Source organism: Olea europaea, chromosome 17 (assembly GCF_002742605.1).
Source record: "Olea europaea var. sylvestris chromosome 17, O_europaea_v1, whole genome shotgun sequence".
NCBI lineage: Eukaryota > Viridiplantae > Streptophyta > Magnoliopsida > Lamiales > Oleaceae > Olea > Olea europaea.
In genome coordinates, this window is record NC_036253.1 from 17,865,190 (window position 1) to 17,937,278 (window position 72,089).

Sequence of the window (72,089 nt, forward strand, 5' to 3'; positions counted from 1 at the left end):
AAGTCAACATATTCAATAACAAACATAATAAAGATAAAAGCTTTCCACTGCTGATCGGTGGTAGGAGATCAATTTTAATGATAAAAAAACAATTTTTTATGTTACTTTTCTAATTTTATCCATTTTGTCGTACCCAAAAACTCCCTTAAATCACGGATTACCTGGAATATAAAGATAGTAAAATGACTAATCGAGTTCATGATCCCACCGAAAGCATTAGGAAACAATATAATAAGCATCTAACGTTTTATTTTGGAGCTTCTCATAAAGTTTAGAACAACTAAAATTGTCAAAAGTAGAAGACACAATCGTATCACTAAAAAATGGCGGCCTCTTTTCGGTGCAAAGTCCAGTTTAAACTTGCACTCTTCATGTTTTTGTTGACTTCAGTTTCAATAGAATGCTTCATACATCATAGAATATAATTATGCACATTGGTCACATGTGGTTAGAAATGGTGGCTAAAAATTTAAATAATTATGTTGTAATTTTACTATTATTCATTTATTAAAATTTCAAATCAGACTTTTAATATTCGCTTTGGAGGTTTAAAGGAGAAAAATTTCGATGGGACGATTGCACCATCCTTCATCTGGTAGACTGTCGAATGAGGAGTCACCACCTAGTGGCCCATTCTCACCTGTTAAGGTGAGCCCACCTTGGAATTTGATTTTCTCTCTTTCTACCTCAAGTCCTAAGGTGGCCTCGTCTCATTGGGTGAAGGTGAGCCACCCGATGAGGTGTAGGATGGTGATACCATTTCACCAAAGTTTTTCTTGTTTTAAAGATTTAATTATTACCTAGGGGCTAGGTCTCATTAAGAGGACTTTTGAAGAGTTAAAAATTGCCTTTAACATTATAAAATTATTTTTGAATCTATTTGAATATTTTTCTTGAAGAGCTTATTTAGTTAAAATAATTTTTAGTGTAAGTTGATCCAAGATGATTTCATCAAGAAGCTCTTTTAAATAAAATAGAAGTAAAGCCCTGCTGAAAGGAACCTTGGAGTATTAAATGTTCACTGAAATATAAAATTTTGTAAAATTGATTTTGAAAATATTTTTGGATGATCTTGCATTACAAGAAGTTAACAATGCATGGAAAATAATAGTATGTTCGGGAATTATTTATAAATGGCTTGAATTATAAATAAATGAAAGTGAGTGGGGGGAATAAGTAGATAGTACTTGATGTTCCCTCGAAATGTATAGATAAAAGCGGATTGAATGCTTACTAATAATTTATAACTATGAGCCAAAAATAGACTAAATTTATTTTTAAGAGCCACATGTCAATTATTAATAACAGAAAATTGTATCATTGTCTCCGAAGGTATTGTCCCATTGTCAAATTGGCCCTCATTATTATAGTTGCTGGCTTTCTTGGCTAAGCTTATGAGTGTTTATAATTATTGAATCTTAAGGAATGCGTGTTCAAAAAGTAAGTAAAAGTTGCAAGTCTTACGAAACGTGCGAATAAAATTGATTTTGACCAACTTATAAAAAATTATAAGCTTTTCCAAAGTACTCGGCAATAGAAATTGTCTAAGTCCATGTTTGAATTTATATTCAAACTCGGATTAAGATTTTGATTACTCATGCAAATGATTTGCCATTAAAGCTTTCAAACACTTATCCAGATGGTGAAAAATATCGTTTGAGAATAACGATTCATAATCGTGTTCAAACCTTCCATTTTTTTACGATTGTTTATTACTAGTTTTATTTTCGTTCTTCATCAACTTCTGATTTACAATCTTAAATGATATCTTCAACATGGAGAATGGACAACTAAGCTATAATAAAGATGATGAATCACGATACTGTGAGGCTTGACAAATTCAAAGGGTCAAACTTTACAAGATGGAAGGACAAGTTAAAGTTTCTTCTAACAACGGTGAAGATCTTTTGTATCATAGCTCTGGACTTAGCGCCATTGTCGGAACCAATCCTAAATGACATTTATGGAGCAAGGACGGAAAAGAAGAAAAGAGAAGAAGATAAATTGATATTTAGATGACACTTCTTGAATGCTCTCTTCGATTGTCTCTATGATCTTTACACAAATAATACCTCGACAAAGGAAATATGGGAACCATTGGAAACTAAATACAAGTTTCATGAGAAGATAGCAAAAAAGTTTTTGATTTTTAAGTATTTTGGTTTCAAAATTTTGGATAACTTGTCATTGTTAGGACAAGTATATGAATTGTAAGTAATTGTCAATAAAATGAAGGCCGTGAAGATTGATCTTTTCGAAACCTTTCAAGTTGGTACAATCATTGCAAAATTATCATCTTCACAGAAGGGTTATAGGAAGAAAATGCTTCACGATTCCCAAGATTATTCTTTGGAAGAGATTCAAAAACATCTTCGAATTAAGGAAGAGTCAATGACACAAGATGGGAATGAAGAAGTAAGGCACCTCCAAAGCCCATGTCGTGGAATAACCAAACAAATACAACACGGATTTCAAAAGGAGTAAATCCTCAAATCCCAACAAAGGTAATAAGAAAAAGAAGAAATTCAAAGTTTCTTGTTATGTATGTAGTAAATCCGAACATTATGCTTGAGATTGTAGACATCACCAACAATCAATGCAAGAAGGCAAAGTGAACTCTGTTGACAACATCATTACTATAGTGAGCATTGTGAATTCGGTTAAAGGTAAGATTCAAGAAAGGTTATATATTACTTGTGCCACCATATGTGTGTTATGATAGATCATTTTTAAAAATCTATCATGAAGTCGATGACGAACATGTACAAATGAGGAATGAAGTTTAATCAAAGGTTGTTGGCAAAGAAAGCATAGACTTATAATTCACATCATGCAAGAAGATCATGCTGATTAATGTTTTACATGTACTGAATATGAATAAAAATCTTGTAAGTGGTGACTTGTTGAAAAAGCTGGAAATTATTTCACATATGAATTGAACAAACTTGTACTTTCTCAAAATGGTGTATTTGTTGGAAAAAGGTTATTCTAGTGATGGAATGGTCAAACTTTGTGCTATTGACAATGATATTAACAAAACTGTACGTTTGAACCATGTTGTCGAGTCTATTTCCTTATGGTATGATAAACTAGGATATATTAGATATTCTATTTTAAAAAGAATGATAAATATTGAAATGATTTCATGGGCAAACAGGAGACATAATAAATGTGAGTAATGTTTTAAAAATAAAATGATTGAGATATATTTTTTATAGTGTTAAAAGGACACCTAATTTGCTAGACTTAAATTCATTCTAATATATGTGAATTAAATGGAATGTTGACTAGGGGAGATAATAGATACTTCATAACATTCATATATGATCATTTTAGGCTTTTCTACATGTATTTGATGAAACATGAGGATGAAATCTTTAACAAGTTTAGAATATACAAAACCTACATAGAGAATCAATTAAATGGAAATATTAAAATTCTTAGAAGTGATAGGAGAGGTGAATAATTCTCTAGTGAATTTAATCTTTTTTTTTTTTTTTTTTTGTGAACGATATGGTATAATACATCAATGTAGTGACCTAAAACACACAAACAAAATAGTTTGACTGGGAAAAAGAATAGGAAGCTAGTTGAAATGATAAATGCTATGTTATTAAGTGATAGGTTGCCATCTAACTTATATGGTGAAGCCTTATTAAGTGTGTATCATATAGTTAATAGGATTCCTTCTAAAAGATTTAAGGCTTCTCCTCACGAATTGTGGAAATGGAGAAAACCAAATATTGGTTATTTCAAATTATGGGGGTGTCTTGCTTATAGTAAAAACATAGATCTTAAAAGGACTAAGTTGAGTCCAGAGGGATTAAATGTACTTTTGTAGGATATACCCAAAACAGTAAGGCATATTGTTTATTAAATTTCGAAACCTATGTTATTATTAAACCCCGTGAAGTAGATTTCTTAGAGAATTTATTATTTTCAGATAATAATTCATTAAAGGAACATAAGTGGAGATTCCATGTTCTAAAATATCACAGGTAGAAACACCTTTCAAGGATGTCGAAGCAAGCAACTTCGTAGAAGCAAAAGAGCTCGAAAGGAAAAAGTACTAGGACCAGACGAATTTGACTTTCAACTTACATCCTTCTACTTGGTCAAGGGAAATGAGAAGAGTGTCACAAAAAAATACTCCGTATGTTTTTTGAGTAGAAATCGATCATAAAACTTATTGAGAGCAATGTCATCTATATGAAGTATTTTTTTTGAAAAGATGCTATAAGTGATGAAATTGATTCAATAATGTCAAATGACACCCGAGAATTTGTCGAATTACCACTTGGATCGAAACATATACACTGTAAATGGGTATTTAGGAGGATGTATAATGTAGACGATACTCTTAATACCTTTAAAGCTAGGTCGGTGACTAAGAAATATAAAAAAAAAGTAAGGAATAAATTACTTTGACATGTATACACCAGTTGCACAAATAACATCAATTATGATTTTACTTGCCTTATCTTCTATCTATAATTTACATATACATCAAATAGATGTTAAGACAACATTATTGACTAGGGATTTCGATGAGGCGATTTATATGGAATAACCAAAAGGTTTTGTTCCTTATATGGATTAAAACAAGCATCAAAGAAAAGGCCCGAAAAGTTTAACTTAGCAATAATTTTTTTTGGATTTAAACATAATACTGTTGATGAATGTTCATATTCCAAAGTATGTGATAATCATGTTGTTCTCATTTGCTAATGAGCTTCTACGTGAATAAGCAATCAAATTTAAGGTATAAAAGCAATAAAGATGTTTCTAGCTTTGAGATTCAAAATGAAATCTCTTGGTCAAGTGGTACCATACTAGGTATCAAAGTCACCATGACTAGTGGAGGTTGTATATTGAGCCATTCATATAATGTTGAGAATGTGATTAATAAGCTCAAGCTCTTGAACATTAATGGGGCTAACACTCCCTTGATCTAAGTTTGAAACTTGTAAAGAATGATAGAAAAGCAATAGCACAACTTGAGTATACAAGTGTTATTGAAAGTATAATGTACGTTATGCAATGTACAAGACCCGACATAACATTTGTAATTAGTGAAAATCCAAGAAATATACATGTATTAATCACTCGCCTATGGAATTCGAATTTGTGGCATTAGCCGAAATCGAAAAGGAAACTGAATGGTTTAGAGATTTAATATATGAAGTTTCATTGGGAGAAATGATTAATTCTTCCATATCTATCTTGTGTGATAGTCAAGTCACTTTAGCTAGGGCATACAAAGAAGTGTATAATGGTAGGTCTAGATATATGAGTCTAAAAATGATTATGTGAGAAAATTAATCAAAGATGGAATAATTGCACTCACTTATTTGAAGTTAGATGGGAATTTGATTGATCCGTTCACTAAATATCTCACAAGAGAATTAGTTCGAGCTATAACTAGTAGGATGTGGTTAAAATTTCGTAACTAAATCTAACAATAACGGCAACCTTATCTAACTATACTAACAAGTATACTTCGCGTTTAAAGGGTAATAGTAAGTTATTAGACAGGTGGACATAGAGAGTTGGAGTTTCTTTCTTAAATGTTTATGAATTAAAAAAGTGCAAGGCCATAAGCATTAAACGAGATGATGTGGGACTCGGAACACATGATGCTTGTGTGTGTGATTTCACCAGTATTACTACAAGAAATAATAGGTTCAAAACTATCAACCTACCTAGAATTTTGGCGTTACTTTGCGAGATTCATACTAAGACTAGATTCAAATCAAAAGATATCCTTACCCTATGCATAAGTGTTGTTAAACTTGGGTTTGAACTCATTATATATTTGATTAAGTGGGGGATTATTGGAATATTGTTCAATGTACATAATAGGAGTGATTTGGAGTGATTAAATATTGATCAACCATGAGAAAATCAAGTGGAAGCAAGATGAGAAGAAAAAACGGAGGTGGTTATTCAAAACAGAGGCAAAATTTTGAATTGGGCACTTGCCTGGTTTTTTGCTAGGCACTCAACCGTTGCAAATTTTTGTCTGTTGGGATTTTGAATTTTGATGTCTTTTCATCAAGTTTCAAACCTTTTTGACTTGATTTTTGCACCTTTATGTGCGTGATTGTTAGAGTACTATATATATGGGTGCTTTTTATGATTGTAAACATATCCAAAAACATCAAATTCATTCGTCAACTTCCAAATCAAAAGTCAAACCAAGTTTTTGTAATTTTGTTCTTAAGGTCCTTTTCCAATTTTTGTGTTGTTTGATTCAAACTTGGATTAAGGTTTTGATTATTCTTGCAAACTCTTTGTCATTGAAGCCTTCAAGCACCTATCTCGATGGCTTCAAATACCATTTGAGGACAACGATTCATAATCGTGTTCATACCTTCCGTTTTGACAATTTCTTGTTGCTAGTTTTATTTTCATTCTTCATCAACTTTTGATCAACAAAAACAAAATGCAGTAGAAGTATTTGGCTAGTAAAATCTGTAAATTCTTAAATCTAGGTAAATTAAAAATAAATTTTAATTTCACTATTATAATCATGGATGATAGACAGTTAGAACCTCCTACACTCAATTTCTATCAGTTCTAATTGATACATGTAGGATGTGTTGTGTTTGTACAATATTAATTGAGTGCAAAAATTAATTGAAAAATTGAAATTAAAACACCATATATAACATGGTAAACCCTAAAGGGAAACATCCAATGACCCCTTTGCTATAGGTAAAACAATCAACTAATCAATTGATCAGAAATAATATCCAATTTTGTAATTTCACAAAATTAATAAAAAACAAAGAAAAAGAAATTGAGAATAACTCCCTTGTATCATCTTCTTTTGACTAGTTAATTTGCTTCGTGATTTATACCCTCATGTGTTCACGTGTAGAGAGCCTCTATGTTACAATAATTACACCTTACAAAAGTATATTCATATATAAACTAAGTGTTGCCTCATTAATTTTTCTATGTGGAACAAATTTTTATTGCCTTCTCTCCAACACAAACTCCTATCAATTGGTATAATTTGAACTCCAATTTCTCATTTATCCAAGTAATAATTTTGACACTAAATATATGATTTTGACGTTTTCATAGAGAAAAACGTAAATCTACTTTGATCTTCCAAAAAGAAGGAACGGATCATACTCAAAATTATGTCAAAATAGCCCATACACAACACAATTCTTCAATAATCCCCCACATAAATGAAAATGGAAAAAACAAAACAGAAAGCATAAAGACTTGGTGATAAAGTTTAACGATTGAAATTTGTATAGGATAAGTATATCTTTTGAACTTTTTCTTGTGAAAGTATATTTACTTTACTAGCTGACTAATAAATGCAATTCCTTAGAAACGGCCTCACTTCTCCCTCACATAGGTAATTCCTATTACAAGTAACTCATGTTACTCTATTTGATTTCCAATGCATAAAAATTATTAAAAACCTATTGTTTATCCTTCATTTTTACAGGCATCACTGTTACATCATACGAATAGATATGAGATAATATCTCTTATAGTGATTTGATTAAGTATTTACAATTAGGTTGTTTTTTTGAACATATATCTTGGGATTTTTAGTCAACTAGGTTGGATTTTCATTGTATTAACTTATTCGCTCCACGACTGAAGTCCTATTCATTTCGATGACTTTTTAACTAACTCTCTATTTAACCATTTGGCTAGCAGATCCACAATGTTATGTGTTACCTCATATAGTCAACATAGATAACTCTAGTTGAGAGTAGCTGTCTTACGATATCATGCTTGCGACATATATCTCTATTCTTACCATTATTCATGTTCTGTGTCCTAATCACATATTGACTATCACAATATATACAAAATTGCTATTACAGGCTTTGACCATCTTGGAATATCGTGTAACCATTCAGTCTCTTCACCATATTTGTCTAGAGTTATAAACTCAGATTTCATGGTAGAACTGAGTATAATTGTTTGTTTAAAAGATTTCCGTGATATAGCTGCTCCTAACAATGTGAATACAAATTCACTAGTAGAATTTAGGTCTTTTATATCATATATCTAGTTAGCATTACTATATTCTCAATAATTATTGATATTTGACATAGTGCAGTCTATAGCTGTGAATGTATCTTAAGTACCTAGATACTTTGACAAATTTTTTTTCAGTGGCCAGCTCCTAGATTGCTTGTATATCTAGTTGATTTTCTAAGTGTGTAACCTCTATCTAGTCTTATACAAGTCCTCAACTCCATCAGCCTTCCAATAATTTTAGAGTACTCTACTTAAGAGAGAGTCTCACCTTTATTCCTAGAAAAATGCTAAATTGTATTTATCGATGTTTTAGACCGTCTGAATCATCCTTATTAAACTTTTTCAAAATTTTGTCCACAGAATAGGACTGACTTAGAATGAGTCAATCTGATATTTTTGAAGTTTTAAATTCAAGAATCACATCAACTTAATCCAGAATTTTCAAGTCAAATTTTGAATTCAACTAGTTTTTTTTGTAGATCTAGTCATCTTTTTGTTGCTACCAACAATAAGCATATCGTTAACATAAAAACATAAAATAATATAACCATTTTTCATGTATTTGGCATAACCACATTCATTACAATTGTCGATCTTAAATTTGAATTCCATAATAAAATTATCAAACTTTTCATGCTATTATTTGGGTGCTAATTTCAAGCCATACAGTAACTTCATCAATTTACAAACTTTTTTTTCCATCTTGTGATAAAAAAAAATCCTTGAGTTTTTTTTGTGTAGATATCTTCCTCTAATCCCTATTCAAAAAGGTAGTTTGAATATCCATTTAATATACTACAAAATTTCGCAGAGCTATAATCCCAAGTATTGTCTTAATAAATGTTATTCTCATCACTGGAAAATATATATAACAAAATAGTCATGGACTTTTCTTTGTCTATAACATTTTACCATTAGTCTAGCCTTATACTTCTTGATAATTTCAGCTGCTTTCTTTTTCTTTTTTAAAATACATTTATAGTTTAGTGGTTTGCTTTCTGGAGGAAGATCTACCAGCTTCTATGCATGATTTTGCCAAATGGAATCTATTTCATTTTTTAATGTTCTCTTTCCATCAAGGTCATTTTTAAGAATTCACAACCATAAGATTTTTTTGTCCTTTCTCTTTTGTTACGTCTTGGTTCAACCTAAATTTTCTCTTCTGGTTCTTGGTCCTGAGTATTTTCAACTGTAATCTCATGTGTCCATTTAGAAGAGATTTCTTTCTCTCTGGATGTGTACAAAATCACATGTTCAAAGAATAAATCATTTCTCGATTTCATTATTGTATTTTTGTGTATGTTTAGGATTTTAGACATATGCACAAGAAATCGATAAGCACTACTATTAAATGCATAGTCAATAGACTACAGTTTTTGGATCTATCTTCACATTCTTTGGTATTGGTACAGCTACTTTAACAAGACACCCCACACTTATAAGTATTTATAGGAAGGTTTTCTTCATTTTCATAACTCATAAGGGCTATTTTCTTTTTCCTTTTAGAAAATCTTATTTAAAAAGGTAATTTAATAGCAATACTACTTCTTCCCACATGTTTTGAGATAACCAAAAATTTATTAACACAGCATTCATCATTTTTTTAAGGTAAATTTTTTCGGTCAGTAACACCATTTTGCTAGGGTGAAAAGGTGCAGTGATTTCATGCATATTCCATGTGTTTAGCAAATGGTGCTTCATACTCTTTACCTCGATCACTCAACGCCTTAGTTTTCTTATTTTGTTGATTTTCTACTTCATTCTTATAGAGAATAAATTTCTCTGTAGTTTCATTCTTACTTTTAAGAAAATACACGTAACAATATTTTGTGTTATCGTCGACTATTGTCACCTCCTGTTTGCACAAAGTTTAAATCTCATAAGGTACTGTGAATTAAATCAAGTGGTTTTGTATTTCTTCCAATTGATTGAAATGATGACCTTGTCAATTTTGCCTCAACATAAGTTTTGTATATTTAGAATCAATATAGAACATGGGTATGCCATTCAAGTTAAGTAATCTATGTAATGTATCATAACTAACATGTCTTAGCCCACAATGCCTCAAATTGGAAGACTTGAGAAAGTGAGCAAAATAATTAACTTTACAAATTTTCGACTTGACAACAATTAGAGTGAGTTTAAATAGCACATCGAACACATAACTTTACAATCAAACATTCCATTCTATGACAAAATAGCTTTGTTAGATTCAAACACAATTGAAAAACAATGCTTATTTAGAAGAGACTCGGACACTAGGTTCTTTCAAATTTTTGACATATGTAGCACGTTATTAAGAGTCAGCTTTTTCCTAGAAGTCATCTTCAAAACTAGCTTGCCCCGACCCTTTATTTTAGAAATTGCTGTATTTTTCATAAACTTTTTCTCCCTATTCTCAATTGTTTCAAATGAAGTAAACAATTATTTATCAGAGTACACATGCCTCCTAACACCAATGTTAATCCACAACTCTTTTAGTTTGAACCTACCAAATTCATTTCAGAAATAATGGTTGCGAAGGCCATCTCAGATACATCTTATGCCATGTAGTCAACCATATTTGCTTATTTCTTATTATTCTTCTTGAGAAACCTGTACTCAGAAGATTTATGGCCTACTTGTTGCAGTTGAAGCATTTTCCTTGAAACTTCTTTTTGCAAATTTCACCTTTCGGTCTCAGCTTAGCTTCTTTCCACTAGATTACCTAGGCTTGTTCTTGAAGGTCTTAGAAGCTTGATCATGGTCCACAACATTGTCTTTAACCAAAACGGGATCGAACCCATTCTTTTACTTACTTCTGTTGTCTTCTTCAATTTAAAGTCTAATAATTAGTTCATCGATGTTCATTTCATTTTATTTGTGAATAAAATAATTCTTGAAATCTTTTCGATTTGAAGAAACCTTCTCAATAATACAACTACGTGAAAAATTTCACTCAAATTCATCTACTCAACGTGAATCTCATGTAGAATCACTTGAAGTTCCTACTCTTGACTGATTAGAATTTTTGAGTCTATCATTTTATAACCTTGGAATAGGCCAATAAAGAATTTCTTAGATCTGTAAAATTGTTCATGCATAGTGAGGGCATAGGAAATCAAAATATTTTCAAGCATCAAGTGCGCTAATAGTTTGAACATCTCCTTTTCCTTCATTGAGTTCCGACCATCTTCAATTAGGTACTTTACGAGATTCAAGGTAGTCAAATAAAAAAAAAACTTCCATTGCTACTTTTTGAAATTCAAATCATACAATTTCTCCAGTATTTTCACATTATCAATCGAAACAATTATAGTAGGGCCAGTTGTTGAAGCCAATGTCTGGGTCACATCATGACTTGACAATTTACCCACTATCTGGGACATAACATGACTTAGCAATTGAGTTATAGCCTTATTTTCAGTAGCCACATCAATATGTGTTAATTTAGTGATCATTTCTGAGAAAACAAATATAAGTTCCTAGAATGATTCAAGTTAATCACATGTTTTTCTTTTTAGAATCTATTTTAAGTTTCTTAGACAAAAATAAAAAATAAAAAATTACAGAATAATATATTTTATTTACATCCTAAAAATGAACATAACAGGGAATTAATAATTGAACATCAAATTATTTATAACTATAGAAGGGAAAAAACTAGCAAAAATGAGGTGTGTAGATATAGTATCCTTAAAACAGATCTACTCTCTCAACGTAAGTGTTTGAGTTTTCGTTGAGTATCCGTTTTCCAGGATACAATGGAGAAACTAGTAAGCACTGAATTTCTACAGTGTCGAACTGAATTTATATTAGAAAATGACCACCAATGCTTCGACAAAAATCGAAACAATTTTGTAGACAAAAGACTGAAAAACGTGTATGCAAAAATTAGAAAGTGGAGAATTCGTGTGTTGGAAAAAGGAAAAATAAGCTTTATTATATGCTCAACCCAATGAATGTTGAGTTAAATCCCGCCATTAACTAGCTATTAAGATCGTTTTAAAATAGCTATAACCATTGGAGTTTATTAAAAAATTAAAGCGTCAATTGGAGGAAGAAAAAAAAAAAAGGGAAATAAAGGCAAAACATGGACCCTCTTATGGGGCTAATTTTTGGTCCTTTCGATTCTACATTCGTGTTTGCAGGTTGCGTTCGTACACAAGTTCAAGAACCCAAGTGATAATTCGGTCCGTGATATATATCCCCACAAATGCATAAGAAGAGAGATTCTATGTTACACATAATTATACATTACAAAAGTGTAGCCATATATAAAGTAGTCATTGTCTTTTTCATTTTTCTATGTGGGATAAATTTTTATTAATTTCCCTTCATTACATATACTCCATTCAATTGGTATACTTTGAACTCCAATTTCTCATTCATTCGAGCATCAATTTTGAGAAATAAATATATGATTTTGATGTTTTCACAAAGGAGAACACAAATTTTCTTTCATTTTCCAAAAAGAACGAATCTTACTCAAAATTATGTCAAAACAACCTATACACAACCTATATCATATTTTATATTGTCCGTAATTGTAACGACTTGAATAAAAATTGTGATGGTTGTTTAGCTAAAAAAGAAAAGAATAATCTCCACATATGTTGATTCTCTCCCATTAATATAGGTTTCCTGATCAAATCAAGTAAATCTTTGATACTTTATTCCTTTAAAACCGTATGTAGTTTCTTGATTGAATCTTCAATACAATCGACCTAACTCAAAAAACATTGAATGGTGATCTAGCACAGAAAAAAAAAATGAACTCAGTGTTCACTTGAAACTAAAATTTTTAGTTACAACTTTTTGTAGTTAATATGAAAGATTGACTGATGAATAGATAAGGTGATATTCCCTTTCTTTGTTTGAGAGTGTTATTTCAATCCCTGCACCTTTATCTGTTTATTCAATCAAACGTGAAATTTCTTTGATCAGATTGACACTAAAAATGAGTCCAAGATTTCACAATAATTTTAGTGGCGGTAAAACTTTTATCCTTTTTCTTTATTTTCCCTAACCCAGTAATTGCTTTAGCTGCAAAGAAAATTACATTTACACATATTTGTGCTTTAAATAAATGTCATTTATTGGGCAAGCCAAGCAATAGAAGGAGGGTTTTGTAAAACTAAAATTCAAGCCACTACTTTCACAACATCAATAAAAATAGACAGCCACAAATGGGCTGATTAGCAGAGTAAGAACATATTATAACTTCAATACTACATATCTTCGATCTTTTTATTTCTTTGCAGATGACCTCATACCTGTTGCCTAGAACATAGTGGAAAAAAATCATATTAGATTAATTGAGCAAGAAAAAGGTGAATTATTTAGGGTTCATTAGAAGAAACTACGCAAGCATATAAATGATTGTTGAAGACATAGTTTAAAGAATAAAAGTTGTCTCAATTATAAAAATTTAAGCTTCGGAAAAATTACATCTTTCACTTAATCTATTATCTAGCGCCATCTAGACTGGATTTGCCCATTGGAGCTTTAAGTTTCATCAACAATCATTTATAAAATCATACACGCTTGAGGCTTTTAGTGAAAATAAAAATGATTTTTTTTTCTTTTTTCTTTTTTTTGTCTCTATTAAGTGTTTATTTGATGTAAAAATGAATTTTAAGAAAAATGTGTGGTTAAAAACTAAAGAAAAATTATGGGCCATGTATAAAATTATTTTATTTCGAAAATTTGTGTTTAAAAGCTTAAGTTTATAGGACAAGTTCAAGTCTTGTCATTCCTGATCCTACATTTATGAAAATTGTACTTGTATGACTTGAGACTGAAGGGGAATTTATGAAACAATTGTGCTACTGAGCCAGGCTTAAAGCCAGGCTAACTTGGCCTGTTGATTAAAAAAAAAAATACAAAAAAAAAAATCCTTTAAAAGTTTCAAATTTCAATTAAAATCACAAACAAAATCTTACTCCCACCATCCCACAACCTCTGTCTCTCTCTGAAAGAGAGAATCCCCAAATCAAATCCACTGAATCGATCTACCCGAAACCACAAACCCAAAGCGAAATCACCCACATTCCAAACCCTAAGCACAACCAAGCAGTTCTTCTGCCGTACTTCCAGTATGGGTAACACAATGCCGCACTTTCGTCTTGGGTTTCGTTGTCACTCGACCTCTCATATCCGGTCCTCGTCGAAACCGCCACCATCTCCGACCACAATTATCGTCGTGGTATCGTTGCTCTACCCCACGACTTCCCACGCCATCACCGAAGAACCGATCAGCTTGTTCTCTGTCCCGGTATGCCACGAAATTAATATCATTTTTTAGCTTTGCTTAGGTAGTATGCTGTCTATTTTATCTCATGAGAAATTTGTATTCCGTCAACTTGTTGAATTGGGGCTTTCGACAAATTGGTATGCTGTCTAACTTGATGTGCTTTTCAAGCTGTAAGCCTCAAACAGCTTTTCAAAACAATGTTGCCCGGGCAATAGAGCTTGAGTGTCTTTTCCATGCTACCATTTGTGTTTTTCTTTTTTCAGTCTTTTTGTTGGCTATGACCTATTGCCATACACGTTGGTTAAATGTTGCTTTCATGTTTCTTAAGCTTCATTTTAGTTGTATTGGTTATAGTTCATTTACCTTTATAGTATTTGGTTTGAAAAATGATTTCATTTTAGTTTTTCAATAATTCCTACTATGAAAAATCTCTCTCCTTTTTATTAGAATTTTAAATTTGTAGCCTATTGACTTATGACTTCTTGATGAACAGGTGTTGAATCGTTTGACATTGATATGGAGCAACAAAAAGAGACGGTGAAAGGCAATGTCCAGCCAGAGGCTGTTTTGCATAGTGTTTTAAAAATTGACCCGAAAAAAAAAAATTGGTCAAGGGTCAAATGGTTGAACTGGGGCCCACCCAAGGTCAAACCGGATATCAAAAATAAATAAATAAATACTCCAATAAACTCTAAAATGTTTAACAATAACAAAATTTTAAATTGTAGTATTACTAATTCAAAGTAAATATAAATCAATATTTGTCAATTAGATTTAATGATTTATTATCCTATAATTTATTTTAAAACATCAAAAACTAACAATCGTTATGTCTAAAATAATTTGCTTTGTTAAACTTGAAATTATTTGTGCTTTTCGGGCCGAACTTTGTTTAATAGAAAGAAATATGTGAACAATTTATTCCACATTGGAAGTTGAGGAAGACATTGTATGTCTCTTTTCTTTTAAAAACAACACTTGTACCCCACATTGGAAGTTGGGAAAAACATTGCATGTCTCTTCTTTTTTAAAAACAACACTTGTATCGGAAGGAAGGTAAAATTGGGTTTGCCAATACTTGAGCCCCTTTATCCAAGTAATTTTAATTTTATTATTATTAATATTTTTTTTTTTTTGAAAAAAAGGGGTAAAAATTGTGACCGATTTTTCAATTTTCGGCTAAAATTCGACTGGTTATTTACCGATTTTTTCATTTCCGGTTAATTTATTAGACCGGACTGGATTTGAGGCCGATTCACTGTTTTTCCAGTTGAACCAATTGGTCCGATCCGATTTTCAAAACATTGGTTTTGCAGACTGTTTCAAAGACTGGGAAGTCGACTTCTCTTTGGGAAGCACCCCCTAAAGCTGTTGCTTAATATACTCATTTGCTACATTGGATAAATAGAATGTTGAGGAACACGATTTAATAATTGCGAGAAAAACAGTGTGTGTTAGCGTATTTGGCAAGGGGGAGTCGTGTTTCATTTTTGATAATGTATCCACATCTCCGCCTTGTAGATAAGAAGTCATTGCCAGATTAACTTTTGATGTTCTCTGCAAACTGATTTTGTTATCTATTGTTGAATGTGTTGTATTTCATTAGCTTATGGGAGGACTTCCAGATTCACTTTCGATTAGCTTATGAGAGCACTTCCAGTTCTGAGCAAAACTATTGTCTTTCATTTGCCCCTTTGTTTTTACTAATATTTCGGTGCTGAAGTTTTGACTGTTGCCACAAGAATAATTCGGTTTATCCGCACAAATTAATTATTCCACTATATTTACATAATACCATATAGCAACTAATAGATAACAAACATGCCTTGTAATGAATTTTTTTGGATGAAAACCCTGCTGGATTTTTTCCTATGAACACCACTAAATTTACATAATACCATATAGCAAATAATAGATAACATGGAACAACAAATTATTGAAAGCATCAAGATAAGAAGGTCAAAGTGTTTAGCAGAAATTGCTTCATTAGACAATGAAGTAGTCGACGGAAAATTTAACAAGCTGGCAAAACAAGAACCATACTCCTACAATCACGCGTCATCACAGGCCTCTACCTCTTTCATCAAATGAGTTTGGATAGAACAACGACAATGCTTGACCTACAATCGAATACCATGTGAAATAATTAGTGATGCATGCATTCACGCAAAAAAAAGGGACGTTAGGGAAAAAGAGAGAAATTACTACTACATATCCAAAGGGAAACGGGAAATAATAATCATTGGTATCTGCTTACTGCCATCAAAATACATGCCTACACTGGGGGAAAAGGAGAGGAATTACTACTACATATTGAAAAGGAATATGGAAAATTGGGGAAAAAGAAAGGAATTACTACCACATAATCAAAAGGAAACGGGAACTAGTATAATAATCACTGGCGTCTTCTAGATACACTAAAGCCTAAGTTGCAGGAGAAATGGCGCCTTCCAGTTGCACTAACGCCCACAAAAATTAGACATTGAACCCTAAAAAATCTAATTCTAGTTATCATACCTTTTATATGTACTAGGATTTTGAACCTTAACAAAAAAAATTCTAGTTTCTATAAGCTTCTGCAATGGACCAAAATCTGAGCTCTTCACTCTTATTGGAGAAGGTTGGGTCTCATAGGGTCGCCGGAATTCACCAAAATGGTCGGGAATGTCGTTGCCGGAGTTTATAACTTTTTTGCCAGAGCTGGAATCATGCTGCGGCAGTTTAATTCGTATTATTTGGAGGAAAGTCATTTTGGAAGAAAGAAGAAATGGGTGTTTAATTCGTATAATTTGGGGGAAAGCCCCGTTTTGGAAGAGGGAGGAAATGCGTGTATTGTGTTTCCGTGGGTTTCCCTCCAAGTCAAATGGCTGTAATTTATTTCTCTTTGTTTCCCACCAAAAATACAAGATTTGAAACCCTGTTTTTTAATCTGTCCTTGGGACCTGTTCGACTAGCATTTTCGTTTTTTTTTTTGTATTTTTTTTAATCAACAGGCCAAGTCAACCTATTTTTGAGTCTGGCTGGCTCAGTAGCACAATTGATCTTGCACACAAGATATCAGGAACTTTTCTATACCTTAAAGTTGGTTCCCTCATTGGGAAGCGAGTTATAGTTCGATTTGTTGGGTGAGGAACGAATAAGAATTAGAAAGTTGCTCAGTGGTACCGTCCACATTCCACAGAAATGGAATAACTAAACTGGAGTTTGGAAGCCCTTTTTTATATGGTGCATCAAATGCTTACCATTGGCCGTATGCTAATTCTATTCTATTGGGCTGTAATGCTAGGTCCAGTCCAGTAGTTAGGCAATGATGAAAAATAGCCTTCGACCCAAATGGAAATAATAATTGCCCAATAGTGTCATTGAGCGGCCCAATACCCAAGCCCAATAACCAGCCCACTATACTTGTCGGTCTGGACCGTTGGATTTACTTGAGATCAACAATTGATGGTTTTGAGTATAAATAGGGTGTTTCTCTCAACCCTAAAGGTGATTCGTTCCATTTCCTAGTGTCTTGAGGTCTAGAATCTTCAAGAATTTTCTGTCCTTCTCGATTGAAATTCTTTGAGTGAGAAATGAGTCTTGGTAATTTCTTTGTGTGAATTAGGCCTTGATCTGTTGTTGTATCCATTTTATGGTCCATTGTAGTGACTTCATACTTGTGGATTTGTGAGGGTTCTTGGGTTTGTTCAGAGCCTTTGTGATGATTCAAATGGGCACAAGTGTCTTAAGCCTAATCTTGTTGAAGTCTTGGTGTCTACTGGTTTAGTTTGTAACAATATTCAAGTAAAATATGCAAATCTGTAATTTTTGTACATTGAGTTTGTAATGATAGTAGTATCAGAGCTTTTTCGACTGTTCTCTAGGCTTTGATTGAAGATTGGACCCTGGAAAGTTAATTTTCAATGTTCATCTTGTGATTGATTGAAATTTTTTTGAACCCTAGATATGGATCGATTTCGATCTATGGGTTAGACTTACTGATTAGTCTTGTTACTATTTAAATTTGAAAGTTCTTTGTGATTAGTGGTTCGATCTGAAATAGTGACCCCAAACTTGAAATCCTTGGTAGAATGATCCTTGAGGTGGAACACTGGATATTAGCTATAGCAAAGAGGCTCTGTATAACCCCTACTATTTGGTCTTCTTGGTGGTTAAATCCTAAGAACCACCCTCTGGTTTGCGACATTTTTTACTCCTATAACATTCTATATTTTGTATTCATGTTTGTTTCTCTTACGTAATACTGTTGTAAATTGTAAAGTAAACATTAATTGTTTACTGTGACCTGCTATATAAGATCATATAGTCTTCCTGATGTATTCAAATTGAGCCTTGACTTGAGAATATTATTCTCATGGAATCCTGGTGAATTTGATCATCTTGGGCGACTATTGGTGATATATTCTTTCATTCTTTAGACCATTTGATCTTGACTGTGTGTTTAACTATAATATTTATTACTGTGTTACCTAATTGGAATATTTTTTTTTTGTTAATTGAAAATAACTGTGATATATTTATGTTATTGCTGTTTATTTTCTGTCATCTAGTATCTCACTCTTTTGTGAAGGTCAAAATCCCATTAGTGTTCAAAAGTTGATCAGCTGTCTGGTTTTTTAAATCTTTGAAATACGTTGTGTTATTTCTTGATTAAAAATGACAAATACCTCTTTTTTTTTTTTTTTAATGGAAAATGGGATTTCCTCATTTGGCAACAAAAAATGAGATGTCTCTTCGTTCAACAAAAAGTTTCCAAAGCAATAACACAAGAATATTCTCAAACTATGAGAACTAATCAGAAGAATGAAGCTAATGAACTTGCTTATACTTCTATTATCTTGCATTTATCTGATCAAGTTTTAAGAAAAGTAGGAAAGCATGATGATGCGAAGACATTGTGGGATGAATTAGAGAAACTTTATCTTGTTAAGTCTTTGCCTAATAAGCTGTTTTTATTAGAGAAATTATTTTACTTTAGGATTGACCCCTCTAAGGATTTAGAGAATAGTCTCGACACTTTTAATAAATTGGTTCAAGATATTACTAATGCTAGTGATAAAGTTTTTGAAGAATATAAAGCTGTTGTATTATTAAATGACATCCTTGAAACATATAAGGAAGTAAAAGCTACAATAAAATATGGCAAAAATCCCCTTACCCCTGATGGAGTAAAAAATTCTTAAGGAGTAAGGAAGTTGAACTTAAAATTGAAAGAAATAATGCTGGATGAGAAAACTTATTTGTTAGAGGTAGCACTTTGCCGCGCGTTGTATGCAACATGATTTTATATTGCAAGTGTACGGTGTCATGTTTTGCAATATAGTTTTGAAGTAAGAGTGTCGAATTCAAAAGGATTGTAATTTAATTTCTACCAAGTACTATAATTGGGTAACTTATATTTTATTTGGATGAATGGAATGTGAAATCAATATTGTTAACTAATCTAATGACGATTTTGGTGACGAATTCAAGGGATGCAAATTATACGAATAAATCAAGACGGAAAAGTTTAGGGAATGATTTCATCTGACTATCAATTACAATTCAATTATGTCCGGTTATTCTAATCAATTTTTCCATGTTTAAGAGCAAGAATCCTAATGTATTTCTCATCCCTTCTCTCGTGCGCGGCTAGAAATTAATCCTAAATTTCAATTTCAATATTTCTATTACAAATCAAAATCAAGAATTTATTGAGGTCTCGATTCTTTTATAGAATAAGCTTCATAGATTTTGTACTTTCTCTCGAAACCCATAAAACATATGTTGTGTCAATCCTGTGATCGTGCCTAAATTTGCCTCTCTGGAGCGTCAAAACTTAAAACATCAAATCATTCAAGTAGTGGCCAATTAATTGAAAGTATTAAAATTATGACACAATTAAAATATGTGGAAAATTAAAAAAAGGTAGCTATAATATAATCAAGCCATAATATCAAGTTTTGGCTACAATCATTCCTTAAAATATGAATTTAGCTCATGATATAATCTATGGAAATACAAAAATTCATATAGATTCTCACCGTATAGGTGACAACTCTTAAGATTCATTTTGTCTCTAAAGCCATCGACAAGTGCCTTTATTTTTTTAAATTTTTTCAAAAGATAGAAGAGATTTTAGTTTGCAGAGGAGCGTAAAAGTGGCCTTCCAAACCTTGAAGGACCACCTCAACTATGCCATCCTCCTTTCCAAATCAAAGGCAAGAGAAGCCTTACTTTGTCATTTCAAAAGAGGTAATTATTTCCGTCTTTGCGCTAGAAAGGGCAATCAATTATTTTCAATTTATTATATGATCAAAACAAATTTTCTGCCATCAGACACCCACTATCCCAATATAGAGAAGTTCGCACTATCATTAGTCACCTCTTCTAAAATGTTGAGGCATCACTTCTATAGTCATAGAATTCACGTGCTTACAAATTTTCCACTTACGCTTCTAGGAGACTAATGAAGTAGGATATGGAGCTTAATTAATTCCACATTGTCTTTACGTCGAAAACCTCCATTTAAGGGCATGCCCTAGCTAACTTTGTGTCCAAATTTCTGAATGTCCTTGAAATAAAGGTGATGGAACATATAGAGCCCTCAACATGCCACCTCTTTGCCGATGATTCGTCATGAGATATTAAATTTAGGACATGAGTTGTTTTGATAAGTCTAGAGGGTCACAAGCCTAAATGTGGAATGAAGATTGAATTCACAACTTCTAAGAACACCACTAAATATTAGGCCCTCTTGATCGGGCTTAGACTAACCTGTGAAATACGAGTGAAAAGGTTTGTTGTGAACAGCAATTCCCAGCTCATGGTGAGCCAAGTTAATGACATCTTCACTATGAAAAAAAATAGGTATGTTGGCCTACCCCAAACTAGTAATTGATTTCCTACCTCATTTTGAAAAGTTTGAGGTCATTCAAATTTCCTAGGCTAAAGATACAGTTGCAGATGTTTTATTTAAATTATGCACTAGTAAAGATTCGAAACAGCTAAGATATTGCAAATTAAGCACGTACAACAACATTCTATCACTGGAATACCCCAGTCTAGATGAGGCTAATTATTGACATTCTCAAAGTCTAAACTCTCTTGGACAACAAGGAAGGGTCACACTAATTTAGACCAGAGCTTTACACTTCAACTACTCAGATGACGTGCTTTATAAAAAGAGTTTCTCCATGTATCCTTCCTATGCACTAGAGAGGAAAAGATAGATTAAGTAATTAAGGAGACTCATAAAAGAATAAACGACAATTATCAAATTTTGGCCCAAAAAGTGCTGAGGCAATTGTACTACTGACCCATCTTGAAGAAAGATGCTTTGCACCAAGTGCATAAATGTGCTAAATGCCAACTCTTTGCCACCATTCAAAGATCTCGCTCCCAAGACCTTATCGTGGTTACCAAACCTTGACCCTTTATCAAATGGGAAATGACCTTATTGGTACCATGCTAAGGGGTGAGGCCATGCTTGTTATGGCATCTTGGCCATAGACTACTTTACCAAGTGGGATAGAGGTTAAATCATCTCTTCCAAAATCACTAAAGCTAATGCTTTTATGTTTATCTAGAAGATTTCGGCATTTTCCACTTATTAGTTTCTAACAATAGGCAATTTGACAATAAAAAGTAAGAAAACTCTATAAAGTTCTCAAAATCAAGAAGCACTTCTCCACACCATATCATCCTTAAGCCAACAGTCTGGTTGAAGCTGTCAACAGAACTGTCAAATATGCCCTCATGAGAAAGCTTGATGTCTCCAAGCGTGCTTGGGTTGATGCTTCCCCATGTGCTGTGGACAATTCGGACCACTATCAGAACTGCTACCCTGGAGACACCATTCTCCATAGCATATGGTGCCGAGGATACGAATCCAATTGAAGAGAAGTTTATTTCTCTGGTCATATCCACTTCAATAAGATCATTGATGACGAGTTGAGAAGGGCAAAATTGGATTTCCAACAAAATGGGAATTTCCTCTCTAACAACACTTCTCCAAAAGAGTTCATCCCTATAATATGGGACCTCGCCTCTCTAAAAGAGTGTGACTTTTTCTTGAGAGCTTCATTCCTACAAAATGAGACTTCGCCTCTCCAACAAGCATCACCTATGCTTGAGAGCCTCATCCCTGTAAATTGGGACACTTCTCCAACATCACCTATTGAGAAATATTTGCAAATGGACTTTGATTAACTCGAAATTCATCACATCGTCAACATACCTTCGTTTACAATGAAGTCCAAGCCTTGTATTAATATTCTTGCTTGGACTTGAGGACTATACACACTCATCTCTAGTGCCACCTCAATATGAACATCGTTAATTAGTCCAATACTTTGCTATTAATAGCAAAAAAGATTGGGTGACATCGTCACTTCATCATAATTACAACACCTCTGTAGTGCCACCTCGGTATGAACATCGTTAATTGGTCCATCTTTGCCATTAACAGCTAAAAACCCAAGAAAACCTTATCCCCTCGTCATAATTACAACACATCTCTAGCTAAGATACCTTGTCCAACGAGATGGCAATTTTTTCTTGAAGCTACATGTACGTCCTCATGTCATTGATTATCATCAACAAAATATCCGGGAGGCAATTCATAAGCCCTCCACTTGCCTTCTTATTCCTCGCTTCGCTAGCTTCTAGCCTACGAGATGAAAACAATTGTCAAAGTTTGTGTTATATAAGTATTCACACCTACACTTGAGGATTATTGTCATAGGCAGTCAGCAAACCAACGACAAAGCAAGATACTATGCAAGGTCCACTCTCCGCTCTACTTCACTCTTCCACATTTCTCTGAGGTGGTTGGCCACCTCTTCTAAAGTGATAACACTTCATTCAAAATGGTTCGTTTGAGGTGAGGCATCACCTCCTGTTGTAATGTATTTCTGAGTTGGGGCCAAAAGATACCCCATATAAAGATATTTCATGCGTCAACAGATAGGTCAATCAACTTTTCAAATTGCTTTATAGCGTAGGATAGCTAGGTTTCTATTTGTGTTAATTGGCCACGTGCCTATGACAATTGGGTTCGACACAATTGAACTTCATTTGAGCAGTTGGAATATTCAACTCTCCTTGAACTCGGCACCCTTTATTCTTATTCATTGGGTCTCTCTCACACCCAAATATTATAACTTGAGCATTTAAGTGCCGACGACCATAGAACCCCACTAGAGCTAAGGTCACGTGTAGTCTAACGTAACATCCAAGTGTGCTAATAACATATATGTGAACAGAAGAGCTGAAATCTATTGATCACATACCCATCGACTTTCAAGGTCAACATCTTTAAATGAAAAAATAAAGTGGGAAAAAAAAATCTAATTTTCCCCAACTATTTAGCATGTCCCCTTCTAAAAATTGAAACTCAGCGTTGATCATGCCACAAAAATTAGTATTCATCATAGCTATTAATAATTACCAATTTATGTGAGTGGAATCACTACCGCATTATTCAATCTATAAAAAGACATTCTAGCTTCACTAAGCACCGCAGCTGCATAGATTAAGTGCTTGTTTGATAGGGATTTTATTAATTGATTTTTTGATCGTCAAAAATAAAGTGAGTCCTGTGTGTTAAAGAAGATTTCAAAAATAACGGCTGAAATAGTGAAATAACAGTCAAAAAATTGATTTTAATTGGATATTAAACTGTACCAAACATGCTCTAAATAGCATTATTCTTTCTAAAGTCACGTCAAGCTAACCTGATCTGATCTCTAAAAAGTTAGTAGTAGCCAAAATCCATCAAGCTCCATGATCTCATAACGTGCCAATCATAATAGCAACACAGCATAAAACATGCAAATAACATACAAATTTTACATAAAAGTCAGTAACAAACAAATATTCATCAGTTATAGAAACTCAAATTTTCCAATCCACTAAATCTTATGCGAAACATAGCCGAATCAATAGAACCCTACATGTATCTGGGAGTGTATACATTTGACAGTACAAGAAGCACGTCTAGCCGGTGTTCCTCATCCCAGCAGCGATGCCGTTAATCGTGATAAGAAGTGCATCACGAAGTTTATTATTATCGTCATCGTGGCGTAACCTCTTCAAGATCTCAACCTGCAACATGTTCATTGGATTAAGATAAGGAAGCCTGCTCTCGATCAACCTCCGCAGGCTCCGGTTGTTCTCCGACAGCTTTTCATGCCCAGTAACCGACAATACGAATTCTTCTGCTGTCAGAAGCTCTCTCCTCAGCTCTACACCGAGCTGTTGTCGTTTCTCAGAGACTAAAACCTCATCATAATGTTTAGCTATAGGAATGTCTGCTTTCCCGATAACCATTTCTATGAGATCAATAGTGGATTGAAAGAAGGGCCATTCTTTGTACATTGCTCGTAAATCTTCAGTATGCCCCTTCTCACAAACACCCTTTAAGCCTGCTCCTACGCCAAGCCAGGCAGGAAGAACAAATCTCGTTTGGGTCCATGCAAATATCCATGGAATTGCCCGTAGATGTCCGATTCCAACTGAACTCTTTCTTCTTGTTGGACGGCTTCCAATGTTGAGATAGCCAAGCTCGGCTTGCGGTGTAGCCTCCTGAAAGTAAGCAAGAAATTCAGGATTTTCATAAACTGTGCTCCGATAACTATTGCAACTAATTTTTGAAATATCGTCCATTAGATTGCGCCACTTTTGTTCTCTAGGGTGGATTGGAGGCCTTAAAGTAGCAAGCAGCACAGCTGTTGTGTAGATCTCTAGCTGCCGAACAGCTATCTGGGGTAATCCAAACTTGGCCTGCACCATTTCCCCTTGTTCAGTTGATCGTAGAGTACCCTGACAATTCAAGAAAACAATGAATACCATTTTAAAGGCCAGATTTAAGGTGGTGGCAGAATAAAGCTGTATCTGAGTAAATACGCTAGCATACAATCATCAAAGAAATATAACATAAATCAGAAATGTTTTCATCATCATGCCAGTAAAACAAATAGGGAAAGACTTAAAAGTAGGCTGCACATCACAATCTCGTAGAGCAAACTGTTAATGCCCTCAAACCTTCTTTACAGCTCCTTACAAAATGGGTGACTGTTCACGAACAATTAGTACCAGTTGAAATGTGAAATTCTGATTTCAATAAAACTTCTGGCAGTCTAAATTAAATTTGCACGCAACCACAAAAAAAATGCAGTTATAACAAGTCCTATTCTAGTTTAACATGCATTTACTCCTAACAACCCCGCTCGACGTTAGTCAGTCATAAGGATATAGTAGTTACTCTTCACGTTAAGAGCAAACTAGTTATAAATAAAATATGCAAAATTAGACACACAAAAAAAAAAAAAAAAAAAAAAAAAAAAAAAATTATCTACTTAAACAAGCTCAAGCACATGCAAATCAAAGTTTAGTAGTTAACTATATATCCAAAAAATGAGAAAGAAAATTGAATTGGGTAACATCAGAGATGGTAAGAGATTCCATCTTAGAGGCAAATGAGAAAAGTATAAATTATTTATGTATGCCTCAATTCGCTGGGAAATATAACATTTTATGTGTGTTTGATATGACGCAAAAGAAACGGATGAGAAGAATAAAAAATGTGAATGAAATATGAAGAAACCAGCTTAATCTTTTCCCAGAAAAAAACAAAACAAATAAAAGAAAATTGATCGAACATTTTAAATTTAGTTCTCTTGCTCTTGACAGTTTAAAATGATTTTAAGAAATGAAGCTAATTAATGAGAAATCACATGCATTATTACAATTCTTAAGAGTATGTACTTATCTTCATTTTTCTGATATCAACAAAGCTTGAAGTGCTCTCTGTGAGAGTCATCGAGAAATGCATGATCTTAAGAGAGGCAAAATATCCATGCCTATACATTACAAGGCCCACCTTTTATCATGGATGTAGCTAGGTCAATTTGACAGGCACGAAGTATTGTTATTTCACCTATTTTCTCATGTGAATATAATGTGATAAAATCTTAAAACAATAAACTGATGTAAAATACTACAGGAGAAACCTGTTGTACAATTTCTAAGACGTGCACTACCACTTATTGCAAAGTGCAACATCAAAAGAACAAAAATTTAGACCAATCAACGAAAAATTGACTAGGAGTTTCAAGGCCAGTTACAAACTGAAAACTAACCATAACTGAACCAGGCGGCTGTGATTGAATAGCAAGGTATGTAGGACCACCACCTCGTCCAATACTCCCTCCACGTCCATGGAAGAGAGTAACTTTTATGCCATATTCATTGCATGCAGCCACAACATCTTCTTGAGCTTTGTAAAGTTCCCATGCAGCAGTAAAGCGGCCAGCATCTTTGCCCGAGTCTGAATATCCAACCATCACCTGTAGACAACTAATGCTTAAAACTGGGCTCAAGTTAAACATCTTAAAATATTGGGTTAACATGAAGTCATAAGTACCTCTTGGTGTCCATTATGGTTCTTTATAATGTGGTTCCGATACCAATCAATTGACAGCAGTTTCCTTATTGCCGATCCAGCTTCTCTCAAGTCCTTCACAGTTTCAAACAGAGGAACTACTCGCAGCCTATAAGAAATTTTTCTTTGGTTACAGGTACATTTTATTGATGCTAAATGAAATGCAGAAAAGTTCAAAAATAAGGCTATTATTTATTCCCTACATAGCTGATTAAAAACAGAAGCAATCAATCATCTGCACATAGCTTTCCTGACATAATATAAAGGAGAGTCATTGCTTATAGTTGCTTTATAAAATTCACTCATCTAACATCACAATTCTTCATTCAAATTATTTATTTATTATATGGATAATGACATTATCAACATAATATAAATTCAGATGCCCCAAGGTAAAATACTTAAACCCAGAAGATGAATAAGCACACTGCCTTTACCCAAAATTGTGCGTTTTATCATATATTTAACGGTGCTATGATCTAGTTATGTAAATGCTGGAAAATTTCCTCTTTCTAGAAACAGAATATGTGAAATTAAATTATAGAATCTTAAAATATCTTCAGAAGTTTCTTCTTTAATACGAATAGGAAATAAAAGACAGCTTAATCTTTTAAGTGTTGTAAATCACAAATATCACTCTCTTCATTGATAAAACCTAGTCAATGTTCTTCATTTTCTGTTAATATGATGTCTGAAAGTCAACATAATTCATGAAAATGAAGATACCAAATTATATGTTTGTTATTGTTTGTAATTCAAACTGGAAGCTGTACAATTGCATATTCTACAGGTAACTAAGAAAAACTATCTTACGTTCCGCCAGGACAGGGTCTTCCTAGTTCTCCAGCAACAGCAAGGCGAGCATCTTTCTGTAAGAGTTCGACTGCAAGGACATCGCTAGCCTGTTTTTATACAGGAAAGCAATGTCGTTGACACAAGAAAAAGGAAAAGGAAGTCGAAAAATAAATCGTTTTGAAATATTTTAATATCACAATATCCATTTTGGAGTTATAACAGGGGAATGCAGACAGCAGTATGTATTACTAGCCATACATTGGAGGCCATGGAAATCACATATGCTCCGAGTGAATCGCTTCCCAATTCAGCCGCTACTCTGAAGGTGTCTAATACTTCTTTGACGTCAGGAGCAACCTTAGGAGGGAAAATGTAGTATAATGTCACTGATGACAGAAGAAATGGTAATGCAGTGATATATGGCTATAAAATTTTGAGGCACCATCTATCCGCAGATTGCCCACAATAGTAACTAGATGTAAGAACATCTCAGATTAATAGAATGCAGAAGCTTGCAAGATACTAAGTGCTCAAAATAACTATATATTTGTTCCAAAGCCAAGGCACACGAGAATCTTTTTTCCTTTTTATTCTTTTAGATAAAACAAGATGTGATAAAGGGAAAAGAAATGTGAATATGCTAAAGGCAGCAAAAATGGACTATTGAAATTTAAAATATAGAGAATATCCTACTACACTGGTTAAATTAACAACAATTGACTGAATGATTTTCCCGTTTGGGCTCCATTGCATTATATAGGAAGAACTTTACATACACACATCTAAATATGGTAAATGTAATTATGATAAAATACAATTTAACAATATTTTGCCGGATGAATTCCTCGTCTCTCTTTCATGCTTTTATAGAATGTTACAAGTTATTTATGGATACCAAGTATACAAGGAAACTAGCTAATATATACAAGGAAATGACCTAATTTCCTTTAAATAAATAATACATACTAATACCCCCCTCAAATTGATGTTGGTGAGTCCACAAGCATCAATCTGCTAATAAGAAAATTATGACGATCGCGAGTCGGAGATTTGGTTAAGATATTTGCGATTTGTTGAGAAGTGGAAACATGGGGAAGAGCGATGACCTTGGAATCATAAGCATCACGAATATAATGACAGTCCACATCAATATGCTTGGTGTGCTCATGGTACACAGGATTGGCCGCAATCTGAATAGCACTAGTGTTGTCACCATGAAGAGGTGTAGGTTGTGACTGAGAGATACCAAGTTCTACAAAAAGACCCCGTAACCACACAATCTCAGAACAAGCAGCGGACATAGCTCGATACTCGGCCTCAGTGGAGGACTTAGAAACACAGTCCTGTTTCTTACATTTCCAAGAAACGAGAGCATCACCAATAAAAATACACCACCCAATAGTAGATAGACGAGAATCAGGACAACCAGCTGAATTAGCATCATAATAAGTTGTGAGCTCAAGAGACGACCCCCGAGGGAAGAAGAGACCACGATGAGTACCAATAAGATAGCGAATAATGAGACGGACAGCCACCAAATGAAGATGACGAGGGGTGTCCATAAACTTGCTTACAGTATAGACTGCAAAGGAAATATCCGGACGTGTGATAGTGAGATAGATGAGACTACCTACCAACTTACGATTAAGAGTAGGATCTGGAAGAATAGTTCCTTCATCCCTTCGATATTTAACATTGAGCTCCAACGGTGTATCAATTGAGGAGGGTTCAGATAGATTAGCCAACCCAATCAAGTCTTGAATATACTTATATTGATTTAAGAAGATATCATGTGATATAGTATGTACCTCTAAGCTAAGAAAGTAAGTTGACCAAGGTCTTTCATATGAAAAATCGAGTGAAGATGTTGCTAAAGTTTCTGAATAAGACTATGATCAGACCCGGAGATAATAATAGCATCCCCATAAACTAACAAAAAAACAATACCAACAATACTCTTGTAAAAAAATAGACGCATCATATTGACTCTGACTAAAGGAGAAATCCAAAAGAGTGCGACGAAACTTGTCAAGCCAAGCACGGGGAGCCTGCTTAAGACCATACAAAGACCGTTTTAGCTTGCATACAGAATCAACTGGGGAAAGAGGCATACCAGATGGAAGTTTCATATAAATGTCCTCCTTGAGATCTCCATGTAAGAATGCATTCTTCACATCCATTTGATGTAAATACCATGACTAGGAAGCGGCAAGCTATATCAAGAGACAAACAGTGGTCATTTTTGCTACAGGAGCAAATGTCTCATCATAATCTATTCCATACTCTTCACGATTTCCCAAAGTAACTGATCGAGCCTTATAGCGCTCAAGAGAACCATTAGAACGAAGTTTGATGGAGTACACCCATTTACTTCCAATGGGTTTCACTCTATGGACATGGCACAATATCCTATGCCTTATTGGCTTCAAGAGCCTCAAGTTTTGCTTTCATTGCCTGTTGGAAGGAATAGAAACCGAATTAAGTGTAGCAGACATTGAACTATGGGAGGAAAAATCATACCTATTTGGTGATCAAGAAACACGAGAAGTACGATGAAGAGAGACAGGAGGTGGCACATCATCAAGTGCAGGATCTGGTGCCATAAGTGGAGGATCAAAGAGGCTTGGAAGGACCATCGTCGGAGAAAAAAGATTTGGATTAGTGATGGATGTACCACGCCTGCGAGTGTAAACAAGACTCGGCTTGTACCAAGATGGTATTGAAGGGAAATCAGGTAAGACAGAGAACACAGGAGGGGAAACCACAGTCTCGGAACCAAAGAATGATTGTTTAAAAAAAAAAAAAAAAACATTACGAGAAGTTCGAATTCGTTGTGATGTAGGATCATAACAAACATATCCTTTCTGAGTCCCACCATATCCTAGAAAGGCACACTTGACAGATTGAGAGGTGAATTTTGTTCTTTCATGTGGTAGCAAATAAACAAAGCATACACACCCAAAAGGACGGAGATGAGAATATGTGGGATGATGACCAAAGAGTTTAGAAAATGGAGAAGCATTATTAAGAGTGAGAAAAGGTAATCGATTTATAAGATGCACAACAGTAGACAATGCTTCACACCAAAAAACAAGAGGGAACGGAAGACTCAATCAAAAGTGCTCGAACCATATCAAGAAGGTGACGGATCTTGCGTTCTGCCATCCCATTTTGTTGAGGGGTAGAAGGACAAGATCATTGGGTAATAATACCTTTAGTTTGTAAGAAAGATTGAAAAGCATGAGACATGTATTCACCTTCCGAATCAGATCTTAAGACTTTGATTGAGGAGGAAAATTGGTTGCCAATGAGAGCAAGAAAGGCATGAAAAGCATAGAAGACCTCACTCTTTGCATGAAAAAAATAAATCCATTTAAATCTACTATAATCATCAATAAAAATAACAAAGTACTTATAATGAGTATGAGATACCACAGGTAACACCCCACATATCACTATGAATAATATCGAAAACATGCAAAGCACGAGAACCATGAGATGGGAATGGTAAAATTTTACTTTTAGCAAGTTTACGAGAAGCACAATGAAAAGAGATAACCGAAGTAGGAGTTTTATTACCAAGTAAACCCGAGTTTAACAAGTGTTGTAGCACATTTGAATTGGGATGACCCAATTTCTTATGCCAATCAAAAACATCTAAAGTGGCAGAATTACAAACAAAAGAAGAAAATGAAACAGGCTTCGGTGAAATAGGAAATAGACGTCCCTTCTTAGGCCCCTTCACGTTCATCCTTCCAGACACCTGATCCTGCACATAATAGCTAGAGAAAGAAAAAGAGGCAGTACAATTATCATCACCAAGTTGCCCAACAGATAAAAGATTAGTTGACAAATCAGGAGAGACTAAAACGTTAGACAAATCTGGTGATATATCCCCTACAGCTGATATAGGAAGGGTGTTACCATCGACAGTATGTATATTGAAAAGTTAAGTATATGATCTAAGATTACTAAGCAACAAAGGATCGGGAGTCATATGGCTAGAGGCACCTGAGTCTAATAACCAAGAAGAACACATAGATGGTGGATTACCTGAGATACCCAAAGCAGAGATGACCATTTGTTGAATCGTCTCAAGAGTTATGTGAGTTTGGGAAGAGTTAGGAGAGGCTGGAACTTGAAAGGGAATCGATGGTGGAGCAGAACTAGAGGCTAAAGCAGCAGCGGCAACATAATTTGGTCCAATCTTGCGTGGAGGACGAGTGGGGCACTCCTTAATAACATGACTAGACTTCTTGCAATAATTGCAAATTTTTCTGGGACACTGAAGGGCCATGTGACCAAACCCCTTACAGCTATAACACTGCATTCTAGACATATCCCGATGCTTGAATTTTCCTTGAGCCACATAAGCCATAAGAACCGGTGTCACCCGATTCTATTGTTGCTCTAAAGAGGCACGAGTGAGAAGTCGTTCTTCCCTTAGTAATTCACCTAAACAATCATCCGACGACGGAGGAGATTCACGATTCATAAGACTAGATCTGATAGGTTCAAATTCAGTTCTTAATTTCATGAGGAATTGGTCTCGCTTTGTAACTTCATGTACATCTTGTATTGCCTTCAACCTATCAGAGGAAACCGAAGCATAGATGATATCTTTGTACTTAGTCAAGAGATTAGAAAAACCCGAATAAAATTCTTCAATAGTACGAGAATCTTGAGAAAATTGCACCAGTTCAAACTCCAACAGAAGTTGTCGAGCATTGTTACTCTGAGTGTAGACTTTCTTCAAATATTCCCACATATCCCGAGCAGATTTGTAAGGTCGAAGATTAAGAACAATCTAATCATCAACAGATCCAATGATCCACGCCATAATTCGAGAATCTTTGATTTTCCAAGCAAGATACTTTTCTCTGTCTTTTTCTTGATTAGGAGGCGGGAGGCTTCCGTCGATATGTCCCCACAGATCGCCTTTTCCTTCAACCAATAGCTGAAAATGAAATGCCCATGAAGAACAATTTTTTCCAGTAAAGTGAGTATAGAAGGAATCACCCTTCTCCACAGACATGGTCAAATATCCACAAATTAATGCAATCCACCAAAGGAAATTAAAACACAGGCAGCCCAAACTAAATGATGGAGGCCCAAATGGCTCGATACAATTCAAAACTGAATACTAATATAATATTCCAGCCCACTGATGAGTGAATTTCACTCATTGATTTAATGTTTCTTAAGCTTGAAATATTTGGTTTTTTTTGAGAAATGTAGAACGTTTTGATGCGGGTATTTGTGTTGCTTTATAGGTAAACCAATTTGGTGAAATGGTGAGTTTGAAGGGTGGAAAAGAGTCAAAATTACATAGAAGTGAATGGACAAGAAGAAGCATCAAGATGCACGTGAAAGACGATGGAAGAAAGAAGGAAGAAAACCAACTAAAAAAACTTGCCACAGCGCCTAGGCGCCACAGTTGCAGCGCCTAGGCGCCACAAATCAGCGCCCAGGCGCTGTACACGCACAAAGGAAGCAAAACTGCAGCGCCTGAAACAAGACAGAGACGCAACGCCTTGGCGACACTTTTGTAGCGCCCAGGCACTGCATGCCGAGAAAGGAAAAACGCAATTTTTCCAAATATTTTCAACCTCGCCCAACTTCAACTCGTAATGCAAATTAAGGTGATTATAAATACATATTGACAGACTAAAGAAAAGAGGTTGGACGGCTGAAGAAGGGAGGCAAGGAGATACACTAATTGAGAGAAGAATCACTGGATTTTGGAGAAAAAATCAAGCTGCAACCTGAGTTTTTCTTATCTTTCTCTTTTCCATGCGATTTAATTTGTATTTTATTGTGTTCTTCTCAATCATGAACAAATTTATTAAATCTAGAGTTTGATGTACCTATTTGAGACATGATTCAATTTCTTTATAGTATTTCCATTTAATTTTCCAGAATTGATTTGTATTGTTCTTGCTTAATGCTTTCAGTTGCTTGATCACCAATTGAATGAATTGATTCTCTAAATTTAACGCTCAAGAGAGGGAAATTTAAGCATGATCTAAGAACAATATAACCTAGATTTGTAGATTTCGAGAGAAAGTGCAATTCTTTGAGGGTAAAACAAGAACCAAGTGCGTGATAATCTTTATAAATTTAACTCGGAATAGAGATATTGGGGTTGAAATATAGAAATAGGTTCTATTTGACGCTCGAGAGGGGGAGATAGAATTAACTTAGGATTCTTGCCTATGAATTCAAAAAATAATTAATGGAAATATCTATAGGGATTGAGAATTATATCGAGAATACGGTAAAATCACTCCCTAGACATTACGTAATTTTGATTTAATCTTTAGAAATTGCCTCACTTTTATTGCATTGTTTAATTCATTGACATTAGTTTAGTATTCAAACATCAATTTAACACCCGATTGTCTAGATAAAGTAAACGCGGACACAAGTATAGTACTCAGTGGAAGTCGAATATCAATCCCAGTGAATTCGACACTTTTCAATTCTTTAATATACTACAAAACTTGACACCGTGCGCTTGCGGTATAAAATCACGTTACATAAAACGCGTGGCACCCACTAAACACCAATTGTCCCAACATAAAAGCCCACACCAAGACCACAATAAAATGTTGAGCCAATAACAATCAGGAAGAGACGCCAAACAGAAACGACACCGAACGAAATGAAGTTGCAGATGACGGAAAGAGGGAAAACGTCTCCAACTAAAACTTACTGCTAGACTTACCGGGAAATTGAACGCGAGGAGGCTGCAATACCTGAGAAGATTGTTGGAAGCCCAAGAGAACCCACCGCAGAGACACCAAAGCCCAAGAGAACCCACCGCAGAGATGCCTACTCTGATTAAACCAAGGACGTCGACTATGAACTAGTAACCGATCGTCAAACTCACAAGGGACGACCACAGTGACGCCGACTTCGATGAATTGAGTGATGTTGAAGAAAGTAGAGATACCCACTAGAACCACACGGTGTGAAAATGTTAGGGCTCGATACCATATCAATATTTTGCCGTATGAATTCCTCATCTCTCTTTCATGATTTTATAGAATGTTACAAGTTATTTATGGATACCAAGTATACAAGGAAACTAGCTAATATATACAAGGAAACGACCTAATTTCCTTTAAATAAATAATACATACTAATACAATTATATACGTAATTAAGGTAACATAAGTTGTCCATAATCTTCATCATAATCTTTGTGATCTTATTATTAACATCCCCCTCAAATTGATGCTGGATGACCTAAAAGCATCAATTTGCTGACAAGGAACTGATGCCACTGTCGAATCATCACCTAGGTAAATATATCAGCAACCTAAACATCAGCTGTAATATGTGGAAGAGTAATAATTCAATCATCATAAGCTTTCCTTATAGAGTGACAATCAACTTCAATGTGTCATGGAACACATGATTAGCAGTAATTTGAATGGCATTAGTGTTGTTAACATGAAGTGGAGTGGGATCTAGTTGGGAACAACCAAGCTCCAATAGAAGACCACGAAGCCAAATAATCTCAGCACAGACAGAAAACATAACGCGATACTCAGATTCGGTAGAGAATTTAGAGACACGATCTTGCTTCTCACTTCCCCAAAAAATAAGTGCATTACCAAGGAACATACACTAACTTGTAATCGAACCACGAGGTCTACACTAATTTAAGAGGAGAATTGGTAGGGAAGAAAAGATCCGTACCCAGCAAGTATCTAATAATGTGGCGAACCGTGACCAAGTGAAGATGTCGTGGTATGTGCATAAATTGAACAGCCAAGAAAATATCTAGTTGCGCAATAGTGAGATAATTTAAACTACCCACTAACTGGTGATACAATGAGGGATTGGGAAGAAGATTGCCATCGCGATACTTCAAATTTACCTCCAAAGGAGTATCAACAGATTGACCATCCTGAAACACAGTCAATGAAATTAGCTCCTTTGTATACTTATGCTGATGTAGGTAAGTTTTGGCTAGATCTAAAATCACCTCAAGACCCTATAAATAATGTAAAGGTCCTAAGTCCTTCATATGAAATGACTCCTTAAGGCGGTCTTGAAGGTGGGATACCAATTTAGAGTCAATTCCAATAATAACTATATCGTCCAAATATACAAGAAGAAGCACAATGCTCACCTTGCTGTCAAAAATAAATAGTGACGAATCATATTGACTCTGAGTAAATGAGAACCTTAGAAGAGTGGAACGAAACTTATCAAACCAAGCACGAGGAGCCTATTTTAACCCATAAAGCAAGCTCTTTAGCTTACAAACAACAAAAGAGGGTAAGGAGAATAGTCCTGCCGGGGGTGACATAAATCTCTTCCTTAAGATCACCATGCAAGAAAGAATTTGTGACATCCATTTGTCGCAAAGACCATCCCTTGGAAACAACTATAGCAAGAACGATACAAACCATTGTCATTTTGGCAATAGATGCAAAAATCTCTTCATAATCCACGCTATATTCTTGATGATTACCAAGATCCACCAATCGAGCTTTATATCGATCTAGAGATCCATCAGAGTGTAACTTAACAGAATGGACCCATTTACACCCAATAAGTTTGACGCAATGAGAACAATGAACAATATCCCATGCGTGATTCTCCCAAAGAGCTCGAAATTCCTCTTGCATGGCTTTCTCCCCATCCATAAGGTTGAGTAACTGCCTGAGAATAAGTAGGAACGTTGATAAGAGATAAGGTTACAGAGAAACCATACCGATCAGAAATCTGAGTGGTGCAGGCAGATCGCCTAAGAGAAGTAGAGTTTGGGATTGGATCAGGGTCGAGAAGGGGCGATGGGGCTAGAGGCTACCGTCTCTTATATACCAAATCTGGTTTAAAACGTTCGATGGAACCAGAACCATCATCAAAACCAAGGAATGGAGCCAAATTAGATGGGGACATAACGTGGTACTAGGAGTAATACTGATTCTCAAAGAAAACCACATTGCGAGAGATACAGAAACGATTAGTAACATTATCATAACAAACAAAACCCTTATGGGCAATATTGTCACCCATGAAAGCACACCGTACAAATTGAGCACCAAACTTATAACGTTCATGAGAGGCAAATGAACAAAATAAACACACCCAAAAGTATGCAACATGTCATAGCTATGATGTGTACCATATAGGCTAAAATGAGGCGAGTCAAACCCCAATGCTAAGCAAGAGGTTTATTTATCAGATGTACAGCTATGGAGAGTGCTTCAACCCAAAATTGTGGTGAAATTGAAGATTCCAAGAGTAAAACTCGGATGATATCTAATAAGTGACAATTCTTTCTTTCAGCTACATTTTGCTAAGGAGTATATGGCCAAGAGCGTTGAGAGAGAATCCATTTTTTGTTGTAAGAAGACTAACAATCATGAGACATGAGTTCCTCGCCGTTGTCGAACCTCGAAATTTGAATGTTGGAAGATAACTATCTCTCAATATAAGCTACAAAAGTCTTAAGAACAGTATTGACCTCCCTTTTAGATCTAAAAATATATATCCAAGTGTAACAACTAAAATCATCAATAAAAATTACAAAATATTTATAATGAGCATGTGAAGTGACGGATGTCACGCCCCAAATGTCACTATGAATAATCTTAAAGCATTTATTGGCACAACACCCATGATTCCGAAATGGAAGTGTCTTGCTTTTTCCAATTTACAAGCATTACAATTAAGAGTCCAATTGGAGAACTGAAACTAATCTTTATTGCCCAAAAAACCATATTTCGATAAATGAGATAAAATTGAAACATTAGGATGACCTAATCTCTTATGCCAAATATCATGTTTAAGTCCAACATGAATACAAGCCAAAGATATAGCAGGAGGAATTTTAAAATGTAATGGAAATAATTGTCCGACTTTAGGCCCGATCGAGATCTCCTTCCCCGACCTCTGATCCTACACAAGACAACCAGCATGAGAGAAACACACATCATAGTTATTATCAACCAATTGTCCAACCGAAATCAAGTTAGTAGATAAACCCGTAGATATAAAAAATTATCGAAAAAAGGCCCAATATCACTAATAGCAGAAATTAGGAAGATATTGCCATTAGCAATCTGAATGTGATGTGTGCCAGTATAGTGTCGAATGTTATACATGAATTAGAACTACCTCTGTTATGATTTGACGCCCCTGAGTCAACAAACCAAGGAAAAGAAATAGTTTGATCATTACCTTGTAGGCATAAAGTAGAGAAAGCTGAAATAATCATTTGTTGAACCATTTCTGGAGTAAGAGCCTATTGACTAGTGCTAGCTTGTGGAAGTACGAGTAGGTCCCTGAGCATCAGCTTGAAAGGCCCGAGCCTTCTAGTTCGGAGGCCGTTAAGACACTACTTGATGAAAGACCCTGATTACTTGCAGTAAATGCAGACCGTTTGAGGACAAGTACAAGCAATATGGCCGTATCCTTTGCAGTAGAAAAACCATAGTTTTCCCTTTCCTCGCCCTTGGGCAATATATGCAAAGGTTACCACATCAGATGAGGATATATTAGCTCCTAAATTAGATTGAGTAGCTAGCCATTGCTCTTCGCGCAAGAGTTCACCCAGACACACATCTAACGAAGGGACTGGATCACAATTCAACAAACCCGCTCGAACCACTTCAAATTCGAGTCCTAATTTCATAAGAAACTGATCCCACTCGCTAATTTCTTGAGCATCGCACATTGTTGATAAGGCTGCCGCAAGGACCTTAGTATGAATTATCCCAAAATACTCACTCCACAAGTTTAGAAAACCCGAATAATATTTCTCAATAGTAAGATTAACTTGAGTGTAATTAGCTATTTCTAACTCCAACTAAAATCTTCGTGCATTATTATCTTGAAAATGGATGTGTTTCAAATACTCCCACATCTCTTTAGCAGTAGTAAAGGAGAGTCGATTATTTCCATGTGCGCTCCATAGACCCTAGAATCTAAGAAATAATACGAGCATCCTTCATTTCCCATGCACTTAGATCTTTAGCATCGTTAGGCGCATTTCATGACACATTAATGTGACCCCAAAGCTCCTTCCCTTTTAAGAACATCTTGAATTTAAATTCCCATCTGTGAATTTAACATAAAAGGCTTCAATTGACATGATTCCGGAAAAAAATACCAACCAAACGCACGCTAAACAATTAGCCCAATCCACAAAATGACCTAAATAACCTAAAATACCTAAGCTCAAATGAATTAATTCAAGGTGGAAAAGGCCTAACTCTGAAGCCCCCCGCCCTCCTAAAAAAAATAAAATAAAGGACCTCCACAACCCAACCACCAAATTACAACTCCATATAAAAAGAAAGCCCAAATCACCACAAGGCAAAAGTCACGACATCAACTGCCACTCCAATCACCAATTGCCGAAAGCGATCGACATCGACGCCACGCAATCGACCTCCCAGAGTATGGTGCAAACATGTCACACCCCCCACACACCAAAGTAGACGAAGAAACATAGGTTACGACACAACCAGTCACCACCAACGTGGTCTAAGAAATTTGACGATACCACAGCGCCGAACACTGACTAAATTGTGCAAATTCTCGCACACTATCACATCGCAAGTTGATTGTCCACCAACCATCGACAACCGCGTGACAACCCACACCTTGAGAGGCTGAGTGAAGTCAAGGCCAAAGCTTTAGCAAAAAAGGGTATGCTCTGATACCATAACAATTCAATTGACTGAATGATTTTCCCGTTTGGGCTCCATTGTATTATATAAGAAGAGTTTTACATACGCGCATCTAAATATGGTAAATGTAATTATGGTAAAATACAATTATGTACGTAATTAAGGTAATATGTCCATAATCAATTCATAATCTTCATTATAATCTTCGCGCTCTTATTATTAACATAAATCACTTGATGGAAGTTTACTGATGTAAGAGCGTATATTTGACTAAGACAATTGAAGATTAAGAAATGAAAAGGGTGCAAAGAAAATAAGAATCGAGGGTAAAAGAAGATATCAATTTATCCATATAATCAAAGGGTGTGAATTACATTGAATATGTCCTCTATTTATGGAACAAATAATATAAAACTAATAGAACTTCTAATAAGCTAGAACTTTATCAAATTATTAAAATTAACAAAAGGAAATGAGCAGAAAAGGAGGATTCAAGTGTGGTGGCATGTCCGACGGAGAAGTTGGGGTAGTTCTAGGAGCCAATTGATTTCGGGAGGTGAGAGGTGTTCGACAGGCTTAGGGTTATGGTTTGTATATGCTGGACTAGTTGGGTTGGTGAAGATGTTGATGGGAATTAGTGGACTGGTGAAGGCCTGTAAGGTCGTGTGTAGCTGGGACGGGTCAGATGTGGTTTGTTGGGTTTATGGGCTCTGTGCGCAAAGGGTCATTTGTGGAATAATGGGCTCGATACTTTTTTAGATTTATATGAACTGTTCAATGGAGTAGCTGGGCTGGGGTAGGCTTGGCTGTAATAACTGGGCTGAAGAGTTGGTATATGGGTTTGTATTGTATCAGCAGCTGACGGGTTTTGAAGAATAATAGCAATATGGACAGCAACTAAACTAAACAACAAATGAGAAGGCTGCTACTTTTTTTGGGATTTTTTTTTTTTTTTTTTTTCCTTTTTTTAAAACTAATCTAAACTACTATGACAGAAGAAAGATGCTGCTGCAGAGACAATTAATTTCTTATATTTTGTGTAGTTCTAAGACATCTATGTATGTAGGTGGTTATAGGGCTTGGACGGATGGTGGAAGGTGCTGATGTGTATGGATTGGATGGAAATATTGGTTGGTTAATGTTTGAAGATTTTTGAATTTGGGGAAGTGTAGACCAAAGGAAAATGAATTGCTCTGATACCATATTGATGTAAGAATGTATATTTGACAATGAACAATTGAAGATTAAGAAAATAAGGGATGCAAAGACGACAATAATTGAGGCAAAAGAAGATACCAATTTATTCATATAATCAAGGAGGGGTGTGAATTACATTGAATAAGCCATCCATTCATAAAGCAAATAATATAAAACTAATAGGACTTCTAATAAGCGAAAACTTAAACAAATTATTAAAACTAATCTAATATAATTAAAATAAACATACTTTGAATAAAACTCTATTTTAAACTTCGGTCTGAACTATGTCTATCTCCATCATTTACATTTTAAAATTTTTGGGTTGACATCATATCTACTTTCCATAAGTTTTTTTGGTCATCCCCGGAAAACCACATGCATTTATGTTTAGCTTGAAGATTTCAGGGACATTTGCAACCACAGAACATCAAGGACTGCCACTTTATAGTCTCATTGGATCATCAATGTTTTCATGCAGAGTGATACAGGCCTCATCCCCAGTCTAATATAATCATAGCTTGACCAAAATACTTCAGTGAATAAGTGCAATGGTTCTATTAGACTAACACAACTGCATAGGTCCAATTCCCGATGGAGGGATAACACTAACTCCTCATAAAAAAGGAGCAGGCTTTTGGTAAATGGCAGGTCCACCTGTACTAAGAAAGTTCAAGATGCTCGGTATTACCAGATTCAACATAATTGCCAACCCATCAGCATGTTAAGATTGTACATATAATGCATGTTTATATTTGGAATAACAGCTTTTGACTATGAATAGATACATATTCACAGATGTGTGCATGTATTATATAAATATTGTTCTGGTAGTGTGGGTGAATATCAGGAAAGAAACAGCCACAGTTTCTTTAATAGATCAAATGTCCAGCAGGAACCTGGACAAACTACAGTACGGATTAACATAGTTACCTCTATAGTTGGAGGGACGAGAGGTCTCTTTCCTTTCAGCTCTCTTGTCAGAAATTCCAGTTTTCTTTCTTCGTCCCACTCACTATAGGTGGCCATATCTAGATATCTAGTAATTGCATCAAGTGTGTCTGAATGTCTACCAGATTCCTGGTACATTACAAAAACTATTAAAAATAAAGTATTAATAGCATCATGGCCTAGTACTTGAATGGAGTACTACCTGACGAAGGTCAAGCTTCATTAAAACCATGCCAAAAGTAGCAACACGCCTGATTAGGTCAGCTAGTCGACCATCAGCTAGGATTCCAGAACCACAAGATTGCTGCAAAAATAACAGTTTCAGTTAATGTATGAAAAAATTTACTAGCTAAACATCTAATTCCTTTAATTCTTTTATTTTGTTTTATAATTTTAGAAGCACTAGAAAGTTGAGATACCAGTGAATCATAGCACAATAGCAGTGGCTCAAGGATTTGATCTGATGTTTCATAATAGTCCGAAGGATCATGTTCACAAGGAAGCTCTTCAAGGAGGAGTTCCAGCCGCCTCTGTGTCTTCAGAAGCTGAACTTAAAGCAAATCTTTTACTTTATAAGATAATAACAGGAAACAGAAAAAAGATGAGCCAAAAGATAAGAACTGAGTTAGAAATCACATTGACAGCTTCTACTCTTGTCCTAGCTTGTAGAGCTAGATTCTTATAATCTAATTCATCCCGACATTGCAATAATGTCATCCTTGAGGAGCAAAAATCATAAGCGCGTTCTAAATTTTAAACAACTTCGGTGTGAATAAATTCTATAATAACATAATCAGTGTTTGCATGGAAAATTACAACTGTTTCACCACCATGGATACCTATGAGGATTAAGTCAAGGCATAAAAACAGTGTTTCTATTTCATCTGTCACCATAACTAACAAATTGCAAAAACAGAGAAAGAAAAACATAAATATGTTGTTCAATGTCACTATTTAGTCAGAACACAAAAGGAAGTAGGTTATCTCGTGGGGTCCTCAATTGCCTAATTTATTTGCCAACATATAGACTAGCATCCACTAAGTTACTACCACAGTCATACATGATTACGGAGAGCAAATATGTTTCCAGGCATCATAATCAGGGATGTCAATATCTAGGGATTTGTGAACTTTGCGTTATTGACTCAACTTCATTTTGATGAGAAACAAACCATCAAATGTTATACAGAATAGTCTTAATGGAAAATTTAGCTCAAAACTGAAGTACTTTGAAACGAAATAGTTTCATTGTTTATTTAGCAAAGCATATCCTCAATACCAATCTACGACATGCATATTCATTATTTGCTTTGCCACCACAAACTTAGCAAAGTACAATAGTTTTATAATGGTATAAATGCACGATATAGGAAGTATTTTACTGCCCCACAACTGAACATTTCCTTAAATAAACTGAGTTCATCTGATATAGCAGGGAATAGCAACTGAAGACTGTATTCTGTTAAAATTTTCTCTATCTATGCAAGATTGGAATGAGAAAAAGTACCTTCTCTTTCACATTCCCCAGAACAATTCTATAAGGAGCTATTCCAGGTTTCTGAGAAGAGCTTGGTTCAAGAAGCTTCTGGAAACTGGTCCGTCCTATCTGAGATTCAGCAAATAGCTTCCTCTGAGCTAAAAGTTGACTAGAGCTGAATGACGCAGATCTTGGTGTTGTCGGAGCAGTGCCCGAATTCGATGCATTTCCATTTCCAGATGTTTTAATAGAAAGTTTGCTACCATTGTTAGGAGATTCTTCTGCTTTCAAAAAAGCCTTACCATCCTGTCAGAGGGGGGGAGAGAGAGAGAGAGTTAAGACTTTAAGGAGGATAGTTCTACACGCAAATAGATGTTCTAAAATTTAACTCCACCTGACGATTCAATGGCATGAACTCTGTCCCAGGAACATCTAGTCGAGGATAGCGAGATTCCACATCGTTGCATTCTGCAAAAGACAGAGGTCTCTAACAGTTATATTAATATTTCATTTTAATAAATATGCGAACAAAATGCTTGTTCAAACATTCAACATAACTAGAAGAGTAATGTTAAGCAAAACTGGTCTTTCCCTCCTTAATAGGAGGTTCTGTTACTTCAAGTTGTTTAGATATTTGTATATTCAAATATTTGGTAATTATATATATCTCAACCCGTTAAGATTATATAGCTGTAAAATGATTTTATGTTGCTTACATAATACAATCAAACCAACAACTAAATTGAATCGTGGACTTGAGAACAATTCTGATACTTACAACTTGACATGGTATCAAAGCATCTGTTTTTGGCTTAACCGATTTTCTATCGATTCTATGACTGACTCGTCGTCTTCTTCATTCACAACTTCGTATATGCTCACCATTAATTTGAACTCTTCCAACTATCTCCTATAGAAAAGTCAATTTCAACCTTTACTCATCAGTCAAAACTTATTTGGCTATCTAGATGGCATTGTTCCTGCTCCATTGTCTACTGTTCAAGGCACCAGTGGACAGGACATTCCGAATCCAGTCTATGCTACTTGGCATATAACAGATAAAATTCTTCTAAGCTTGGTTTACTCCTCTCTCACTGAAGAGGCCATGAGTGAAGTGTTTGGAGTCCCCACTACTTAGCACTTGGCTTGCCTTGGAAGCATCTCTCTCACAAATCAAAAACCAGGAAATGCAGAATTTTCTCGATAATTCAAAGGCTTGTGCGATCAATTTGCTGCTATTGGTCACCCTATTGATGACACTGATAAGGTACAATGGTACCTACAGCGTCTAGTTGCAGAATTTACTACATTCTCTACCACCGTGATGTCACAAACTCCCCCACCAACCTTCGTGGATCTTGTGTCCAAGGCAATCAGTCATGAACTACTTGTTTGTTCTATCTCTTCACGGCCCATTCATTTTGCCTTTCACAGTGCAGAAGGGTAAAATACTCAAAGCCAGAGTGGTAACAAAAAGGGTGGAGGCTCAAAGCAAAACTCCTCTAATGTTTCTCCATCCTGCTCACTTGTATCAACTTCTATTCGTCGATCGTGTGAAAAGAAGGGTCACAAAGCTCGACATTGCTGGACTTATCTTCAAATGAAGAACAAACAAGCTGCAAATATTCCTGATTGTTGCTTGCTCAGATTCAAATAATGCCGACTCTGAGTGATATCCTGATTCAAGGGCAACATCACACGACACATGATATTGAATGTCTAGATAAATCTTCTCTCTACTCTGGTAATGCCCGGGTTTTTGTTGGAAATGGTTGGTATCGACCAATTACACATATTGGTTCTCTTTCCACTCTTGTTCCATCTAGTTTCTTATCGATGCCAAATATCTTTGTTATCCCTGGCTTAACCAAAAGTTTGACTTCAATAAGTCAACTCACACGTAAGACTAATTTGTACTCACTTTTTTTCCTTTTGGTTTTTCCATACGGAATCCGGCAACACAAGTAATGTTGGGAACAAGAAAATGTGAGAATGGGTTGTACATGTTAGAACAGTATCACAAGGCTTTAGTTTCCATCCTCAATCCAATAAAAATCAAGCTCCTTCAAATTTGTGGCATGCTCACTTAGGACATCCCCATGTTCATGTTATCGAGTCTATTTCTAGTCCTGGTTTCATTTCCTGTAGCAATAAAATTAAAAGACAATGTTCTAGAACTATGCATTGGTTGTAGGCTTGGTAAAAGCCATCATTTTCCATTTGACAATAATGATAAACATTGTTCTCCACCTTTAGATCTTATTTATTTCGATCTTGGAGACCTTCCCCATTTTTGTCAAAATCAGGATACCATTACTCTATTTTTTCTATTGATGACTACTCCAGATTTAGTTGGATTTATCCTCCAAATTAAAATATCATGCTTTCATTGCTATCCAAAAATTTGTTGAGACTTAGTTTGCTCGACCTATTAAATCATTTCAATATGATGGCGCCTAAGAGCATTTTTCCTTGTCTTGACCGGTGGAAGTCAAACTCATATTACTAAAATTTTCATATATTGGATCAGGACTTACCTTCCTTTCAATCCAAATTGAGCACACCAAGAACGACAGACAGCCAGCCTTCCCTCCGGAGCTCGCTTGTGGGTGGGAATAAGCAGGATCCCCTAATAATGCTCCAATCTCAATTAGTAAGTTTGCTTCCCCTGCCCGGCATTCCAAAGTCATGGGAGGACACCGCCCCGGCGGCACCAAATTCACCAATAATAGATTTTGATCCCATTTAACCAATTGTGGTATTGCTATTCATATTATTTGTCCTTATACTCCTAGTCAAAATGGTGTAGCTGAACTTAAGCATCGTCACGTTACTGAAACACGTTTAAACCTTTTGTTCCATTATACTGTTCCTCTCTTGGGTCGAGGCTTTTTCTACATCTTGTTATCTTATTAACCGACTCCCCCTCACAAGCTCTCGATGGCGGAACACTGTTTGAACTCCTTTTTGGTAAATCGCCTTCCTACTCTACTCTTCGTACTTTTGGATGTCTTTGTTTCCCATATTTACGAGATTCGCTCCTTATAAGTTGTCTCCATGATCTGCAACGTGTATTTTCCTTGGATATAGCCATATTCATAAAGGTTTGATGCCTAAATCGTAGGACAAATCTTGTTTATATTTCCCATCGTGATCAATTTCATTAACATACTTTTCCATTTGCTTGTACGTTTAATGCAAAGGAATCAACGTATCCTAAGTTTATTAAATTTTCAAAATTTTCTAGCAATTTTACTAATCAACCGCGAGCCTTCTATAGGTACATCACGTGTGCAAGAATCGTGTCTTAATTGCAATGATCCCTTTCTTTTCCCCCCACAACCAAACTCTTCTATCAATTCTATGTCTCTTTTCGAAAATCCAATTCCTCAAATGCAACTTGAAACATCTCCATTTGTGACGGGTTCAATTCCATCATCTCACCCGATGATTACTACCGAAAGCAGGTATATTCAAATAAAAATGTATCATACGTTATCTTATGTTCCTTCTTCATTAACTTTTCAGGCTTTAATTGCAATTAAAGAACCATAGGACTTTAAGTTTGTTGTCAAACACTTCAAGTGGTTATCTACAATGGATGAAGAAATCGGTACTTTAAAGAACAATGATACATAGGTTCTTGTACCTCGCCTAAAGAATCATATTGTGGTTGGATATAGATGGATTTTTAAAACCAAATTACATTTGAATGGTTCTATTCAGCATCACAAGGTAAGTCTTGTAGCTCAAGAGTTCACTCAAGTGCACGGATTGGATTATGAGGACACATTTAGTCCAATGGTTTGACCAACTACAATTTGGATCATCCTTTCTCTAACAGCTATGTCAAGTTGGCATTTGCATCAACTTGATGTTAAAAAGCCTTTCTACAAGGCAATTGACAGAGAAAATTTATATGGAGCAACCAGCTGGCTATACTGATTCTGTTCGACCAATACACGTTTGCAGATTGAAACGTGAATTGTATGGCTTGAATCAAGCTTCAAGCGCTTGGTTTCAACGTTGTAGCCAATTTCTCTTGACAATTGGTTTTCATTCTAGCGAAGCAGATTCCTCTTTATTTGTTCTAAACTCAGACATTGGCTATATTTATTTACTCTTGTACATGGATGATATGGTTTCAAACTATAGGCCTCTTTTGCCTTTTGGGAGCGACGTGGCCCCTCATGGTCACCAGCTCATTACAAGTAACAATCCTTCCATGGTGTAAGCTCTTATTAGTCGATTGTCAAAGGAATCTTCTACGAAAGATCATATCAACCTCTATTATTTTCTTCTCATTGAAGTCCAACAAAATGACAAGGGCTTTTTTTAAGTCAAGCAAAGTGTGCACTTTGATTTTCTTGGGCAGGCAGATATGACAAATTAAAAACTGATATTTTCTCCATTTGTTGGTCATCACCACACTGCTGATGGAGAGTTATTTTCAGATCCCACTCATTTTTGTTGTTTAGCAAGAGCTTTGCAATTTATGACTATCACACGACCAGACTTGTCTTGTAGTAGGAATTCCATTTGCCAGTTTATGCATGCACCTGTAGTAGAGCATTTCAAATCTCTAAAACATATTTTTTAAGGGTACATTTCATTATGGACTTCAACTTTTTGGTTTATTTTCTCCTACAATTACAACCTTCTCAGATGTTGATTGGCTTGATTATCCTGGCACTTGGAGATCTACAACGGGCAATGTTATATTTTCGATGACAACTTGATGTCCTGGTGTTGAAAGAACAAACAACTATGTCTAGATCGAGCACCGAAGCTAAATATCGCTCTCTCGCATTTGCTATAGCTGAAGTTGCTTGGATTGTTCAGTTACGTGATCTTCACATTAATCTTCCGATTGCACATCCTATCTTATGCAATAACAAAAGCGTTGTTTTTATGGCTCATAATCCGCTCACTCACCCACGGTCCAAACATATTGCCATAGATTATCACTTCATGTGCAAGTTGGTATCTTAAAACAAATTAACAATGCAGTTAGTTCCATCCAAATTACACTTATAGATATATTTACCAAGGTATCTGAAAGCCTTATTTCTTTTCGTTCCGCAACAAGTTTGAGCATGATTCCCTCGGCCATGCTCCCCTTGAGGGGGGTGTCAAGCAAAATCGGTCTTCCCTTCCTTAATATATGGTTCTGTTACTTCAAGTTGTTTAGATGTTAGTATATTCAAATATTTGGTAGTTATAGATATCTCAAGCTGCTAAGATTATATAGCTGTAAATTGATTTCATGTTTCTTATATAATACAATCAAACCAACGACAAAATTGAGTCATTGACTTCAGAACAATTCTGGTTTTTTCAACCTGTTCAAGTAATAAACACACTATCTATCATAGAAAAAAAATATATAAATAAATATCAAACTATTCCATGTGGCATCGCAGCAGAGTGTAGCGTAGCATAGCAGAGCATGCAATGATCCTATGTTCAAGTCTCACCACCACTTATCCATGAAGCCTTCGACTAAATGAATTCAGCAAGTACTTGAGGGGCATGTTGAAGATATATAAAGATAAATAAGTGCTACCCAATCTAATAGTTTCAGATTTTATATGAGATGATTCGACATGCAAAATCCAGGAGAATATTTGTCACGGTTAGTATTAGTAATTGTGCCACAAAGTTAATCTCTGGAGCCACCAAACTAGTTAGACAATTAGGCCTTGTTTGATTTCCATTATTTCAAAACCCATTTTTCCTCAAACTCATTTCCAATCAGACGTTCTCAAAATAAAATATTTTGAACATAAACTCAGAATTTTTTCTTACTTTTTAACATACATTCTCCAACTATTCACCATTATAAAAACACATTTTAATGATATAATGGCCATCAAACAGCGGTTCAGTGTTAATAAAAGGAGCAACAAGTTAATCTCTAGAAAATCCTAACACCCCTAATCATGTGCAACTGAAGTAGAAAAAATGGGTTAAAAATAGGGAATCAAGCTATCAAACTAATGTAGATAATATCCCAAAATGGATTAGGTCACCTTCCAAGTACATGGAACCTTACGATTTTCCAAACACAAGTATTATTATATACCATGAGACATCCAATTATACCACCATCGCAATATAGTCTTTGCGTTTGATATGAGTATCGATCTCAGTGAAAGAATCAATTCGGTATCTTGAAAGAATGGACGTGAGAACAGTTTATCACACAAAATTTAGAAGGTAAAGGAAACATTCGAAGAGATTTTAACATTGAAAAAAAATAGGAAAGAACCACGACTTTTTGGACAAGTTGTTCATTGGAATATCAAGGAAACCACTCAAAACAATCAGATGGAAGAATCAATTATAAGTTGGTAAAAGTTAAGCCATAACCCATTACATTTTGCAGTTATAAATGGATAATCAAGAACATGAAGAGCCCACCCAAAAAAAATAAAATAAAATAAAAAATTAGAGAAGAATGATTTGAAAGACGATGAATTCAAGAAAAAATATAGTGATTGTTGAAGACAATAGTGAAATGACATGGATGTGGCTCCTTGTAACAGCTTAAGCATTTAAATCCTGAGGTTTAACAAGCTATCAAAAAGCAGGCATAGGTCTTGGGTTCAAGACTGTTGTCACCTATTTAAATGAAATTTGCATGTGTTAGGCTTTGATGGGTAAAAATGAACCCTTCCTACACATGAATGGACATGTTGAAGATATTATTTAAATGTTACACATGGGGACCTATCTAACAACTTAAGCTTTAGATAAAGCGGTTCAACTGTGAAGAATGCATAAAGCATCATCACAATAGAGCACTACAAAGTTGGAGTAAGTTTGGCCAGGCATTTGTACTGTAGGTGGAAAATTAAATGAATTCATTACCTTTATTATTGAGAACAATGATAAAGTAAGGACCAATACCCTCAATAGATGCATGACAACTATGAACACAAGGCAACAAAGAACTAGAGTATAACCTGTGCAAGAAGGTAGATAAGCTCCAGTTGGAAGCTGTGTTGGAAGGGGTGGAGCATGTTGACCGTGGTGCTTTGATTGATTCCGATTTGATGGTCCATTCCAATTCTCATGTCTATCCTCAGATGATTTTTCTGAAAAATATTTGAGCCACCATGGATTGCAGAGTTAGCTCACCAGTTCATCTAGAGTGTAACGTATTCATAATGGAACATCCAAAAACAGTTCAAAACGAAGAGCATCAACACCATTTACCATGATTGACAGAACTTCAATTTCAAAAAGCCAAAATTGGAATGGGACAAAACTGTAGCAGAATATTTTACAAGGGATGTCACTAAAATAGCAGCACCAAAACGTTGAAATATGATGTCATGGGAAACCATCTTATGAAATTGAAGAGCCAGGCATAGGCATATCTTAATAGGTAATACCGATTCGATCCGAGCTCTCTTATTGAATTGCTCATTCAATGAGCATTCTCAATATTATGCCTTGGCCTAGAGCAACCTAAGTTAAATGAAGTCTCGTTCAGCTTAAAAAAGAAAATATGAAACTTCATACACCTTAAAGTTCAAGCCAAAAAATTACATGTAATCATAAAAAAATTGTCATAATCATCTACTGATGCTAATTTTATTCTCTTATACAGTTAGTTGGAATGCAGAACGTAAGTTTCTTAAGATTTGACTTCTAAATCTGGCTTCCCATGCTCGAAAATGAATTTGTACCATGCAATCCTTCCCTCCATGTTAAATGTCAAATGCTAGCTGCAACTCTTAGCTACAAATTATCATAATCATCTACTGATGCTAATTTTATTCTCTTATACAGTTAGTTGGAATGCAGAACGTAAGTTTCTTAAGATTTGACTTCTAAATCTGGCTTCTCATGCTCGAAAATGAATTTGTACCATGCAATCCTTCCCTCCATGTTAAATGTCAAATGCTAGCTGCAACTCTTAGCTACAAAACTCACTTGAGAAATTTAAAAACATAATTTCCTTCCGGACATTATTAAGCATTAGATGCACGTGAAATTTTAGTAATAACAACATGCAAAAACATATTCAGTAGAGTCACCAAGAATAATGGATTCCGAACCTTTTTCTAGAATTTGATGTGCCAGCCTTGATAACTGAACACTGCACTGGTTCATAGAAAGTTCAAATCTGAGGCTATCAACTTCGCGTATATAGAGATCAATGGCCATCCATCTGGATAAAAGAGATACATCCTTCGTGACCTGAAACAAGAAAATGAAATAAGTTTCAATGAAACTATAATGGAGCAATAGTTGGTCTAATCTAAATATGAACCTGTGTTCTTGAAACTAAATAGCTCAAAACTAACCCCAAAACCCTTTTTGAGAAGTACAATAATATCCTCAAATCCGAATTATTTCGTTACAGTTACTAACTTGAATTAAATTATGACACAACACGAACGGAACTGCGTATTTTGTGAATATCAAGTAAGAAAGCCTTTGGAAGAGGACCAGAAAAATGTACTTCAACAATGCCTCTCTCGATAGGCTGGAACAATTATTGTTTCTAAAAAATATTAAAATAAAAATATGGCACGTTCAATAAATTCGTTAAAAAGTGTGCATAGAAATAATTACTTAAGCAGAATTCTTTCTTTCCCGAGTCCAGAACATCAATGCTAATAGTTTTCCAGAATTTCTGTAATTAACTTCTAATTTTATTTTTTGCCAATAATAAAAATACTTTAAAAATGACACAATGTACTTTATTTACTAGCGTAAGTATCTTTCTGCTTCAACAAACTATACACCCACCTAATGTCTTCAAACAAGAGATTGCAAAATTATTTTACACAATAAATAGCATAAATACTTCACCTTTGCTGTCACATTTGGATTTCCATCTCGATCACCTCCCATCCAAGATCCAAATTTTATCGGTGTACATGTCAAGGGAAGTGGCTTCCCAGTGTGCTGAGAAAAAAGTATTGAAAAATCATTTTCAGAGAGAAATACGGCATAGCATTTAACAGATTTGTAGATTACAGAATAATGACAACCTTTTTTAAAGCATTGCTGACACGGCGCAAATAATGAGGTACAGCACGCCAAAGTGATTGCTCCACAATATTTAAGCCTGAAAAAGAAAACAGAAATATTTTTATTTTAGCAGTGAAAAGAGCAATAGCTTGATCGTATGTAAGTTAGATTTTTACCAGCCCTGGCTTCATCAACTGGAGTAGGTTTGTGGCGCCTTAGCTCATCTGTTTGCCATATTGAAGTGATCTCTCTAACCTACAAATTCAGAAAGCCTCATGGACCCCATAATTTTTCAACTATTATCGTTGACCTTCTAGTAGTTTGGAGTGAAGCACCTACCAAATCTTCTATCAGCATCTCTCTGTCTTCATGCCCAAGATCAGGCCGATCATTATATTCTAAAAGATGCTGCAAAATAATAAATATACAATATTAAGATCATAGTTAAAGAAAATCGCATGCTTAACATGTTAAAATCAACAGACTAAGTAACATGCTAAAGAAAATGTACCGCAATTCTTATGTGCTTATATTGTAAGGTACGTCTATTTATTTGAGTGGGATGCGCTGTGAGGACAATCTCAACCTCCTAGCAGCAAAAATGAACCAATATAGCTGGCAGATATTAGTATATCAAACAGCACTTTGATTAATAAAAATTAATATCAAAGGGATAATAACAATAGACCTGCTTGCATACAGTGTTGTAAAGCTCATCTGGAGAAACACCACTCTGAACGAGCTGATCGAAAGTATCATCACAAGATTTTGACCACTTTGCGGCACTCCGAGCCTTGGTTACTCTGCATGATTGGACGTTAAGAGAGGTTCAGAAAACACAAGATCTTAATCTTAATCAACCGTTAAGTCACGATATCGGAATTAAAGCATTAATTGTGACTGACAAAATTAAGATTAGCTGTGAGCCAGGGCATACTAGCTACATTTAGAGTACGGAAAAATATGGAAAGGTGAGTAATTTGAGACTCAAGACAGTAATCCATGCCAGTATATCAATAAGCAGTATATACACCACAGATAAATTAAGCCTGGGATGATGGATTCCAATCCATAAATGTCGGTTTCCATTTCACAAGATCTTGAAGCATTTTCAAATGATGCACTATCAGTTAATATTTGCACAAGAATCGCTCTTCATAAGTAATTTCTGTTTTCTATCCCAGGTAAGATCGGATAGGGATCGGGATACATTTCTGAATAGACACAGGCCTTAATCATCCTCCTGTTATTCTTTCAATGTGGACAACCATTTCTTCCATTTGTCCACTTTGATTCTTAAGTTTATATATTGGCCATAATAGTGATCATTTTGTATAATTAGTAACTTGTAGTTTCAGAAACGGAATTATTTCCCGATCTAGATCTTCCAAATGCCAAATAATTATTAGAACGTATAGCTCTATAAAATGAATGTTGTTTCTGAAAATATGCTGACCAATATAAGTAAAAATATTGTAACTATATCCAGCAAGGACAACTGAGTTCAATATACCTATGATGAGTTTCTGCAATCCCCATTAAATTTAGATAATGACTGAATGCACGTGCAAGTGATAAAGCTTCCTCTAGTGACATTTTCGACAACTCTGTTGCCAGTTGCTTTTCAAGCAGCTCCGCTGTGTCCTCAATTGTTGCCATCCTCATGTTACATGCACTCTGGAACCAAATTTTGTTCATTCATTATTCGTAGTATTCATGCAAACACCAAATTGTAAGTTTTATGATCTTAAAAGAGAGTGTCATACACAATCGTGTACTCTACCGTGCACAAAAGTACATGACAGTGACAGAAATTAATCCCATTTATTTATAGATATGCAAGTATATAGTGCTAGATATATTATGCCAATAGATAAGATTAAAACAAATTTGTGTGGAGTTGGTTAACATGGTATCAAAACTAGAAATATTTGGGTTCAAGTCTCACCCCACCAAGACAAAAAATGGATCTAGTCTGCACATGAGTATGCAAGCTGAAGACAAGATTGTGGCCCCTCTACCAGCTTATACTTCTAGAAAAGTCCGTTAACAATGCAGAACCAAAAAGATGAGGTGGATAACAATGCACAATCAAAGAAAAGGAAGCACGGTGTGATAGACCCTTATAACCTAAGAATGTTCTCTGAATTTTGTTGATATGCATATATTTATCAGCACATGAAATCATAGTCCAATATAAGAGTCATTCAACTATACAGAATATAACATAGATGAAATCTGACATCAGTTCTTTAATAAAAATGTAATACGCATGTAGCTAAGAAAACCCGTTAAAAGGGTAAAAACAAAACCATCTCATCGCCCAAAAAAATCAAGAAGACCCAGAAACAGAAATCATAAATTCAAAAAACGACAAAAAAAATAAAGGAAAAAGAAAAACAGAGAACATCTGAAATGCAGAAAACAGATAAATCAAAAAGGGTGTTCATATAAGAGGAAGAATTCGAAGGGACCTGAGCAAGAACTTTGGTCTTCTCAACTTTTTCCATGAAATGGGTCCCAACTTCTCTCTGCAGCACATCTTTAAGGAGGCTTTCGAGAAGCCTACAGTCATCATCAAAGCTCTGAAACGAAATCTCCTCAGCTATATCATCTGTTATGTCCGTCATTTTTCCTCCCTAATCTATATACAAACTCGTCCGTGTATATGTATATGTATGTATTTTGCAGTGTTTGAATGTTGGAAATGGGAGTGTTTGGGTGAAGGAGGAGGAAGAGAGTATTGACAGTGTGGGGATGTGATATTTTGGCGTGTAGAGGAGGAAGGAGACTTATGACAGTTGGTGAGTTCAGCGCATTCAGTGGCATTACTTAGGATTTGCAGAACAAACAGAAAAAAGTAGTTTTCATCTAATTATTTTTATTTTTATTTCAAACACGTCAAAATGCCCCCCAAAACCTATAAAATGGATTATGAATGGCAAGAAGGTTAATGTTATATGTAGGGTTGTAAGTAAAAATCGTCAAATCAAAAAATCGAATCAAAATCACATTTTAGAAGTTGTTAATTTGGTGCCACATGGACCAGGTCAATGAAATAGTTTTGAACGGAACCAGACCAAACCGATCAAAATGATCTGGTTTAGGTTTGAAAATTTTAATTGTGGCTTAAAATCAAATCGGACGGACGAAAAATATATAAAAATGGAAAAAAAATTGAAATTCATCCAAATATGTAAAATTCAATAGTTTTGTCATTTGTGTGTATTTTGGTCCATTTCTAATTTTCTAATACAAATATATATTATTATTATCCAATAATTCTAATTTATATCTAATAATCTCAAAACTAACATAAAATATCAAAAGTCATTATCCTCTTTAGAATTTAGATGAATTACAGTCGACACCTAACACAGTTTTGAGCCATCGACACCACACACATCTTTTTTAGATTTTTCACGCCTCTTCAAAGTTAAATTGAGGTCAGTTATACAAAATAGGAGACAAAGAGATCCTAGATCTTTGGTGATAATATTTGCTACGAATAAAGTTTAAAATCAATAATTTTTTTGGAGAAACTAAGGTAAGAATCTGAAATTAAATATTTTTCATAACATCATACAAACATAAACTTGTGTAATTATTATGTTTAGATATGATAAACAATTGTTTTATTATTGTGATTGGTTATTCTCTTTGTCTAATTAGTATTCTTTTTTCAAATATGATAATCACAAGGTCTTGTTGGACATCATTATATTTTTTGGACCTTTATCTAGCTTAGTAGACTTATATTGTAACGTTATTAATGTATCGTCATTAGTCTAAAAATGTGAATAAAATGAAAAAAAAATTATGTTTTAGTTTATTGTGATTGCACTTTGATTTAATTGATATATAAATTTATAGTAGATATATTTAGCCCATGTTTGAACCATATTTTTCATATCATCGTAATAAAAAAATTGACCGTTGAAGAGGAAGCTGGATCCCACACACGAAACAACAGGTCAACAAAGGCAGCTAGACTTATAGGATAACGGTCCAAAATTTCTTTTTTTTTCCCAAAAATTTGGTTCAAACAGAGGCTTAGTTTATTTTAGATTTATTGCTAGTTAGATATAATTATATTGGATTCAATGAATTAATGAAATAAAAGTAGATAGATAAAAAATTATATGGCAAAATCGGCGGTTTAAAATTGGACCAAATCGTTAGATTTAGGTTTGAGTTTTTTTTCAAATCGTTTGAAATGGTTTGGTTTAAATTTGAGTTTTTCTCAAACCGATTTAAATGATTTGGTTTGAAATTTTGTCAAAAATCGGTAAAACCCGACCGCTTACACCCTAGTAATATGTAATAATGATCAATATAGTACTCTTGTGAATTTAAATTGTAATAGAATGGATATATAAAATGGTATAAATGTATAGTGTTTCAACGAATGAATTTAATAATGACACTATTGAAATATGACGTGGACGAAAATAGTTTTTTTTTTTTTTTTTTTTAAATCTGGATAGGGATGGATATAGAATATAATAGATATATAGCAACGGTAGATGTAAATAGTTAATTCTATTTGTACATAATTGTTAGATTAAAGAGTTTTTTATTTAAAAGTAATAAGACAATCTAGTGGTCAACATAAATCAACAGCTTTTATGGTTAAAAATCATAGTGAAATTAAAAGAAGAAAATCAAAAATATTTATAAATTACAAACAATTTAAATGATAATATTATAGAAGATTGATATAAAATACCAAATAAAGATGTGTTAATAAATAAAATACAAAATAGTAATATATTTTCAAACTTTGACTATAAATCTGAATTTTGTCAAATAAAAATGACAAAAGATTCTATTCCTTAGGCAACTTTTACTACACCACTAGAACATTTTTAATGGTTAGTCATGTCTTCTATTTTTCAAAGAGAGATAAATAGTATTTTTAATTCTTTGCCATTTATTTGTGTATATATAGACGATATTTTAGTAATTGTTAAATTTCTATTCCTACTGAATAAGAATTTTATACTCATAACAAATTCATCTTTTATTAATTCGTTAACTCATATAGTTGTTAAACTATAATATCTTTTTTGAAATCTAATCTTACAATGATCAAAAAGTCTTTGTTCGAATCTCATTTTACTGCCGTCCATTTGACTACCTCTTATTTTATATCTTGTTTTTGTCTATAGTCTTTTGGAACAAAATATTTCTAGTTTTGTTAAATGTACACCATGTTTATATTAAAGCTACTAAATTTAACATTATCATTTTATTTATTTGTATATCTATAGGTATTATAAGACTTTTGGTTGGCTTTACTCTAGATATTTGACAAGTTATTTCTTTCTGATTTTCTGTTTCTAAATAATTATTTTTTGTATAACTGTCTATTGGTTGATTCCTTTTTGTTTCTAAATTTCTAATCATATATCTTATTTCTCCTAATGTTTCATATATTTTATCTATTCTATTATTTATATTTGTTATTCTATTTTCTAATCTTTCAATACTTTCACTATAGTCTTTAGTTTTATTATTAATTTCTTCTTTAATTCTTAAACAATTATTACATTGGATTTCTAAGCAATTATTACATTGATTTTTATTTTATGTCCTAATTATATTTTACATATTTTATATTTATCCATCATTGATCTTTGTTCTCTAATCCATTCATAAGCACAATCTATATTCATCATTTTTGTATCGAGAATTGAAAAATCTAACTCTTCTAAACTACTATAATTATCTATCTTTAGAACTACTTATTATTTTTAAATTATCTAATTCGCCGTTTGTGTAATACTATATACTGAACAACAAGATTCATTGTTAGATAATTCTACAATATTACATTGTATTTCTTTAACTATCATAGATTTAGCTATATTTTCTCTACTTTTATTTTTATTGGGGCATCTGGGGTCTTTACAAATATAACATTGACAATCACTTTTATTTTTTTGGCTTTTTAACAAATCTATTATAATTAGGTCTTTTTCTTTTATATTATGTTTTACTTGGTCTAATATTATACCTTTTTCTTTCTTGGTATTGTCTTTTATTATTTTTACAAAATTTATTCTTTCTTCTTCTATAATCGGAGGTTTGTGGTGTATATAAATCTGAACAAAAAAATAATTTAATTTCTTTATTTTCTTTTTAGTTACTTCTTGATAATAATGTAAATTGTTAAGTTTTTCATCCATTTATACTTGCATTTGTACGATAAATTGAAACCTAAATGCACTCAGTATCTTTATATTTTGATTTAGGTTGCAAAATGGATGAATACTGTGGAAAATAGAAAAAACAAATGAAAAAGACTAAAGTGGAAGAAACTGAAAGTTTCGAGATCAAGTTGCAAAGAATCCAAAGATGAGACGGGCGATGGAATGATGATTCGAGAGGGCTAGGGGTCAATTGGGTGCAATTAGAAGTTAAAAGAAATGAAATATGACAATAACATTTTCACAAATCAATTTTCAACTGCACATGAATGTTCCAGATTTTTAGCAAGAGATTGAGATCCATTTTTTTGACTTAGTAAACGTTCGAATTGGAAAAGAGTTAATTCTAGAAAAATTGTAGCTCTTTATACTAGCTTTCCAACACAATTTAAATCGCCTCAATTGAACATCGAGAGAGAATGTTATGGCAAAATACTGAAAACTATCCGATAGAGAATAGTGGCGGAACCATGTGACCACAGCCATTTGTTCCATGCGGTTACACATTGTGGTTTAGTGAGCTCACCAACTTCTACCATGCGGTTGCATAGTTCAATTCTGACCGCGAAGTTCGGTTTCCTAATTTCAATCAAACACTTATGGAAACACACCTCAATCACGGTATTTAAGCCCTAAGTCATCCCAGAATGTAGAAGGTACATCTCCATACATATTTTTTCTGATTTTTGAGCAAGATTTCCATGAAGAATTAAAGATCTTGGTGAAGCTACGAAAGAACTCAGATGGTTTTTGTGATTTAGTATCTTCTAATTCATGTAATTTACTTTTTCATTGTCAAACAATTGTAGGGTTTAGATTTTCTTTTATGAATTTGTTTTGAAATTAGCTTAACGTTTATTAGATTTTTCATGGATTTTGTCATATTTTTCCCATTGAATAATTGAAGTTTGAGTTTCAATTCAATTAATTTTATTGGTATGATTCTTTACTACCTTATGCTTTAAGTATATGGTCGATCTTGAATCTTATTTCAATAAATAAAAGCGTGAATGTGTTTTAAGAAGTTTAATCTTTTGAATTACTATTGAATTACACTGGTTATTAATGTTCTATTTTTCGGTTAGAGAAAGTAGGTTGAATAACTCTAATTGAGTAAAACAACATGAATTGTTGATGTCGGATGATCCAAACCAATAGTGGGAATTTTGATGCTTCACTACTTCACCCATTATCATTTAATTCGATAAACAAATCATTTCCATACAATTCAAGAAACCCTAATTTGTTGAATCCTTTGAGAAATTCATCCATCTCCTTGTGGAATCGACACACAAAGCTGTGCTACAATTATCGCATTACTTTTTTAGCGTAATCAAATTTTGGCGTCATTGCCTGGGAGATGGTACAACAAGCTAAGGGATTTTCTAGCAAAATGGTGACTTTGTTCCCTTAGTTTTTTCAATTAATTTATTTTCTTCACTATTATTTTTTTTATTTTATTTCTCACATAGTTCCCTTTTGTATTTTATAAGCAGGAATCAAGAGGGGCAAGGAAGATTCATTGAAGGACCGCTTACAGTTTTTGAATCTCTTTCTAACCCTATTTTAGATACTGTATCTATTGGCATGAATATTATACTGCACAACATCATGAGTGAAAGTGAGCATGAAGACCAGCTTTATAGGACCCATCACGATTACTTTTACCCCACACGAACATCCACACAATCATACATTATGTTTTCACCTAATAAGCCACATATAGACCTTAAACTGAGAATGATTCAACTTCTTCCCACTTTTCATGGATTTGAAAACAAAAACTCATACGTGCATATTAGGGAATTTGAGGAGGTGGTTGTAACCTTTCACAATCAACATGATACACAGATGTAGTTAAGCTTAAATTTTTGCCGTTTTCACTTAAAGAAAGTAAAAAGCTTGCTATATTCATTGAGAATACGTTCGATTGGGATTTGGGCAGAAATGACTCAGACATTTTTTAGCAAATACTTTCCACATCATAAAGACTAGTGTCTTGAAGAAGCGAATTTCTTCATTTGCCCAAAAGGATAATGAAAATTTATACTAAGCATGGGAAAGATACAAGGAAATGCAAGCCTTTTGCCCCCACCATGGTTATGAGAATTAGCGCATTGTGAGTTATTTCTATGAACGACTAACACCTAAGTGGCTTCAATTTATTGAGATGATGTATAATAGTGGCTTTTTGCAAAAAGATCCAAATGAGGTCATAGACTACTTAGATGATTTAGCTGAGAAAGCTCATACTTGGACTGGACCTAGCGTCACCGATAGTACTAATAGGTCACAACTCACAGGAAACCTTCCTAGCACAAGTATATATCATCTTAGCGAGGAGGATAACCTTAGAGCAAAGGTAGAAGCCCTCATTAGAAAAAATGAAATCCTACGTGGTAAAGACTCAAAGCCTACATAAAATGCTATCCGTGTTGAGCCTCTAGGACCTTGTTTTGTATGTGGTGGAATTGATCAACCAGCGTAAGAATGTACTAATTTAGCTGAGGTGAGGGATTTTACAAGGAACACTGTAATGTCTTAAGCATGTATAAAAAATCCTACTCTCCTTTTTGGAAAACCTACAATCTGGGTGGTGGAATCACCCCCAATCTCAGCTGAAAATCTAAAAACCAGCAACCTGCCTAGCCAAATAGAGCTTACACTACACCTTCATATCAATAAACATCTTCTAGGAAGTCCTTAGAGAACACTTTACATGCTTTTATGGAGGTACAAGATAAAACCAATTAGAAGTTTGAGACTATGATTACCCAAGTTTTTTAGGAAAGCAAAGAAACGAAAAATTATATGTCCAAATTGACCAATGCCTTAGATGTAATGGAGCGTGGAAAATTTCCAGCACAAGCTCAACCAAATCCTAAGGGATAACACATGGCACAAACTTTAGGCTCAAAAGAAAACAACCTTAAGGAAGTAAATGCCATAACCACTCAGTATGAAAAGATTATAGAACCAATCCCCAAGCCTAGGAAAAATGAAAAGGACCCCAACAATTCTAAAGAGAGTAGCACTAGTGAAAAGGTAGTGGAAAACCCAACCAGAGTGCCTTTCCTTCAAGCTCTCAAGCCTACCCTAAAAGCTGATGGTTAACACAATGAGATCTTTGAACATCTTAAATAAGTAAAAATCAATCTACCTCTCTTACACGTGATTTCTCAGGTTCCGAGATATGCTAAACTCCTTAAAGACTTATGCACCATGAAGAGGAAACACCATGTTAAGAAAACTATTTTCTTGATGGAGCGAGTACTGTACTTGAGCAAAGGATCCCACCCAAGTAAAAGGACCCCGATTGTCCTACCGTTTCTTGTGTCATTGCGAACCATAAGTTTGCACAAGCCCTCCTTGATTTAGTATCCAGTGTTAACCTCATGCTTTGTGCCATTTTACTTTTTGTTAGGTTTAGGTGAGATAAAACCTACATCTGTAGTTCTACAATTGGCTGATCGATCTATTATAAAACCAAGAGGAGTAGTGAGGAGGTCTTAGTGCAAATTGATAAATTTTACTACCATGTTGATTTCTTAGTTTTGGATTTAAAAGTTGATGTAAATATTAATTCTAAAATTCCTATCATTCTTGGTAGACCCTTTCTTGTTACAGTTAATGCTTTTATAAATTACAAGAATTGTCTAATGAAGCTATTTTTTTTTTTTGGGAATATGACTTTAGAAGTCAACATTTTTCACATTACTAAGCAGCTTAAGGAAAATGATGACTGCCATCAAACATATATGATTGATGCACTCACTCAGGAGAAAGCACATGCAACTACTGATCGTAATCCCTTGAACTCCTTTTTTTAAAATTCTAAAATTCCAGCAAGTTATAATGATGAGGAATATGCTAATATTTGTGCTATTTTTGCAAAATTGTAGGATTATGGAACATCACAATGGTAGCCCAAGTTCGAAAATTGCTAGAAATGACTGAAAGACAGTAACCATCAAGCATTGAAAGTCCTAAACTAGAGCTGAAATCGCTATCCCCAAGACTGAAACATGTGTTTTTCGAACCACGTACACTTTTCCTGTAATTATTTCTTCAAAATTGAATGCATCACAAGATAAGCAGTTTTTAAACAGTCTGAATGAGCATAAATCTACAATAGGCTGGACTATAGTTAATATTAAGGGTGTTAATCCTTTAATTTGCTCACATATGATTTACCTAGAGAAAGGGACCATGCCTAAAAGAGACCCACAATGTAGGCTAAGCTCCATAACAAAAAGAAATGGTGAAAAATGAGGTGCTAAAATTGTTAGACGCATGTATCATTTACCAAATTACAAATAGTAAATGGGTTGGTCCTACACAAGTAGTCTCTAAAAAGTCAGGTGTCACAGTGTTAAAAAATGAAGTAGATGAATTGGTTCCCACGAAAATAGTGATTGGATGGCGCATGTGCATTGATTATAGAAAGTTGAATGCTGCCACTCGCAATGACCATTTCTCCCTTTCCTTCTTAGACAAAATTCTAAAGCGTATTGCTGACCATTCCTTTTACTATTTTTTAGATGGCTACTTTGGTTACTATCAAATCAAAACAGCATTAGAAGACCAGGAAAATACCACATTTACATGTCCCTTTGTTACTTATGCATTTTGTAGGATGTCATTTAGACTCTGTAACGCTCCTGCCACATTTCAAAGATGCATGATGAGCATGTTTGGTGGCATGGTAGAGAATTGCATGAAAGTTTTCGTGAATGACCTGACTATTTTTGTAACCTCTTTTGATGCATAGCTATTGAATTTGAAGAGATTTTTGACCCGATGTGAAGAAAATGGCTTAGTTCTGAATTGGAAAAAGTGTCATTTCATAGTACCTTCAGGTATTGTCTTAGGAAATGTACTATCTTCTAAAGGGATAAAGGTTGATAAATCCAATATTGAATTAATCTCTAAATTTCCTATACCTAAAATAGTAAAAGATATTAGATCATTTCTTGGCTATGCAGGTTTTTATAGGAAGTTTATTCAGAACTTTTCATCTACATCTAAGCTGTTATGTAACCTTCTAAGTAAAAATGTGACATTTGAATGGACCCCAGAATGCCAAGAGGCATTTGAAACACTGATGGGCAAACTAATCTCAACACTCATAATGCAACCACCTGATTGGACATTGCCATTTGAAATTATGTGTGATGCGAGTGATTATACGGTAGGTACTGTCCTTGGGCAACAAAGGAAAGGTAAGCCCTTTGTAATTTGCTATGCTAGTAGGACTCTAAACAGTATCCAAATAAACTATTCCACTACTAAAAAAGAGTTATTAGTTGTAATCTTTGTGCTTGATAAGTTTTGTTCTTATTTGATTGGCTCTTCTATCACAATTTTCACAAATTATACAACTCGTAAGTATCTTTTTGCAAAGAAGGATGCTAATAGACATTTAATACGAGCGAATTTTACTCTTGCAGGAATTCGATATCACCATCAAAGATAAAAAAAAAAAATGAGTGTAGTATGTGGTGGCAGACCATTTGTCAAGCGTTTTGAGGATGAAACGAACCCCTTTCCAATTAGAGATGAAGTTCTAGATTACAATTTATTTTCTGTTTCTTCTAGACATCGTTTACTCACATTGTAAATTACATGGCTACAGGTGAAATCCTAAGAAAGTGGAGTGCACAAGAGAGGCAAAAGTTCATGGTTGCGATACGTAATTTCTATAAGGATGATTCATGCCTGTTTAAATACTGCACTGATCAGATTTTGAGATGATGTGTCCTTGGTGAGGAGATACCTAGTGTACTCATTTTTATCATGCCCAAGCATGTGAAGGCCATTTTCTATGAAAAGACTAATGCAAAAATTTTGCAATGTGATTTTACTGGCCCACTTTGTTCAAAGACACTAATTCGTACTGTAAATGTTGTGAAAGGTTCCAAAAGCTTGGTGCTTTTCCCGATGTAATATGATGCCCTTAAATCCCATCTTAGCAATAGAGATATATGATGGTTGAGGAATTGACTTTATCGGACCCTTTCCACATTCATTTGGCTATTTATATATGATTGTGGCAGTACACTATGTGTCTAAATGGGCAAAGGCAGTAGCTTGTAGGGGTAATGACAATAAAACAGTTGTTAAATTTATTAAAGAAAATGTCTTGTCTAGGTTTGGCACACCGCATGTTATTATTGGTGACTGAGGCACACACACTTTTGCAACCGCTCATTTGAAGCACTAATAAAAAAGTATGGGGTTATTTATATAATTTCTACCACCTATCAACCCCAAACTAGTGGATGGACGAAATTGGCTAATAGGGAGTAAAACAAATCTTGAAGAAAATGGTGAACCATAATCTTAAAGGTTGATCTTTAAGACTCAATAATACACTTTGGACTTATCGTAAAGCTTTTAAGACCCCCTAGGCATGTTTGCCTTATAGAATCATTTTTGGAAAGCCTTTGTCATTTACCTGTATAGCCTGAGCACTGAGCTTTGTAGGCCATCAAGCATTTTAACTTTGACCTCAAAGAGGGAGATAAACTTAGGATATTTCAATTGATTGAGTTGGAAGAGTTGAGAAATGATGCTTACGAGAGTTCTAGAATCTAAAAGACAAAAATAAAAGCATTTCATGATAAAAATATTTTGAGAAAAACTTTTGAACCATATCAGAAAAATATACTTGTATGATTTTAGACTCCAAGAGCACCCAAGAAAACTTCGCTCTAGGTTGACCAGCCTCTTTGTAGTGAAAGTAGCTTTTGATAATGGGACGGTTGAAATTGAGGACCCTATGATAGTAGGATATTCAAAGTGAATGGACAGCGTCTTAAGATAGTCTATGGGCAACAGGTGTCTGCAGTGGAAGAAATTCCTCTTGCAGACCCGGTATACCATCCTTGACATCAACCGTGTATGTCTTTTATTTTGATTTCTGTGTATTAGTTTTAAGATTTTTCTTTTAGGTATGTTTTCATTTATTAGGTTTATCTCCATTTCCTACATTACCATTTCAATTGAAAACTTTTAGGCTAACTGTCTTTCAAGTTTCATATTGATTCACGTCAGTATTCGGGTGACCCCTTCCTTCTTTTTATTTAGCAGACATGTTTTTACATGGAGGACAATGTAAAAGTTGGTCAGGGGAGAGTTAATTTGGATTTTGTTGTGCATTACATAATGAGTTGCATAATCATCATGTAATTTTGTTGTGATTGATTTTTGAAAAAAAAAATTATCTAAGTTTCTGATTTGCTACATGATTATGTTTTTGAATAAAAAAATATGTCACTAGAAGTAAATTTTGTTTATAAGAATCCAGATATCAAGACACTTGCTAAATTCTTTTCGTGTACACAAGTTTTGTAGTAAGATGGTAGTTTAACACATGTAGCTAGATGAGTCTTTTGCTGAAGTTTTTATGTGAGAGAATTGGTGAGGATTGAGAGCTACCACACACTAAAAATGGTAATGAGCATTCATTGATTTCTTGAACTGGAACCTTTTTTTGAGAATAACATTACACGGTCTATGGTAAGATGGTGGATTATACTTAGAATATGATGACGGTCTATTTAGGATTGAATTTGAGCCTTTCAAGATAGTTTTCTTTCATGATTACAACTCCTATTAGCCACTTTGAGCTAATACACATATATAGCTGTTTCTTTTCATACACCTATGTTATCCATACCTCTTCACATTGAAGTACAACCTAAAAATGTCTTTCTCTACCTCTATGCTTTCAAGTGTATAGTAGGTATTTAATGTTCATTCGAAAAGAAAAGTAACGAGGAACAGGATAAGAGTTGATCAATGCTCAAGTAAAGTTAAAAAATGATAATAAAAGAGAAAAAAAAAGAAGAATAGCGGGAATTTATATATATTAAAAAAAAGAAGGTGAAATTGAAGAATAAAAAATGAAAAAAAAAAGAAAAAAAATGAAGAAAGAAAAAAAGATTATTGATGTTGGGAATTGAAAGGTTGAGGAATGCATTGAGTAAAGAATGTGATCTATTGAAATGCTTGATGAGATGTCTAATTAAATACTTGAAAGTTATTGAATCCTTAAGCCATTCTTTTCATATAGCCCAACTTAACCCCATTACAACCTTTTGCATTAGCTGTTTTGATCCCAAGTATGGTTGTGATAAGAAGTTGATGAATTCTCAATTAATAGTATGCCTATCATAATATCAATGTTTGCTTATTGCTTGTTCATGAATATTTAAGCATCCATGTTCTGAGTTTATATCTTTCTCAAATTCGTAGAGAGAGACCCTACACTAAGCACTTTGATACCACATGAGTTATGGGGATGAACCTTTAACTCGAGACATAGTTGATGTTGCATATATTAGGGTTGGCAGTAAGACGGTTATGGCTTGACCTACTCACACATTTTGTAAGTGTTTTTGATATCTTGATGATCATGACACTGTTAGCTTCTCTGTAACGTTGAATTTGAAAAGAGCATGAAATGTGATTGAAACGGAACTTAACAATTTAACTTGTAACATAAACAATCATATATTGTCTTGTTTTGCATTAAATTGCTAAGACTAATAATAAGCAAGTTGAAGTATGATAATAACGCAAACTGTTAAGTTTTTCGTCCATTCATACTTTCATTTGTCCAATAAATTGACACATAAATGCACTAAGTACCTTTATATTTTGATTTATGTTGTAAAATGGATGAATACGGTGGAAAATAGAAGAAATAAGCAAAAAATGACTAAAATGGAAGAAATTGAAAGTTTAGGGAACAACTTGGAAATAATTCAAAGATGAGACAGGCGATGGAATGATGACTTGAGAAGGCTAAGGGTCAATTGGGTGCAATTAGAAGTCAAAAGAAGTGAAATATGACCATAACATTTCCACAAATCAATTTTCAACCGCATAAGGAAGTTCCAGATTTTCAGTCGGAGATTGAGATCCATTTTTGACCTAGTAAATGTTCGAATTGGAAAAGAGATACTAACTATCAAAATTGTATCCTTTTGTGTTAGCTTTCTAATGCACTTTGAATCGTTTCAATAGGACATCGGGAGAGAAAATTATGGCCAAAATACTGAAAACTACCCATTAGAGAAAAGTGGCGAAACCATGCAACTGTAGCCATTTGTTCCATGTGGTCGCAAATGGTGGTCTAGTGAGCTCACAAGTTACAAATCTTTGTTCCTTTAGACAGCACCAACTTCTACTATGCGGTCGCACAGTTTAATTTCAAGGTACGAAGTTTGGTTTCCTAGTTTCAATCAAATACTTATGGAAACACTCTTCCATCACGGTATTTAAGCCCTAGGTCGTCACAAAATGTAGAAGACACGTCTCTATACATATTTTCTCTAGTTTTTGGGCAAAATTTTCATGGAGAACTAAAGATCTCAGTGAAGCTACAAAAGAACTCAGTTGGTTTTGGTGATTTCAATATCTTCTAATCCATGCAATTTGCTTTTTCACTATCAAACAATTTTAGGGTTTAGATTTTCTTTTAATGAATTTGTTTTGAAATTGGCTTAATGTTTATTAGATTTTTCATGGATTCAGTTATAATTTTTCCATTGAATAATTGAAATATTTGTTTGAGTTTCAGTTTCAATTGGGTTTATTAGTGTGATTATTTACTACCTTATACTTGAAGTACATGCTCGATCTTGAATTTTTTTTTTTCAATAAATAAAAACGGGAATGTGATTTAGGAAGTTTAATCTTTAGAATTACTATTGAATTAAATTGGTGCTTAATGTTCTATTTTCCAGTTAGAGAACTAGGTTGAATATCTCTAATTGAGTAAATAGCATGAATTGTTAATGTTGAATGATCCAAACCAATTGATGGAATTCCAATGGTTCACCACTTCATCCATTGACATTTAAGTCTCATTTTAATTCGATAAACAAATCTTTTCCATACAATTCACGAAAATCCTAATTTGTTGAATCCTTTGAGCAATTCATCCGTCTCCATGTGGAATTGACACCTCAAGACTGTGCTACAATTATCGCATTATTCTTTGGGCGTAATTACTTCTTCTAAACAATGATCTTTTAGTTTATCAGTTTATAAATTTTATAGTAGCACTAATAGTTACTCTCTTGTTGCTGCTGACTCTACATCTTTTCTAATTTTTTCATTCTATGGTGGTGATATCTTTCTATATAACATTTCAAGCATATGTATTTCTAATGCTAAAGTTGTTGTGCTTTCTAATCTTTCAAAATTGAAAAAAGTTGTTCTATATACCTCATATTACTAATACTTAATTTTTCTAATTCTTCTAAGGCTTTTATTTTGTTCATAATTGTTGTCTCTACTGGGTTAGATCCTATAATTAATTTTCTAATAAAACTCATGAAATTTCTAGAATTATCTCCTCCGGCCATTGTTATCCTAATTTCTTTTGGCTTTAATTCTTTAGCTGTAACATATATGTCTAATGTTGTCTTTCATAAATAAGTTTTTAAATAGGCCCACATTTCTTCTATAGTCAGACGTATTAGTACACTATTATTTATTCTAGTTATAGAATTTTACCACTTAGTTATAGTACTATATCTATCTTGAGGTTTACAATTATTTAATTCTAAGATTAATTCTCCGCCACTTGCTAATGGTAAATTACATCATTCTTCTGACTGTCTTTTTCTTGAACTTTTTATATTTTTTCCCTTCCCAATTATGTACTTTGCAGGAAAAATAGTACTTTCCACCTATATATATATATATATATATATTGATATGTTTCCAAATTATTGATATGTTTCTAATTTAGATCTTTTATTACCTTCACTACTTTCTTCCATTTTTGTCTTTATGTTTGTTTGATCTTTTTCTATTAACATTCTAATTTCTAATTCAAAATTTCTACATTCTCCATTTTTTTCATTATGCTTTGTCTGTTCTGCTTGATAATTATAATTTCCAAATCTAATATTTAGAGGTCTATAACTATTTTTGTACATGATATTCTCTCCTTGTACTAATATCGATCTTTCTAAAAAATTTCCTAAAATTTCAATCTAATCCTGCATTTATTTATGGAGAGAATTTTTTTTGCTAGGATAGCTTTTAGACCTTTTTATCCTAATAATATAACTATTTGATTATTTTCTAATTTATAATTGGTAGTACTATTATCACAATGTTTTCTTATTAAAATTGTGCAAATTAATAAACTGTCATCCATTTTCATTTGATATCCTTTATTTTTTATTTCTATTTTAGTGTATTATAAATTTTTTTTGTTTTAACTAAATAATGTGGTGTAAAGTATACTTTTCCGCCTTTATTATTTATGTCTAATTCTATTCTTCCTAAAAGTCCTTGTTCTATATCCATGAATCTGTTGTCATATAAACATACTAATACTTTGGCTCCTAAATTTTCTCGATGAAGTTCTTTTACTTTTACTATTATTAATCCTAAATGAGTCTATTGAAGATTTTTATTAACTATTTCTTAGCAAGATCCTTTTCTTTTATTAAATCTAAGGATATAAATTAATTTTCATGTGTACAAAAAACATATCTTTCACCATAATGTTGATATATTAGGGACTTGTTAAACATATCTCCCTTTTTATATATGTCTACAATTTTTACTAATTTTAATTTGTTTTGTTTAAAAGTTTATATCTGTTCTTCTATATTACGTAGGGGTTCTAATCTTGTTTCAAATTCCATTTTTCTAATTAATGTCCTTAGTAAAGGATTACCTATTAATCTACTACTACTAGCTACATTTTGCTTTCCTTTGACCATTACGTATAAATCAACTTAATATTCTTAAATCTACTAGGTTCTTTGACTTTACCTAAATCTAATTTATTTAGCTTATTTATTAAATTATCTAGGTCTTGTTTAGTATTTATTGACTTTCTTTTTCTAATGCTTTAACTCTACCTCCTAATTTTTCTAAGTTAGGTCTACTATCTATTTCTCTTATATTATAAAACTTTCTTTTTAATATTTCGGTATTTTGGCTTTAAATATATTCTAAATTATTTTCCAAAGTCTTTATATTTTTATTTATGTTTTCTAATAAAGTTTCTACCTTCTTATTTGAATTGTTTCGTTAAAAGTTTTCTCCTAAATTTACAATATATATTATTTAGCCGTTGATCCTCAGAATGTAGAAGATGTTTAAATTTTTTATCAAACTTACAAACTAAAGAAGTTGTTTTTAAACTATCTTCTCTTTTAATATTTCCTAGGATCTCTAAATTTAAGTAATCTGTTCTTTTCATAAACTAATTGTTTTAGACTAAGAAATAGCTCTAACAACTATTTGGTGGACTTCTCTCTAGATTTATGTCTAAGAGAAAATGCTTGCATTTCTTTTTATTATTTTGCAATTTGCTACTATTATTTTATCTTGCAATATTTATATTGTTGTATTTTCTTACAATTTTTAGGATCTTCTATCAAGATACTCCGACACTGAAGCTCAATAATTTGCTTTTTAATCTTTAAAGAGGAGTCAACTCTATCTCTATCTAGTGCAGATAAAGTATAAATATTAGTAAACTCTTTAAAACTTTCTGCTGAACAATATAGTAAAATAGATAAGGTATAATTATCTAATGGCATAAAATATCATAATTTAAAAACAATGTGTTTTTAATACTTTAGAGTACTTTACAGTTCAACAAATTAATTTTTTTAGAAAGTTTTTTTTAAACTCCCTCTTAACTTTTTTTCTTGGCCTTCTAAAGAAGGTTTAAGACTGCAACAAAATATATTTTCATCATATTTAAAAATCTTAAACAAACTCCTTTCATTAGGATACAAAATAATCAACTTAATTCAAAGGATTATTTTATCTTTTGATCATGGAATTCAGAAAAGAGAGAGGCTAAGAGCGTTATAAATGTGTTTGAAAATGAAATAAAATATTACTCCCTTTGTGGTAAAAGTTTGGAATCATTATTTTGAACTTCTATCATTGTCGCCGTATCTAAGATCGGTCTTTCGTAATCAATCTATCTAATTTTTAATTTTTGTATTTGTCTATGAAGAAGGTTTAAATCTTTTGGCTCCTTCCTATATTAGAAAATGATGATAAACTGGAATTACTATACCATTATTTACAAGAGGTGGTCTGAAAATCAATTGCATCATTAAAGGGTGATCTTTTAACTATTCAACAATCTGTCTAAGTTTACGTAGAAAGAATCTGAAAGATCTATTTAGAACGTTTATAGTATTTATCATGCCAAATTTATAAAAAAGTCTTTTTTTCTCAAAACTTGTATAGTCAAAGAAATTGTAGGATAATTGTGTCTAAGAAAAGTTGAATTTTTAATAGATGATCCGTACTTGGGACCATGTTTAAGACAATATTGATTTTCATTGTGGTAGTAGCTTAGAATTTGAGAAAAATCGACGATCTCATATATGACTGACTTCTTTATAGAATTTTAAACAATATTGATGCAATTGTAATTTTTTATTCAAATTCATATAAAGTCTTTTCTTACCCTGCAGCTATGAGCCTCTTAATTCAATAAATCTTTTTATTTTACCAGAATAATTTCTACTTGTAGAATCATTAGCTTTAGACATAAGTCTTTTCAATAGTATATCTAGAACTGAGTCTTTTTAAGCTATCTTGTAACTGAAGAATCTCATTTTGATATTTACTAATGGCTAGTTGAGATGAAGAAACTTTATCTTGAAGGATTTGTAGTACTTCTTCTAATGAATCCTTTATATGATTCAAATTTCTAACAACTTTGATCATAGTTTCACAACTATTACAAAGTTATATTGATAAAGATGAATATGATGATTGAGAAGTAGCGGTTTGCATGGTCATAATCTGTCTAACTCTTTCATATATATATAAAAAAATTAAATCCTATCATTTCTCTACAGAAATTTAAAGTTTCTTTTAATGTGTAAAATCTTTTGAAAAGGGGTTTTATAAAAATCTTTCTACTTGTTGTAATACTTCTGACCAATAATTATATATAACAAGATTTCTACTCTTAATTACCGATTTCTGCTTTCAAGTTGATTGTGAATCTATCAAAAATGATTAACTAGGGCATTAGTATTTTTAATTTTTGTTTAGAGTCACATGCCATCCAAGAATTATCTAGTAGAAAACGCTTTCCTTCTGGAAGTCTTTT

General features: G+C 33.9%; 1 protein-coding gene across 1 annotated transcript; it reads right to left on the reverse strand.

The window, feature by feature from the left end:
* Window positions 1-24,026: 24,026 nt before the first annotated feature.
* LOC111365313 (phosphoenolpyruvate carboxylase 4-like) lies at window positions 24,027-54,577 on the reverse strand. The gene is made up of 20 exons (XM_022985760.1): window positions 54,224-54,577; window positions 53,263-53,426; window positions 52,438-52,552; window positions 52,261-52,338; window positions 52,089-52,157; window positions 51,926-52,004; window positions 51,770-51,846; window positions 51,588-51,683; window positions 50,828-50,969; window positions 49,727-49,858; window positions 43,153-43,226; window positions 42,789-43,064; window positions 41,701-41,826; window positions 41,484-41,585; window positions 41,264-41,410; window positions 27,735-27,833; window positions 27,495-27,583; window positions 26,664-26,790; window positions 26,380-26,586; window positions 24,027-25,060 (listed from the first exon to the last, which is right to left on the reverse strand). The coding sequence occupies exons 1-20, from the start codon at window positions 54,377-54,379 to the stop codon at window positions 24,236-24,238; spliced, it is 3,180 nt and encodes a 1,059-aa protein (XP_022841528.1). The 5' UTR covers window positions 54,380-54,577; the 3' UTR covers window positions 24,027-24,235.
* Between the last annotated feature and the right edge of the window lie 17,512 nt (window positions 54,578-72,089).

Bases quoted from the DNA above. Each gene is read 5' to 3' on its own strand.
- LOC111365313 (XM_022985760.1), bottom strand. From the start codon at position 54,379: ATGACGGACATAACAGATGATATAGCTGAGGAGATTTCGTTTCAGAGC. The intron at 51,847-51,925 runs GTAAAAATCTAA...TTTCTTTTTCAG, and splicing joins AGTTGATGAAGCCAGGGCTG to GCTTAAATATTGTGGAGCAA. The intron at 27,834-41,263 runs GTAACTATGTTA...TTCCCTCCTAAG, and splicing joins TCGTCCCTCCAACTATAGAG to GTTGCTCCTGACGTCAAAGA.